Source organism: Arachis stenosperma, chromosome 5 (assembly GCF_014773155.1).
Source record: "Arachis stenosperma cultivar V10309 chromosome 5, arast.V10309.gnm1.PFL2, whole genome shotgun sequence".
Classification (NCBI taxonomy): domain Eukaryota; kingdom Viridiplantae; phylum Streptophyta; class Magnoliopsida; order Fabales; family Fabaceae; genus Arachis; species Arachis stenosperma.
In genome coordinates this window covers 73,904,830-73,976,918 of record NC_080381.1, presented here as the reverse complement: position 1 = coordinate 73,976,918, position 72,089 = coordinate 73,904,830, and the positions used below count along the sequence as shown (strand labels likewise).

Sequence of the window (72,089 nt, the reverse complement as noted above, 5' to 3'; positions counted from 1 at the left end):
TCACAAATCTGCAAGAACTCAGTTAAAAACTGGTAAGGATCTTCAGATGAAAGTCCATAAAACTTGCAGTTCTGTTGCATTAAAGCAACTAGTTGAGGTTTAAGCTCAAAATTGTTGGCTCCAATGGCAGGAATGGAGATACTTCTTCCATCAAATTTGGACGTTGGTTTTGTGAAGTCACCAAGCATTCTCCTTGCATTATTGTTGTTGGGTTCGGCTGCCATCTCCTTCTCTTGTTCGAAAATTTCTGAAAGGTTGATTCTGGATTGTTGTAATTTAGCTTCTCTTAGTTTTCTCTTCAGAGTCCTTTCAGGTTCTGGATCAATTTCAACAAGAGTGCCTTTTTCCTTGTTCCTGCTCATATGAAAGAGAAGAAAACAAGAAAAGGAGAAGAATCCTCTATGTCACAGTATAGAGATTCCTTTATGTTAGTAAAAGAAGAAGAGAATAGAAGAAGGAAGAGTGAAGAATCCAAACACAGGGGGAGGAGTGAGTTCGGATTTTTGGATGAAGAGAGGTGAAGAGAAGTGTTAATAAATAAATAATTAAATAGAATAAGAAAAGAGAGGGAGAATTCGAAAATTAATTTTTTGAAAAGGAGTTAGTAATTTTGAAAATTAAAGATAAGATATGATTAAAATTAAAATTTAAAACAATTAAAAAGAATTTTTGAAAAAGGGATGAGATATTTTTGAAAATTAGAGAGGGAAAGTTAGTTAGGTGGTTTTGAAAAAGATAAGAAACAAACAAAAAGTCAAATAGTTAGTTGAAAAAGATATTAAAATCAAATTTGAAAAGATTAGAAGATAAGAAGTTAGATAAGATATTTTGAAATCAAATTTTGAAAAAGATAAAATTTTTGAAAAAGATATGATAAAGGATAAGATAAAAAGATATGATAAAAAGATTTAATTTTTAAAATTAAAATTAATTACTTAACTAACAAGAAACTAAAAGATAGGATTCTAGAATTTTAAAGATTGAACCTTTCTTAACAAGAAAGTAACAAACTCCAAATTTTTGAATCAATCACATTAATTGTTAGTGTAATTTCGAAAATTTGATATAAAGATAAGAAAAAGATTTTGAAAATAATTTGAAAAAGAATTTAAGATAAGATTTTTAAAATTGAAATTTTGACTTGACTTGTAAGAAACAACTAATTTTAAAAAATTTTGACCAAGTCAACCCAAAATTTCAAAAATTTGGAGAGAAAAAAGGAAAAGATATATTTTTTATTTTTGAATTTTTAATGAAGAGGGAGAAAAACACAAACATGACCCAAAACATGAAAATTTTGGATCAAAACACAAGATGCATGCAAGAACACTATGAATGTCAAGATGAACACCAAGAACACTTTGAAGATCATGATGAACATTAAGAACATAATTTTGAAAAATTTTTTATGCAAAGAAAACATGCAAGACACCAAACTTAGAAATCTTTAATGCATGGACTCTAACAAACAAAAAATGCATATGAAAAACAACAAACAACACAAAACAAGAAAACATCAAGATCAAACAAGAAGACTTGTCAAGAACAACTTGAAGTTCATGAAGAACAACATGAATGCATGAATTTTCGAAAAATGCAAGAAAAAATTTTTTTTTTAAAGCATGCAATTGACACCAAACTTAAAAGTTGACTCAAGACTTGAGAACACAATATTTTTTATTTTTAGGATTTTATGAATTTTTTTTGTATTTTTATTATATTTTTCAAAAATTAATTTTTTTGGAAAAACAAAAAATAGAGAAAGAAAATTTGAAAACTTTTGAAAACTTTTTTTGAAAAGAAAATTACCTAATCTGAGCAACAAGATGAACCGTCAGTTGTCCATACTCGAACAATCCCCGGCAACGACGCCAAAAACTTGGTGGACGAAATTGTGATTCATCAATGTTGTATTCTTTGTTGTTGTATGGAATAATTATAATGGCTCTTTGCTATGTGTGGACACAACTCCGTTCAACTTAACCAGCAAGTGTACTGGGTCATCCAAGTAATACCTTACGTGAGTAAGGGTCGATCCCACAGAGATTGTTGGTATGAAGCAAGCTATAGTCATCTTGTAAATCCCAGTCAGGCAGATTCAAATGTAATTGGATTAGATATTTAAAAGATAAAAAAAATAAAGGGATAGAAATACTTATGTAAATTAATAGTGGGAATTTCAAATAAGGGTATGGAAATACTGTGCCCTTTCTTTTTCTACTTTCCTACTTCTTCCTTCAATCCCTCTTACTCCTTTCCATGGCAAGCTGTATGTAGGGCATCACCGTTGTCAATGGCTACATCCCATCCTCTCAGTGAAAAAGGTCCAAATGCTCTGTCACAGCACGGCTAATCATCTGTCGATTCTCAATCATGGTGGAATAGAATCCCTTGATTCTTTTGCGTCTGTCACTAACGCCCAGCCTTCAGGAGTTTGAAGCTCGTCACAGTCATTCAATCTCGGAATCCTACTCGGAATACCACAGACAAGGTTAGACTTTCCGGATTCCCATGAATGCTGATGTGTGGAAAACGATCCAACACAAAACTCACCGGCAAGTGTACCGGGTCGCATCAAGTAATAAAACTCACGGGAGTGAGGTCGATCCCACAGGGATTGAAGGATTGAGCAATTTTAGTTTAGTGGTTGATTTAGTCAAGCGAATCAAGTTTTGGTTGAGTGATTTTGTATCCAACAGTAAGTAAATGACAGAAAATGTAAAGGGGAAGGGAAGAATTGCAGAAATTAAGGAAAACTGAAAGTAAAAGAGCTGAATCTTAAAAAACAAGAAATTAAATGACTGAAATTTAAAGTGCAAGAAATGTAAATTGCAGTAACTTAAAGTGCAAGAAATATAAATTGCTTGAATGAAAAAGGAATTTGAGGACTGGGATGTCAGAATTCAAGCAAGGGAAAGTAAATTGCAACAATTATCAAAGCAAGAGATAATCTGAATTCTGTTAAATCTCAAACAGAAGGGGAAATTAAATTGCAGCAGAGGTTCACAGAAGAACCAAAAGGAAAATGGGTCTCAGGACTCCAGAGACTAGATAGCAAAGTCTAGATCTCAATTGCCTTCCCAGATCCAAGTTCACAGAGTAATTAACAAGAAATTAAAGAGGAAGCAGTAAAGGAAATTGGATTCAACTCAATTATGCAGTGAGGTAATCAAAGAGATCTTAAATGGAGATTGAGACAAAAATTCCTCAATTCTTCACACCCAAGACTCAAACAAGAAAAGTAAAAAGTGCTCAAGCAAGAACAAGGAAGAAGAGAGATCAATTCTCCTTCCCAATCCTCTAAAATCTCAGTTCAAAGCTCTCAGAGAAAATGAAGTTTCAAAATGTAAAAATTCAAAAATCAAAAGAAGGTTCAAAAATCAAAAGTGAAGAAAAAGGCCCTAATTACATCAAACTATCTCCTATTTATACACTTTCTATTCTTGGATTTTGGAATTTGGATGGGCTTTTGATTTGGTGAAGAAATGAATTTAATTGGATTTTTAATCCAATTTCAGCCCATGAGGAAGTAGCTCCCAGGAGGCTGCCCTGCCCTTGTGGAGGGCAGAGTAGGAAATGGTGCGTGCGGCCCTTGTTGCGTGCGTGTTTGGTGCTGCAGGATGCTGCCCTGCCCTTGTGGAGGGTAGGGCAGAATTTTCTTGGTGCGCCAGATTCTGCCCGCGCGCGCTGCTGCTGACCAAGACTCCCTTGGTGCGTGCCAATCTTGTGTGCTGGCCGTGCATCACAAAATGCTGCCCTGCCCTTGTGGAGGGCAGGGCAATGTGCCAAAGATGAAGTCCCAAGTTCGAAACTTGGTGGAGGCACACGCTACTTCTTTTCTTTGGTTTTCTTGGCACCAAAGTCATGCTTAGTTCCTTGCTTCCTCATGGTGCCGTGTTCGATCCAGGGAGAATGAAAGCAAGCTAATTTTTTCTTGATTTTATTGTGCTTGAGCGCTACTCCTTTCCTCCTTGTCCTTGGGTTCGAAACCCATAGGAAGCATTATGAAGCAATTCCTTTTAAATTTTTCTTGGTTGAAGCCCGATATTGCTCTTGAGGAAGGCAGGGTAGAGTTTTTGCTCTCTTTGATTCTTAGCATGAAATTGTGCTCCGCCCTTGTTGTGGGCAGGGCAGTGATGCTTTTCAAGGTTTGGCTCATAATGTTGCTCTCCTGGAGGGCAGTGTGCCCTTGTGGAGGGCAATGTTTGCTTCCTCCCTTCCATGCGCCACATTCCTTCTTCCCTTGGACCACGCTTTCTTAAGCCACGTTTTTCCTCTTTTCTTCCTTTCTTCACCTACAAGAAACCAAAACAACCACTCAAAGTATCTCTAAATTCATAAGGTTTATAATTCATTAAAAATCAATTAATTTTAGCTCAAACCTCATGATTTAGCATCAATTTAATGGTAGTTGCTTGATTTAAAGAAGTTATGCATTTTCATTCCAAATCACTTACTTAGGATGCAAGAAAGTGCATAAAGACTAGTAAAACAAGTGAAATTAGCTTGAAAAATGGGTATATGATGACCTGTCATCACAACACCAAACTTAATTCTTGCTTGTCCCCAAGCAAGCATCAAAACTAAGAGAAAATGAAATGAACAAGAAAAGAAAACATATCCTTATTAGGCATATAGCAGAACTTGATTCATGGAGTTTTTATGCAGACAATGACAACTCAATTATTGTTGCTGTTACATAATATACATTCTTCCTCAAAGGCTTACTAAACTTGCTGTTTTAAGGTTTATTCTTTCTTTGCTCCCTTGCTAACTTTTCTTTTCTCATGTTGCTTATCAAGCTTATTATTCTTTGAAGCCTTGGTGTCTAATGTTGCAGTAGTAGCCTTTGGCTTTATATTTTTTTTTATCAACATCTTTCCACCACAGACACATGGCTTACTATTTCCTCCTAGGATCATTGATGCCCAGCATCTCTTTGGATAACTAAATGTTCTGTATCTAGGTTGCTCTTTATTGTGGACTTTCAATTGGTCATCCCAAATCAGTTGATCTAAGTGACCGGGTTTTGAAATACCCCTCAGAATTTACTTATCCAAGCATATCCTAGTACAAGAACACCACAGGCATATGTCCTAGGGTCCAAGCTATTGGTGTCCAACCTTTATTCTTTGTTTTTCTTGCCATATTGGCTTTTTCTTCTTCCTTTTCTTTCTGTTTTATTTTTGTTCTCAAGGGTTTTTTTCTTTACTGATAAGAACCTTTATAACAGCAAGCTAGCTCACACTTCAATGAAAATGACATTATGCAGCAATTATTTTATGAGTTATGCATTTAATCAAACACATACACCACCATTAACTTCCATTCTAACTTATGCAACATTGGATATTCACTTTCCAATTTAAACAATTCTCTTTTATTCAAGCATATGGGAAACAAAACCAAATTCAGCTAGGTGATGGATGACAAGCATCATGCAGATTATCATACTTAATCAAACAACTTCACTTTCAATTAGATAAACACTTTAGCAGGATATATAATGGTTCCCATGTTCAAAACAATTCACAACAGCAAGGATTGAGTTTAGATACAACCTTTGAAGTTGCAGCCCTGTGATTCTTCCTTCTGTTGTGTTTTCTTTGAGTTAAGATTCACAATATCTTCAATTGTTGACTCATATCCTGCATAATTCTCAAAGGTTGCTTGCTTCACAAGCCTTTGTGCAATTGGTTAGTCTAAAAATGATTATGGCTTTTTGAACTTACTTTGGTGTGTGAACACCAAACTTAGTTCCTTGCCACTCTTTCTGATGCAACAAGTTAACCATATGTGAAACCTTGTGTCCTTGCTAAAGGTTATGGAATTAAAGCTAAAAAGTAGTTAAATAGTTGAATAATTTGTCTGATTGCTTGGAGCTAGCCTGGTGCAGGAAGTGAAAATGTTCTTTTAAATGAGATTTTGGTGAAACACCAAACTTAGAATCCTTCATTCTCACTTGAATTGTTTTGGTGTGCAACACCAAACTTAGCTCCTTGCAATGCATACCAATTATTCAACATTTTTATTGAAAGCTATGAAAAGAAAACTACCTCAGGTTGGGTTGCCTCCCAACAAGCGCTTCTTTATTGTCATTAGCTTGACATCCTCCATTCTTTGATCGTGGAGGCTGAAAATCATAGTGCCTCAGCTTTTCACCTCTTATTGTGAACTTCCTTCCAGTCTCCTCTTTGATGATCTCTAGGTGTTCAAGTGAAAGAACCCGGTTCATAGTGTAGTATTCAGATAATTGTGGAGACACCTTCATTGGTTGGGTGTTTAACACCACTTTATCCCCTGGTGAAAAGCCTTCAGTAGGGATCTTCTTATTTCTCCACCCTCTTGGCCTCTTCTTCTTTTCTTTCTCAAGAGATACTCCCTGCCTTGGTGGTTCTTTATCTGGGATGCTGAATTTCTCATCTGAGGGTTTTGGATCTAGTTCCTCCTTGACTTCTTTGGTTTGTTGCACCATTTCTACTGCTTTCAAGCATGGATTTAGGAGTCTTGGAGTTAACTCATTGACTGCCTCCTTCAAACTTTGATCTCTGGCCTTATCTTTCATAAAATCTTCTTCTTGAATGGGTTCATGCAAGATTTTAAAAACATGGAATGCTAGATGCTCATCATGCACTCTCAGCAACAATTCCCCTTTTTCCACATCTATCAATGCTCTGCCCGTAGCTAGAAAAGGCCTTCCCAGGATGATGGGAGTGTCAGGGTCCTCTTCTATATATGAGATAACAAAGTCAGCAGGGAGAAAGAATTTTCCCACTTTTACCAACACATTCTCCACAACTCCCAGTGCTTGCTTAGTGGATTTGTCAGCCATTTGGAGAACTATTCGTGTGGACTTCAGCTCAAAAATTTTAAGTTTCCTCATTAGAGACAAAGGCATCAAGTTTATGCTTGCACCGAGGTCACAGAATGACTTCTCAATTGTTATGTTTCCTATGGTGCAAGGTATGTAAAAACTCCCAGGATCATCTTTCTTCTCTGGCAACTCTCTTTGGAGGATAGCACTACATTCCTTTGTCATCTCAATAATCTGTCCTTCCTTCAGGGATCTTTTCTTTGTCAATACTTCCTTCATGAATTTGGCATATAGTGGCATCTGTTCAAGTGCTTCCAAGCAAGGAATATTGATGCTGAGTGTCTTGAATTTGTCCAGAAATTTTGAGTATTGCTTATCCTCATTTTCTTTTTTAAACCTCTGAGGGTATGGAAGTTTGGGGACATAAGGATTCGCTCCTTTCCTCTTCTCTTGTAGTTGTGATTCAAGGGTGTTCTTGTATCCCTTTGAAATTTGTACATTTTTGGTTTCTTGATCCTCTTTACTTTTCCCCGCTGTCTCTTCTTGTGGAACTTCTCTGTTATGTTTGTCCTGATTGATGGCTTCCTTCTTCATAGTCTTCTCACTTCCCACTGTGATTGCTTTGCACTCCTCCCATTTTGTGGCTTTTCCTTTGTCCCTTGGGTGTTCTTCAGTGACATTGGGGAAGGCATTCGCTCTCTTCTCATCCATTTCTGAAATTTGCTTAGCCATTTGCCCCATGTGTCTCTCAAGGTTTCTGATTGAGGTCTCTTGGTTTTTGAATGCCAGGGTCTGATCTTTCCTTGCAGCTTCCTGATCTTGTCTTGCCATCTCATGATTTTTCATGAGTTTCTTCATCATTTTCTCTAGACTTGAGATTCTTTGAGAGTCTGGATTTGGTTGTGGTTGTGTGAAATGAGATGGTTATTGTTGGAAGTTGTTTGAATTAATTGTGGGGGTATGATGAGCGGATATTTTATACGCTTTTTGGGGGTAATTTCATGTAGATTTTAGCATGTTTTAATTAGTTTTTAGTTAAATATTATTAGTTTTTAGGCAAAAATCATATTTCTGGACTTTACTATGAGTTTGTGTATTTTTCTGTGATTTCAGGTATTTTCTGGCTGAAATTGAGGGAGCTGAGCAAAAATCTGAGTTAGACTGAAAAAGGACTGCTGATGCTGTTGGATCCTGACCTCCCTGCACTCGAAATGAATTTTTTGGAGCTACAGGATTCCAATTGGCGCGATCTCAACGGCGTTGGAAAGTAGACATCCAGGGCTTTCCAGCAATATATAATAGTCCATACTTTGCACAAAGATAGACGACGTAACTTGGCGTTGAACGCCAAGTACATGCTGCTGTCTGGAGTTAAACGCCAGAAACACGTCATGATCCGGAGTTGAACGCCCAAAACACGTTATAAGTTGGAGTTCAACTCCAAGAAAAGCCTCAGCTCGTGGATAGCTTTAGTCTCAGCCCCAGCACACACCAAGTGGGCCCCAGAAGTGGATTTCTCCACCAATTATCTTAGTTTACTCATTCTATGTAAACCTAGGTTACTAGTTTACTATTTAAACAACTTTTAGAAACTTATTTTGTACCTCATGACATTTTCAGATCTGAATTACATACTTTTTGACGGCATGAGTCTCTAAACTCCATTGTTGGTGGTGAGGAGCTCTGCAGCGTCTCGATGAATTAATACAATTACTTTGTTTTCCATTCAAACACGCTTGTTCTTATCTAAGATGTTCATTCGCACTTAATTATGGAAAAGGTGATGATCCGTGACACTAATCACCTTCCTCAATCCATGAACGTGTGCCTGAAAACCACCTCCGTTCTACATCAGATTGAATGAGTATCTCTAAGATTCTTTAATCAGAATCTTCGTGGTATAAGCTGGATTGATGGCGGCATTCATGAGAATCCGGAAAGTCTAAACCTTGTCCGTGGTATTCCGAGTAGGATTCTGGGATTGAATGACTGTGACGAGCTTCAAACTCCTAAAGGCTGGGTGTTAGTGACAGACGCAAAAGAATCAATGGATTCTATTCCAACCTGATTGAGAACCGACAGATGATTAGCCGTGCTGTGACAGAGCATAGGAACGTTTTCACTGAGAGGATGGAAGGTAGCCATTGACAACGGTGACACCCTACATAGAGCTTGCCATGGAAGGGACCTTGCGTGTGGGAAGAGGATTTCAAGGAAAAGTAGAAATTCAAAGGACAAAGCATCTCCAAAACTCCAACATATTTCTCATTACTGCACAACAAGTAACGATTTGATTCTCTTTTATTTTTCTAATAATTCCAGACACTTTTACTTCTTACAATTAAATCCAAATAATCTTATTGGCTTCCTGGCTAAGATTAATAAAATAAACATAGCTTGCTTCAAACCAATAATCTCCGTGGGATCGACCCTTACTCACGTAAGGTATTACTTGGACGACCCAGTGCACTTGCTGGTTAGTTGTGCGAATTGCCAAAGAGTTAGATTGCATTTCGGGCACCAAGTTTTTGGCGCCGTTGCCGGGGATTATTCGAGTTTGAACAACTAAAGGTTTATTTTTTTTCTTAGATTAGGAATAATTTATTTTTATTGTTATAGAGTCATTAAATTCTAATAGGATAGTTTATTTTTCAAAAAAAAAATTTCTTTATTAATTGTTAATTTTTCGTGAGTCTAGTGTCTTGTTCTAAGTTTGGTGTCAATTGCATCTTTTATATTTTCCTTTAAATTTTCGAACTTGTGCTCTTTGTTCTTCATTGATCTTCAAGTTGTTCTTGTTTATTTTTCTTGTTTGATCTTGAGTTTTTTCTTGTTTTGTGTCTTTTCTTGTTTTTCTTGTGCTTTTTCAAAACATTAACTTTCAAAAATTATACTTTTATCCATAAAAATAATACATCTTTAAAATACGTTACATTTTTAGCTCAGTTGATTATAGCGTGGGTTTATATTCTTAGCAATTGGGCACCTTCTTTTTAAAATCCTTTTTCAAAAATAATTTTTCTTGATTTAATCTTGTGCCAAACTTTAAGTTTGGTGTTTTTTGTTAATCTTTTCATAATTTTCGAAAATTTTATTAAAGTTTTCTAAAAATTTTAAGTTTGGTGTTCTTCCTTTTGTTCTTGGTGTTCTTGTGAATCTTCAAGGTGTTCTTGAGTTTTTCTTGTGTTTTGATCTTAAAATTTTTAAGTTTGGTGTTCCTTGGTGTTTTCCCTCCAAAATTTTCGAAAACAAGGAGCATTAAATCTAAAAATTTTAAGTCTTGTGTCTTTTGTGTTTTTTTTCTCTTTCATCATAAAATTCAAAATTCAAAAAAATTTATATTTTCTAACTAATTTTAAACTACATTTTCGAAATTTTTATATAAAAATTCAGATTTCAATTTCAATTTTTTCGAAAAAATTTTCACAAAATATTTTCAAATTTTTTTTATTTTTTTATATATATTCTGTTTTTATTTATTCCACTTCTATAAAATAAATAATATCAACATACATACCATTGCCCTTGTTCCATCATGGAATTAAGTGGAAATGCACAGTCCAAAAGGACTTTGGGGTCATATGCTAACCCCACTACTGCTTCATATGGGAGTAGTATCTGTATACCCTCCATTGGAGTTAGTAGCTTTGAGTTGAATCCTCAGCTCATTATCATGGTGCAGCAAAACTGCCAGTATTCCGGTCTTCCACATGAAGAACCTACAGAGTTTCTGGCACAATTTTTACAAATTGCTGACACAGTACATGATAAAGAAGTAGATCAGGATGTCTACAGATTATTACTGTTTCCATTTGCTGTAAAAGATCAAGCTAAGAGGTGGTTAAATAGCCAGCCTAAGAACAGCATAAAAACATGGAAACAGCTATCAGAAAAATTCCTGAATCACTATTTCCCTCCAAAACGGATGACACAGCTAAGGCTAAGCATCCAAGGCTTCAAACAAGGAGATAATGAATCCCTTTATGATGCTTGGGAAAGATACAGAGAGATGCTAAGAAAATGCCCCTCTGAAATGTTTTCAGAATGGGTGCAATTAGACATCTTCTACTATGGGCTTATAGAAAAAGCTCAGATTTCTCTAGACCACTCAGCTGGTGGATCTATACATATGAGAAAAACAATTGAAGAAGCTCAAGAGCTTATTGATACAGTTGCCAGAAATCAGCATCTGTACCTAAGCAGTGAATCTTCCATGAAAGAAGAAGCTAAAACAGTAACTGTTGAACTCAGTCCGGTGGATCAGGCTAATAAATTCAATCAGCAATTAGACTTTCTAACTCAGCAGCTAGCCGAATTCAAGGAAATATTACAGGAAACAAGAATGGCTAACAGGAATATGGAAGTACAGTTAAAGCAGACAGAAAAACAACTATCAAAACAAATAACAGAAGAATGCCATGCAATTCAATTAAGAAGTGGGAAAACATTAAATACCTCACTTCAAAGCAGCAGGAAGCCAAGAAATGAACAAATGGCTACTCAAAATCCCTCTGAGGACAATCAGAGCCCAGAGAGAAATAATGCTGGCGCTGAACGCCCAACCCATGCTCATTCCTGGCGTTCAACGCCAGAAACAAGCATGAATCCGGCGTTGAACGCCCAAAGGGAGCATAGTTCTGGCATTCAGACGCCAGTAACAAATGGGGAGGTGGCGTCTAACGCCACTCCAGCTTCCACCCCAGGCATTCAAATGCCAGTGGGGGATCAGTCACATACAAGTGTTGACAACAACCCTTCTAAAAAGGCTTCCCAACCCACTTCTGTAGGTAATAAACCTGCAGCAACTAAGGTTGAGGAATACAAAGCCAAAATGCCTTATCCTCAAAAACTCTGCCAAGCGGAACAGGATAAGCAATTTGCCCGCTTTGCAGACTATCTCAGGACTCTTGAAATAAAGATTCCATTTGCAGAAGCACTTGAGCAGATACCCTCTTATGCTAAGTTCATGAAATAGATCTTAAGTCATAAGAAGGATTGGAGGGAAACTAAAAAAGTTTACCTCACTGAAGAATGCAGTGCAGTCATTCTAAAAAGCTTACCTGAGAAGCTTAAAGATCCTGGGAGCTTTATGATACCATGCACATTAGAGGGTATTTGTACCAAGCAAGCTTTATGCGATCTTGGGGCAAGTATCAACCTAATACCTGCATCTACTATCAGAAAGCTTGGTTTAACTGAAGAAATCAAACCAACCAGGATATGTCTTCAACTTGCTGATGGCTCCATTAAATACCCATCAGGCGTGATTGAAGACATGATTGTCAAGGTTGGGCCATTCGCCTTTCCTACTGACTTTGTGGTGCTGGAAATGGAGGAGCACAAGAGTGCAACTCTCATTCTAGGAAGACCTTTCCTAGCAACTGGCCGAACCCTCATTGATGTCCAAAAAGGGGAAGTAACCCTGAGAGTCAATGAGGAAGAGTTCAAGTTGAATGTTGTTAAAGCCATGCAACATCCAGACACCCCAAATGACTGCATGAGTGTTGATATTATTGACTCCCTAGTAAGAGAGGTCAATATGGCTGAGAGTCTCGAATCAGAGCTAGAGGACATCTTTAAAGATGTTCAGCCTGATCTGGAGGAATCAGAGAGAATAGAAGAACCTCTGAAAATCCCTCAGGAAGAGGAGAAACCTCCTAAACCCGAGCTCAAACCATTACCACCATGCCTGAAATATGCATTTCTGGGAGAAGGTGATACCTTTCCTGTAATCATAAGCTCTACCTTAGAGCCACAGGAAGAGGAAGCACTAATTCAAGTGCTAAGGACACACAAGACAGCTCTTGGATGGTCCATCAGTGATCTCAAGGGCATTAGCCCAGCCAAATGCATGCACAAGATCTTACTGGAGGGTGACGCCAAGCCAGTGGTTCAACCACAAAGGCGGCTGAATCCAGCCATGAAGGAGGTGGTGCAGAAAGAGGTCACTACGTTACTAGAGGCTGGGATTATTTATCCTATTTCTGATAGCCCCTGGGTAAGCCCTGTCCAAGTCGTCCCTAAGAAAGGTGGCATGACAGTGGTTCATAATGAAAAAAATGAACTGGTTCCTACAAGAACAGTTACAGGGTAGCGTATGTGTATTGATTACAGAAGGCTCAATACAGCCACCAGAAAGGATCACTTTCCTTTACCATTCATAGACCAGATGCTAGAAAGACTAGCAGGTCATGAATACTACTGCTTCCTGGATGGATATTCAAGTTATAATCAAATTGCAGTAGATCCCCAGGATCAAGAGAAAACGGCATTCACATGTCTATCTGGAGTATTTGCATACAGAAGGATGCCATTTGGCCTGTGCAATGCACCTGCAACCTTTCAGAGGTGTATGCTCTCAATTTTCTCTGATATGGTGGAAAAATTTCTGGAAGTCTTCATGGATGACTTTTCAGTGTTTGGAGACTCATTCAGCTCCTGCCTTAACCATCTAGCACTTGTTCTAAAGAGATGCCAAGAGACTAACCTGGTTTTAAACTGGGAGAAGTGTCACTTTATGGTGACTGAAGGAATTGTCCTTGGGCACAAAATCTCAAACAAGGGAATAGAGGTGGATCAAGCTAAGGTAGAGGTAATTGAAAAATTACCACCACCAACCAATGTTAAGGCAATCAGAAGCTTTCTGGGGCATGCAGGATTCTACAGGAGGTTTATAAAGGATTTTTCAAAAATCGCCAAACCTCTAAGCAACCTACTAGCTGCTGACACGCCATTTATCTTTGATAAAGAGTGTCTGCAAGCATTTGAGACTCTGAAAGCTAAATTGGTTACAGCACCAATCATATCTGCACCAGACTGGACATTACCATTTGAATTGATATGTGATGCCAGTGACCATGCCATTGGTGCAGTGTTGGGACAAAGGCATGACAAGCTTCTGCACGTCATTTACTATGTCAGCCGTGTTTTAAATGACACACAGAAGAATTACACAACCATAGAAAAAGAGCTACTTGCAGTGGTTTACGCCATTGACAAATTCAGATCCTATTTAGTAGGATCAAAAGTGATTGTATACACTGATCATGCTGCTCTTAAATATCTACTCACAAAGCAGGATTCAAAACCCAGACTTATAAGATGGGTGTTGCTTCTGCAAGAGTTTGATATAGAAATAAGAGACAGAAAAGGGACAGAGAATCAAGTAGCAGATCACCTGTCCCGAATAGAACCAGTAGAAGGGGCGTCCCTCCCTCTCACTGAGATCTTTGAAACCTTTCCGGATGAGCAACTCTTTGCCATCCAGGAAGTGCCATGGTTTGCAGACATTGCAAACTACAAGGCAGTGAGATTCATACCCAAAGAATACAGTAGACAGCAATCAAAGAAGCTGATCACGGATGCAAAGTATTATCTTTGGGATGAGCCGTATCTCTTTAAGAGATGTGCAGACGGAGTAATCCGTAGATGTGTGCCTAAAGAAGAAGCGCAGAAGATCCTTTGGCATTGCCATGGATCACAATATGGAGGACATTTTGGAAGTGAGCGAACAGCCACAAGAGTCCTCCAAAGTGGCTTCTACTGGCCTACTCTCTATAAAGACTCCCGAGTGTTTGTGCTTAATTGTGACAGTTGCCAAAGATCTGGCAATCTACCTCACAGTTATGCCATGCCTCAACAAGGATCTTAGAGATTGAGTTGTTTGATGTATGGGGCATTGACTTCATGGGACCTTTCCCACCATCATACTCAAACACTTATATTCTGGTGGCAGTGGATTATGTATCCAAATGGGTGGAGGCTATTGCAACACCCACTAATGACACTAAAACAGTGTTAAAATTCCTCCAGAAACACATCTTCAGCAGATTTGGTACCCCTAGAGTATTAATCAGTGATGGGGGTACTCATTTCTGCAATAAACAGCTTTACTCTGCTTTGGTTCGTTATGGAGTTAGCCACAGGGTAGCCACTCCATATCACCCACAGACTAATGGGCAAGCTGAAGTCTCAAATAGAGAACTCAAAAGAATCCTGGAACGGACTGTAATTAACCGTAGAAGGGATTGGGCAAGGAGCTTGGATGATGCTCTGTGGGCATACAGAACAGCATTCAAGACCCCTATAGGGACCTCTCCATACCAGCTTGTGTATGGAAAGGCATGTCACTTGCCAGTGGAACTGGAACACAAGGCCTACTGGGCAACCAGATTCCTAAACCTTGATGCCAAGTTAGCCAGAGAAAAACGTTTACTCCAGCTAAATGAGCTAGAGGAATTTAGACTCAATGCTTTCGAGAATGCAAAAATTTACAAGGAGAAAGCAAAAAGATGGCATGATAAGAAATTGTCATCCAGGGTCTTTGAGCCGGGGCAGAAAGTTCTGCTATTTAATTCTAGGCTCAAATTATACCCCGGGAAATTAAAATCCCGGTGGAGAGGTCCATATGTAATTACAAGTGTATCACCATATGGATACGTAGAGCTTCAGGATAATGACTCTAACAAAAAGTTCAACGTTAATGGGCAGAGAATTGGTGCACGAAATTGCAATCACACTTTTGCAATCCCGCACAACTAACCAGCAAGTGCACTGGGTCGTCCAAGTAATACCTTGCGTGAGCAAGGGTCGATCCCACGGAGATTGTCGGCTTGAAGCAAGCTATGGTTATCTTGTAAATCTTAGTCAGGATATCAGAAATTATCAAGATTGATTGTGAAAAGCAAAAGAACATGAAATGGTTACTTGTATTGCAGTAATGGAGAATAGGTTGAGGTTTTGGAGATGCTCCATCTCCTGAATCTCTGCTTTCCTACTGTCTTCTTCATCAAACACGCGAAGCTCCTTCCATGGCAAGCTGTATGTAGGGTTTCACCGTTGTCAGTGGCTACCTCCCATCCTCTCAGTGAAAACGTTCCTATGCTCTGTCACAGCATAGGCTAATCAGCTGTCGGTTCTCGGTCAGGCCGGAATAGAATCCATCGATTCTTTTGCGTCTGTCACTAACGCCCCGCCTGCTAGGAGTTTGAAGCACGTCACAGTCATTCAATCATTGAATCCTACTCAGAATACCACAGACAAGGTTTAGACCTTCCGGATTCTCTTGAATGCCGCCATCAGTTCTAGCTTATACCACGAAGATTCTGGTTAAGGAATCCAAGAGATATCTACTCAATCTAAGGTAGAACAGAGGTGGTTGTCAGGCACACGTTCATAGTTGAGAATATGATGAGTGTCACAGATCATCACATTCATCCGGGTTAAGAACAAGTGATATCTTAGAATGGAAGCAAGCATGATTGAATAAGAAACAGTAGTAATTGCATTAATCCATCAAGACACAGCAGAGCTCCTCACCCCCAACCATGGGGTTTAGAGACTCATGCCGTGGAAAGTACACAAAGAAACGTGTAAAGTGTCATGAGGTACAGATACAATGTCAAAAGATCCTATTAATAGTAAACTAGTAACCTAAGTTTTACAGAAATGAGTAAATGACAGAAAAATCCACTTCCGGGCCCACTTGGTGTGTGCTTGGGCTGAGCATTGAAGCTTTCAAGTGTAGAGACCTTTTCTGGAGTTAAACGCCAGCTTTCATGCCAGTTTGGGCGTTTAACTCCAAGTTTTATGCCAGTTCCAGCGTTAAACGCTGGAATTTCTGAGGCTGATTTGCCACGCCGGTTTGGGCCATCAAATCTTGGGCAAAGTATGGACTATCATATATTGCTGGAAAGCCCAGGATGTCTACTTTCCAATGCCGTTAAGAGCGCGCCAATTGGGCTTCTGTAGCTCCAGAAAATCCACTTCGAGTGCAGGGAGGTTAGAATCCAACAGCATCTGCAGTCCTTTTCAGTCTCTGAATCAGATTTTTGCTCAGGACCCTCAATTTCAGCCAGAAAATACCTGAAATCACAGAAAAACACACAAACTCATAGTAAAGTCTAGAAAAGTGAATTTTAACTAAAAACTAATAAAAATATACTAAAAACTAACTAAAATATACTAAAAACATACTAAAAACAATGCCAAAAAGGGTACAAATTATCCGCTCATCACAACACCAAACTTAAATTGTTGCTTGTCCCCAAGCAACTGAAAATCAAAATAGGATAAAAAGAAGAGAATATACTATAGACTCCAAAATATCAAAGAAACATAGTTCCAATTAGATGAGCGGGACTAGTAGCTTTTTGCCTCCGAACAGTTTTGGCATCTCACTCTATCCTTTGAAGTTCAGAATGATTGGCATCTATAAGAACTCAGAACTCAGATAGTGTTATTGATTCTCCTAGTTAAGTATAATGATTCTTGAACATAGCTAGTGTATGAGTCTTGGCTGTGGCCCAAAGCACTCTGTCTTCCAGTATTACCACCGGATACATACATGCCACAGACACATAATTGGGTGAACCTTTTTGGATTGTGACTCAGCTTTGCTAGAGTCCCCAATTAGAGGTGTCCAGGGTTCTTAAGCACACTCTTTTTGCCTTGGTTCACAACTTTATTATTTTTTTTTTCTTTTTTTTTTTTTCAAAAAATTTTTTTTTCACTGCTTTTTCTTGCTTCAAGAATCACTTTGATGATTTTTCAGATCCTCAATAACAGTTCTCCTTTTCCATCATTCTTTCAAGAGCCAACAATTTTAACATTCTTAAAACAACAAATTCAAAAGACGTATGCACTGTTCAAGCATTCATTCGGAAAACAAAAATTATTGTCACTACATCAAACTAATTCAACTAGTTTCAAGGATAAATTTCGAAATCCTGTACTTCTTGTTCTTTTGTGATTAAAGCATTTTTCATTTAAGAGAGGTGATGGATTCATAGGACATTCATAACTTTAAGGCATAAATTTTATTAATTATGAATTAAGAACAGGACTCAAATATAGATATAAGATGAGACTAAAAAAAATAAAAATAGGAATAGAAAACAAAAGAAAAATGCAAAAATAGGCTCCTAATGATAGAGGTTCTCACAGAGTTAGGACTCAACAACCTTGATTTTGAGAAGTGGGTGCTCCCTCAACTTGAGAGGAGAGCTTTTGGCGTTTCATCTCTTGGAGTTCACGCCCCTGCTTCTCTTGTTCCTTCAGCAATTTGCAGAGCATGCAGTTCTGATTCTGCTGTTCTTCCTTCAGTTGCTCCATAGTTTCTTGCAACTTGGTGATTGGATGTTCAATGGGTATGAATTCATCTACTCCCATCTTCACCCCAGCCTCTTTACAGAGCAAGGAGATCAAGCTTGGGTAAGCCAATTTGGCTTCAGTGGAATTCTTATTTGCAATTGTGTAGATCTCACAAGCAATCACATGATGAACCTCCACTTCTTTTCCAAGCATAATGCAATGAATCATCACTGCTCTCTTGATGGTGACCTCAGAACGGTTGCTAGTGGGCAGTATGGAACGCCCAATAAAGTCTAGCCAACCTCTTGCAATTGGTTTGAGATCTCCCCTCTTGAGTTGGTTTGGGACACCCTTAGAATTGGTTATCCACTTAGTTCCAGGGAGGCATATGTCCTCTAGAACTTGATCCAACCCTTTATCTGCTCTCACCATCCTCCTATTAAAGGAGTCAGGATCATCTTGCAGTTGAGGTAATTTGAAGATTTCTCTTATTTTGTCCAGATGAAAGTACATAACTTTCCCTCTGACCATGGTTCTGTAGGTATGGTAAGCAGTTCCAGTCATTCTCTGCTTATCTGTTAGCCACAGATTTGAGTAGAATTCCTGAACCATGTTCCTTCCAACCTTTATCTCAGGGTTGGTTAGAACTTCCCATCCTCTGTTTCGAATTTGCTCTTGGATCCCCGGATATTCATCTTCTTTCAGATCAAATTTAACTTCCGGGATCACTGACCTCAGACCCATTATCTTGTGATAATGGTCTTCATGTTCTTTGGTTAAGAACTTCTCTTGATTCCAAAGATTCTTTGGATTATTCTCTTTCTTTCCTCTTAAATTGGTTTGTTTTCCCTTAGGAGCCATGATCTTGATGAATCTTGGCTTAGTGATCACGGAAAAGCACACCAAACTTAGAGGTTTGCTTGTCCTCAAGCAAAAGAAAGAAGAGAAGAGAGAGAGAGGAAGAGGAAATTCGAATGGTGTGGTGGAATGAGGGGGGATAAACGTGTATTTATAAGGTGGGGAGGGGAGATTTCGAAAAGAAAAGAAAAAATTGAAAGGAGATTTGAGAAAATATGGAGAGAATTTGAGAGAAAGGTGAGTTTTTGAATAATATTTGGAATTGATTTGAAATAGATTTGAAGAATGGTTTTGATTTTTGAAGATTTGAAAGTGAATGATGAATGGTTGAAGTGTGATTTTGTAGAAAAGTATGGGTAAGAAAAGGAAAGTTTGAAAAAATTTGGTTTGAAAACAAAATTGTGGTCCCCCCACCTTTCTGGCGTTAAACGCCCAGAATGGCACCCATTCTGGCGTTTAACGCCCATTTGATGTCCCTTTTGGGCGTTTAATGCCCAGCCAGGTGCCCTGGCTGGCGTTAAACGCCAGAATTCCTTTATCACTGGGCGTTTTTCCAAAACGCCCAGGATGCTGCACACCTGGCGTTAAACGCCCAGAATGGTGCCCATTCTGGCGTTTAACGCCCAAAATGGCACCATTCCTGGCGTTAAACGCCCAGAATGGTACCCATTCTGGCGTTTAACGCCCAAAATGCCCCTTACTGGCGTTTTTTCGCCAGTAAGCTTATTTTCTCTGCTTTTTGAGCTGAATCCTTCTATAACTCTGTGAATTCCTTCATTTTTGATACTTGCCTCTGTAAGAACAAATCATATAACCTCCTAATGACTGGGTTGCCTCCCAGCAAGCGCTTCTTTACTGTCTTTAGCTGGACCCTCACTGAGAATCACTCAAGTCTCAGTTTTGAGCATTCCTGCTCAAAATTGCCTTCAAGATAATGCTTGATTCTCTGTCCATTAACAATGAACTTTTTGTCAGAATCAATATCCTGAAGCTCAACATATCCATATGGTGAAACTCCTGTAATCACATACGGACCCCTCCACCGGGATTTGAGTTTTCCTGGAAACAATTTGAGCCTAGAGTTGAAGAGCAGAACTTTTTGTCCTGGCTCAAAGACTCTGGTTGACAACTTCTTGTCATGCCATTTCTTTGCCTTTTCCTTATAAATTTTTGCATTTTCAAAGGCATTGAGTCTGAACTCCTCTAGCTCATTTAGCTGGAGTAATCTCTTTTCACCAGCTAACTGTGCATCCATGTTTAGGAACCTGGTTGCCCAATAGGCTTTATGTTCCAGTTCCACGGGCAGATGATAGGCCTTCCCATACACCAGTTGGTATGGAGAGGTTCCTATAGGAGTCTTGAATGCTGTTCTGTATGCCCACAGAGCATCATCCAAGCTCTTTGCCCAATCCTTTCTCCGGGCTATCACAGTCCGTTCTAGGATTCTTTTTAGCTCTCTGTTAGAGACTTCAGCTTGCCCATTTGTCTGTGGATGATACGGAGTTGCCACTTTATGGCTGATTCCATATCTAACCATAGCAGAGTATAGCTGTCTATTGCAAAAATGAGTGCCCCCATCACTGATTAGTACTCTGGGAACCCCAAACCTGCTGAAGATGTGTTTCTGGAGGAATTTTAGCACGGTCTTGGTATCATTAGTGGGTGTAGCAATTGCTTCTACCCACTTAGATACGTAGTCCACTACCACCAGAATGTAAGTGTTTGAGTATGATGGTGGGAATGGACCCATGAAGTCAATTCCCCATACATCAAACAATTCTATCTCTAATATCCCTTGTTGAGGCATGGCATATCCGTGAGGCAGGTTACCAGCTCTTTGGCAACTGTCACAGTTACGCACAAACTCTCGGGAATCTTTATAGAGAGTAGGCCAGTAGAATCCACATTGGAGGACTTTAGCGGCTGTTCGCTCACTTCCAAAATGCCCTCCATACTGTGATCCATGGCAATGCCATAGGATTTTTTGTGCTTCTTCTCTGGGTACACATCTGCGGATTACTCCGTCTGCACATCTCTTAAAGAGATATGGTTCATCCCAGAGGTAGTACTTGGCATCCGAAATTAATTTCTTTCTTTGCACTTTGCTGTACTCCTGGGGTATGAACTCACAGCTTTATAATTTGCAATATCTGCAAACCAAGGAGCTTCCTGAATGGCAAAGAGTTGCTCATCTGGGAAAGTCTCAGAGATCTCAGTAGAAGGGAGGGACGCCCCAGCTACTGGTTCTATTCGGGACAGATGATCAGCTACTGGTTCTCTGTCCCTTTTCTGTCTCTTATTTCTATATCAAACTCTTGCAGAAGCAACACCCATCTTATTAGCCTGGGTTTTGAATCCTGCTTTGTGAGTAAGTATTTAAGAGCAGCATGGTCAGTGTACACAATCACTTTGGATCCTACTAGATAAGATCTAAACTTGTCAATGGCATAGACCACTGCAAGTAATTCTTTTTCTGTGGTTGTGTAATTCTTCTATGCATCATTTAGAACACGGCTAGCATAATAAATGACATGCAGAAGTTGTTATGCCTCTGTCCCAACACTGCACCAATGGCATGATCACTGGCATCACACATTAATTCAAATGGCAATGTCCAATCTGGTGCAGAGATGACTGGTGCTGTGACCAGCTTAGCTTTCAGGGTCTCAAATGCCTGCAGACACTGTGTGTCAAACACAAATGGTGTGTCGGCAGCTAGCAGGTTACTTAAAGGTTTTGCAATTTTGAAAAATCCTTTATAAACCTTCTATAGAATCCTGCATGCCCCAGAAAGCTTCTGATTGCCTTAACATGGCAGGTGGTGGTAATTTTCAATTACCTCTACCTTTGCCTTATCCACCTCTATTCCCCTGCTTGAAATTTTATGCCCAAGGACAATTCCTTCAGTCACCATAAAGTGACATTTCTCCCAGTTTAAAACCAGGTTAGTCTCTTGGCACCTTTTCAGGACAAGTGCTAGGTGATTAAGACAGGAGCTGAATGAGTCTCCATATACTGAGAAGTCATCCATGAAGACTTCCAGGAATTTCTCCACCATATCAGAGAAGATGGATAGCATGCATCTCTGAAAGGTTGCAGGAGCATTACACAGACCAAAAGGCATCCTTCTGTAGGCAAACACGCCAGAAGGGCAAGTAAATGCTGTTTTCTCTTGGTCCTGAGGATCTACTGCAATTTGGTTGTAGCCTGAATAGCCATCCAAAAAGCAGTAATAGTCATGCCCAGCTAGTCTTTCTAGCATTTGGTCTATGAATGGTAAAGGAAAATGATCCTTTCTGGTGGCTATATTGAGCCTTCTGTAGTCAATACACATACGCCACCCTGTGACTGTTCTTGTAGGAACCAGTTCATTTTTTTCATTATGAACCACTGTCATGCCTCCCTTTTTGGGGACAACTTGGACAGGGCTCACCCAGGGGCTATCAGAAATAGGATAAATAATCCCAGCCTCTAGTAATTTAGTGACCTCTTTCTGCACCACCTCCTTCATGGCTGGATTTAGCCTCCTCTGTGGTTGGACCACTGGTTTGGCATTATCCTCCAACAGGATCTTGTGCATGCATCTAGCTGGGCTAATGCCCTTAAGATCACTTATGGACCACCCAAGGGCTGTCTTGTGTGTTCTTAGCACTTGAATCAGTGCTTCCTCTTCCTGTGGATTTAAAGCAGAGCTTATAATCACTGGAAAAGTTTCACCCCCTTCCAGAAATGCATATTTCAGGGAAGGTGGTAGTGGTTTGAGTTCAGGTTTGGGAGGTTTATCCTCCTCCTGAGGAATTTTCGAAAATTCCTTTGTTTCCTGTGGTTCTTCTTGATCAGGCTGAGCATCCTTGAAGATGTCTTCAAGCTCTGATTCTAGGCTTTCAGCCATATTGATCTCTTATACCAGAGAGTCAATAATGTCAGCGCCCATGCAGTCATTTGGTGTGTCTGGATGCTGCATAGCTTTTACAGCATTTAACTTGAACTCATCCTCATTGACTCTCAAGGTTACTTCCCCTTTTTGTACATCAATGAGAGTTCGTCCAGTTGCTAGGAAAGGTCTTCCTAGAATGAGAGTTGCACTCTTGTGCTCCTCCATTTCCAGCACCACAAAGTCAGTTGGAAAGGCGAATGGCCCAACCTTGACAATCATATCCTCTATTATGCCTGATGGATATTTAATGGAGCCATCAGCAAGTTGGAGGCATATCCTGGTTGGTTTGACTTCTCCAGTCAACCCAAGCTTTCTGATAGTGGATGCAGGTATTAGATTGATGCTTGCTCCAAGATCACATAGGGCTGTCTTGGTGCAAGCGCCTTCTAATGTGCATGGTATCAGAAAGCTTCCAGGATCTTGAAGCTTTTCTGGTAGGCTTTTCAGAATGACTGCACTGCATTCTTCAGTGAGAAACACTTTTTCAGTTTCTCTCCAATCCTTCTTATGACTTAAGATTTCCTTCATGAACTTAGCATAAGAAGGTATTTGCTCAAGTGCCTCTGCAAATGGAATCTTTATTTCAAGAGTCCTTAGGTAGTCTGCAAAGCGGGCAAATTGCTTATCCTGTTCCGCTTTGCGGAGTTTCTGAGGATAAGGCATCTTGGCTTGATATTCTTCAACCTTAGATGCTGCAGGTTTATTCCTTACAGAAGTGGTTGAAGAAGCCTTTTTAGAGGGATTACTGTCAGCACTCTCAGGTGTCTGATCTTCCATTGGCGTTTGAACGCCAGGAATGGGTGAAGATTGGGCGTTAAACGCCAACTTCTCTCCCTTTTCTGGCGTTTGAACGCCAGAACTGGGCAAGGAATGGGCGTTTAACGCCAACTTTCCTTCCCTTTCTGGCGTTTGAACGCCAATAACATTCCTCTCTGGGCTCTAACTGTCCTCAGAGGGATTTTGAACAGCGGTTTGGTTATCCTCTGTCAATTGTTCCCTGTTTGGCTTTTTGCTCTTTTGAGCAGTGGTATCCAGTGTCTTCCCACTCCTCAGTTGAACTGCTTGACACTCCTCTGTTATTTGTTTAGATATTTGCTGTTTTGCTTGATTCAATTGCAGTTCTATGTTCTTGTTAGCAACTTTAGTTTCATAAAGCATCTCTTTAAATTCTGCTAACTGTTCTGTCATCAGGAGCAATTGTTGATTGAGCTCAATTATCTGTTCTTGAGCATTAGGGTCAGTGACTACTGCCATGACTTCCTCTTTTGGAGAGAACTCATTGCTAGAGTACAAATATTGGTTTCTAGCAACAGTGTCTATAAGCTCTTGAGCTTCTTCAATTGTCTTCCTCATGTGTATAGATCCACCAGCTGAGTGGTCTAAAGACATCTGAGCTTTTTCTGTAAGCCCATAGTAGAAAATGTCTAACTGTACCCACTCTGAAAACATTTCAGAGGGACATTTCCTTAGCATACCTCTATACCTCTCCCAGGCATTGTAAAGGGATTCATTATCCTCTTGTTTAAAGCCTTGGATGTCCAGCCTTAGCTGTGTCATCCTCTTTGGAGGGTAAAAATGATTCAGGAATTTATCTGATAACTGTTTCCATGTCTTTATGCTTGCTGTAGGTTGGTTATTCAACCACCTTTTAGCTTGGTCTTTTACAGCAAATAGAAACAGTAATAGTCTGTAGACATCCTGATCCACCTCTTTATCATATACTGTGTCAGCAATTTGTAAAAACTGTGCCAGAAACTCAGTAGGTTCTTCCTGTGGAAGACCGGAATACTGGCAATTTCGCTGCACTATGATAATGAGTTGAGGATTTAGCTCAAAGCTGCTTGCTTTAATGGGAGGTGTACAGATGCTACTCCCATATGCAGCTGTAATGGGGTTAGCATATGACCCCAGAGTCCTTTTGGACTGATCAATCCCACTTATGTCCATAATGGACAAAAGGGAAATGATAATGATTGCAAACAGATAAATTTTGTTTTTTTTTTTTTTTTGAATTAACGAAAAAATAAAATAAAATAAAATAAAGAAAAAAATAAAAATTCGAAAATCAAAAAAGAAAATAGGATCAAAGCAAATTGAGAACTGAATCAATTAGTTAATTAAAAAGATTTTGAAAATAGCAATTAAAAAGATATGATTGAAAAATTTTTATGAAAAAGATTTGATTTTTGAAAAGAGGAAAGAGAAAAACACAAAAAGACACCAAACTTAAAATTTTTAGAAAATCAAACACTAATTTTTCGAAAATTTTTAAGGGAAAAACACAAAGAGGACACCAAACTTAGAATTTTTATGAATCAAAAAGGGACTAAGAACATGCAAAAATCTAAAATTAAAAGAAAAGCAAAAGCATGCAATTGACACCAAACTTAAAATATGAAACTAGACTCAACTAAAAGACTCTAAACCAACAAAATAAACAGTCCTAATCTAAGCAACAAGATAAGCCGTCAGTTGTCCAAACCGAACAATCCCGGCAACGGCGCCAAAACTTGGTGCACAAAATTGCAATCACACTTTTGCAATCCCGCACAACTAACCAGCAAGTGCACTGGGTCGTCCAAGTAATACCTTGCGTGAGCAAGGGTCGATCCCACGGAGATTGTCGGCTTGAAGCAAGCTATGGTATCTTGTAAATCTTAGTCAGGATATCAGAAATTATCAGGATTGATTGTGAAAAGCAAAAGAACATGAAATGGTTACTTGTATTGCAGTAATGGAGAATAGGTTGAGGTTTTGGAGATGCTCCATCTTCTGAATCTCTGCTTTCCTACTGTCTTCTTCATCAAACACGCGAAGCTCCTTCCATGGCAGCTGTAGGTAGGGTTTCACGTTGTCAGTGGCTACCTCCCATCCTCTCAGTGAAAACGGTTCCTATGCTCTGTCACAGCATAGGCTAATCAGCTGTCGGTTCTCGGTCAGGCCGGAATAGAATCCATCGATTCTTTTGCGTCTGTCACTAACGCCCGCCTGCTAGGAGTTTGAAGCACGTCACAGTCATTCAATCATTGAATCCTACTCAGAATACCACAGACAAGGTTTAGACCTTCCGGATTCTCTTGAATGCCGCCATCAGTTCTAGCTTATACCACGAAGATTCTGGTTAAGGAATCCAAGAGATATCTACTCAATCTAAGGTAGAACGGAGGTGGTTGTCAGGCACACGTTCATAGTTGAGAATATGATGAGTGTCACGGATCATCACATTCATCCGGGTTAAGAACAAGTGATATCTTAGAATGGAAGCAAGCATGATTGAATAAGAAACAGTAGTAATTGCATTAATCCATCAAGACACAGCAGAGCTCCTCACCCCCAACCATGGGGTTTAGAGACTCATGCCATGGAAAGTACACAAAGAAACGTGTAAAGTGTCATGAGGTACAGATACAATGTCAAAAGATCCTATTAATAGTAAACTAGTAACCTAAGGTTTACAGAAATGAGTAAATGACAGAAAAATCCACTTCCGGGCCCACTTGGTGTGTGCTTGGGCTGAGCATTGAAGCTTTCAAGTGTAGAGACCTTTTCTGGAGTTAAACGCCAGCTTTCATGCCAGTTTGGGCGTTTAACTCCAAGTTTTATGCCAGTTCCAGCGTTAAACGCTGGAATTTCTGAGGCTGATTTGCCACGCCGGTTTGGGCCATCAAATCTTGGGCAAAGTATAGACTATTATATATTGCTGGAAAGCCCAGGATGTCTACTTTCCAACGCCGTTGAGAGCGCGCCAATTGGGCTTCTGTAGCTCCAGAAAATCCATTTTGAGTGCAGGGAGGTCAGAATCCAACAGCATCTGCAGTCCTTTTCAGTCTCTGAATCAGATTTTTGCTCAGGACCCTCAATTTCAGCCAGAAAATACCTGAAATCACAGAAAAACACACAAACTCATAGTAAAGTCCAGAAAAGTGAATTTTAACTAAAAACTAATAAAAATATACTAAAAACTAACTAAAATATACTAAAAACATACTAAAAACAATGCCAAAAAGGGTACAAATTATCCACTCATCAAGAATTAAACATTATCTTGAAAGTAACTTCGAGCAAGAATGCTCAAAACTGAGACTTAATTAGAGCTCAGTGGTAGTCCAGCTAAAGACAATAAAGAAGCGCTTGCTGGGAGGCAACCCAGCCATTTACAAAGTCTATTCACTAATTAAATAAATTTCCTTTTTTTACAGGTATGTGTCCAAGTATCTTCAAAGGGTAAAAATAGCAATTGATTGAATTCACAGAGTTACAGGGAAATTTGGAAGCTCACTGGCGTGAAAAAGCCAGTAAGAAACATTTTGGGCGTCGAACGCCCAAAAGAAGCACCCACTGGGCGTTCAACGCCAGTAAAGGTAGCCATCTGGGCGTTAAACGCCAGAAAGGAGCATCTTCTGGGCGTTGAACACCAGAAAGAAGCACCTTCTGGGTGTTTAACGCCAGATTGTTAGCATCCTGGGCGTTCAGAAAAATGCCCAGTGACAAAGGACTTCCTGGCGTTCAACGCCAGAAAGAACTATCAGCTGGGCGTTGAACGCCCAGGAGAAGCAGCATTTGGGCGTTAAACGCCCAAAACATGCATCGTTTGGGCGTTTAACGCCAGGATGGTGGGGGGGAGGTAAAATTCGTTTTTCTTTACAATTTTTCAAAATTTTTATGTTTCAATTCATGATTTCTTGCATAAACATGTTTCAAAATGTCATCCTTCAAAATCAAATTAGTCTTCTAAGAACCCTAATTTCTAAAATCCCTTTTTCAAAAATATCAAATATATCTTAATCCATAAGGACAAATTGTTTTCCAATCCAATCCAACTTTTTTAAGTTTGTTTTCAAAACTCAATTATCTTTTTAAAATCTTTTTCAAAATTAAAAATTCAGATTTATCTTTTTAATTATTATTCATATCTTTCTCTTTTTAAACTATATCTTTTTCTTATCATATCTATCTTTTCTAAATCATATCTTCTATCTTATTCTTTTCTTATTTTCGAAATTTCCCACCCCCCTCCCTATATATTGAATTCGGCGCCCCTCTCATCATCACCATGCCACCCTTGCTCTCCTCCTATCCCTCTCCTTTCTTCTCTTTTGCTTGAGGACAAGCAAAGCTCTAAGTTTGGTGTAGTTATCCGTGATCACAAAAACATACTCATTAAGATCATGGCTCCTAAAGGAAAACAACCCACCCCAAGAGGCAAGAAAGAGAGTACTCCAAAGCCACTTTGGAATCAAGGGAAGTTCTTAACTAAAGAACATTCAGACCATTACTACAAAATAATGAGTCACAGATCAGTGATCCCGGAAGTCAAATTTGATCTGAAAGAAGATGAATATCCGGAGATCCAAGAGCAAATTCGAAACAGGAACTGGGAAATTCTAGCCAATCCTGAAACGAAAGTGGGAAGGAACATGATTTAGGAGTTCTATGCTAATCTATGGCAGACAGACAGGCAAAGAATAATTGGAGCTGCTCTCTATGACCATCGGACCTTAGTCAGAGGAAAGATTGTTCATACCCATCCTGACAAGATCAGGGAGATATTTAAGCTTCCTCAACTGAAAGATGACCCAGACTCCTTTAATAGGAGAATGATGAGGGTAAATAAAGGTCTAGACAAAATTCTAGAGGATATATGCATCCCTGAAGTCAGGTGGACCACCAGCACGACTGGCACCCCAATTCAACTCAAAAGAGAAGATCTAAAACCAGTAGCCAGAGGCTGGCTGGATTTCATTGGGCGTTCCATATTGCCCACCAGCAACCGTTCTGAAGTTACCATTAAAAGAGCAGTAATGATTCACTGCATCATGTTGGGAAAAGAAGTAGAAGTCCATCAACTGATCTCATGCGAATTATACAAAATAGCAAACAGGAATTCCAAGGACGCCAGATTGGCCTATCCAAGCTTAATTTCTATGCTCTGCAAAGATGCCGGAGTGAAGATGGGAATAACAGAGTATATCTCAGTTGAGAGGCCAATCACCAGAATATCAATGGACAGACAACAGCTGCAGGATGATCCAATCAAGAGGAGAGCACAGGAAGTCCTCCCAGAACTCCCTTAATTCGAATATTGGGGACATCTTGAAGCTTCTATTTCCAAATTGCAAGAAGCTATGGACCAAATAAAGGAAGAACAGAACAATCAAAGTAGCATGCTTTGCAAACTGCTTAAGGAACAGGAAGAGCAAGGGCGTGATCTAAGGGAGCTGAAGCGCCAAAAATTAATCCTTGAAAAGCACCCCACAGATTAGAGGAACATCTACTTCTCAAAACAACAGGTTGCTGAGTTCCAATTTTTAGCTTTAACTCTGTGATAGTGTTTTTATAGAAATTTACCTTAGGAGATATATATATAGTAGTAGTAGTAATTAGTATAGTATATCTATTCTGGTTTTATTCCCAATTAAGTTATAATTTATTTTTCTCATCATCATCAGGCATGAATAAAATAGTAGATAATTAGAATAAAGAAGTAATTTTTCTTTTTCGAATTCTTAATAATAAAAATTATAATTAACTATATGTGGCGGCAATACTTTTTGTTCTCTGAATGAATGCTTGAACAGTGCATGATTTTGATCTTGAATTTTATGAATATTGGCTCCTGAAGGAATGAGGAACACGAAAAATATTGTTGATGATCTGAAAAATCATGAATTGATTCTTGAAGCAAGAAAAAGCAGTCAAAAAAAAAATTTTTTTGGATCAAAAGGAATAAAAGCCAAACAGCCCTTAAAACCAAAAGGCAAGGGTGAAAGGGATCCAAGGCTTTGAGCATCAGTGGATAGGAGGGCCTAAAGAAATAGTTCCAGGCCTAAGCGGCTAAATCAAGCTGTCCCTAACCATGTGCTTGTGGCATGCAGGTCCAAGTGAAAAGCTTGAGACTGAGTGGTTAAAGTCGTGATCCAAAGCAAAAGAGTGTGCTTAAGAGCTCTGGACACCTCTAACTGGGGACTCTAGCAAATCTGAGTCACAATCTGAAAAGGTTCACCCAGTCATGTGTTTGTGGCATTTATGTATCCGGTGGTAATACTGGAAAACAAAGTGCTTAGGGCCACGGCCAAGACTCATAAAATAACTGTGTTCAAGAATCAACACACTACACTAGGAGAATCAATAATACTATCTGAATTTTGAGTTCCTATGGATGCCAATCATTCTGAATTTCAAAGGATAAAGGAAAATGCCAAAACTGTTCAGAGACAAAAAGCTACAAGCCCCGCTCATCTAATAAGAATCTGAGCTCCATTTAAAACTCTTAGATATTATTACTTCTTAATTTCTCTCATCCTACTTTATTCATCTAGTTGCTTGAGGACAAGCAACAGTTTAAGTTTGGTGTTGTGATGAGCGGATATTTTATACGCTTTTTGGGGGTAATTTCATGTAGATTTTAGCATGTTTTAATTAGTTTTTAGTTAAATATTATTAGTTTTTAGGCAAAAATCATATTTCTGGACTTTACTATGAGTTTGTGTGTTTTTCTGTGATTTCAGGTATTTTCTGGCTGAAATTGAGGGAGCTGAGCAAAAATCTGAGTTAGGCTGAAAAAGGACTGCTGATGCTGTTGGATCCTGACCTCCCTGCACTCGAAATGAATTTTCTGGAGCTACAGAATTCCAATTGGCGCGCTCTCAACGGCGTTGGAAAGTAGACATCCAGGGCTTTCCAGCAATATATAATAGTCCATACTTTGCACAAAGATAGACGACGTAACTTGGCGTTGAACGCCAAGTACATGCTGCTGTCTGGAGTTAAACGCCAGAAACACGTCATGATCCGGAGTTGAACGCCCAAAATACGTTATAACTTGGAGTTCAACTCCAAGAAAAGCCTCAGCTCGTGGATAGCTTTAGTCTCAGCCCCAGCACACACCAAGTGGGCCCCAGAAGTGGATTTCTGCACCAATTATCTTAGTTTACTCATTCTATGTAAACCTAGGTTACTAGTTTACTATTTAAACAACTTTTAGAGACTTATTTTGTACCTCATGACATTTTCGGATCTGAATTACATACTTTTTGACGGCATGAGTCTCTAAACTCCATTGTTGGGGGTGAGGAGCTCTGCAGCGTCTCGATGAATTAATACAATTACTTTGTTTTCCATTCAAACACGCTTGTTCTTATCTAAGATGTTCATTCGCGCTTAATTATGGAAAAGGTGATGATCCGTGACACTAATCACCTTCCTCAATCCATGAACGTGTGCCTGACAACCACCTCCATTCTACATCAGATTGAATGAGTATCTCTAAGATTCTTTAATCAGAATCTTCGTGGTATAAGCCGGATTGATAGCGGCATTCATGAGAATCCGGAAAGTCTAAACCTTGTCCGTGGTATTCCGAGTAGGATTCTGGGATTGAATGACTGTGACGAGCTTCAAACTCCTGAAGGCTGGGCGTTAGTGACAGACGCAAAAGAATCAATGGATTCTATTCCAACCTGATTGAGAACCGACAGATGATTACCCGTGCTGTGACAGAGCATAGGAACGTTTTCACTGAGAGGATGGGAGGTAGCCATTAACAACGGTGACACCCTACATAGAGCTTGCCATGGAAGGGACCTTGCGTGTGGGAAGAGGATTTCAAGGAAAAGTAGAAATTCAAAGGACAAAGCATCTCCAAAACTCCAACATATTTCTCATTACTGCACAACAAGTAACGATTTGATTCTCTTTTATTTTTCTAATAATTCCAGACACTTTTACTTCTTACAATTAAATCCAAATAATCTTATTGGCTTCCTGACTAAGATTAATAAAATAAACATAGCTTGCTTCAAACCAATAATCTCCGTGGGATCGACCCTTACTCACGTAAGGTATTACTTGGACGACCCAGTGCACTTGCTGGTTAGTTGTGCGAATTGCCAAAGAGTTAGATTGCATTTCGGGCACCAGGGTACTTTGTGGGTGGGATGTGGATGTGGAAAAGTTATTCTGGTGGTTTTGTGAGTTATTATGGGGTTGGTGATATGTGTTTTGTGAATTTTTGAATTGGTTAGTATTATTGGATGAATGGTTATGGTTGCTTGTGTTGCTGAGGCTGCCAGAGTTGAAGTCCCTTTGTCCTTGATTCTGATGCTCACCCCACCTTGAATTAGAATGAGTCTTCCAAGGTGTCTTGTGTGCATCACCATGAAAATTGTGTTGAAATGAACTTGAAGTATTGTTCATGCATTGCACCTGCTCAGGGCTTTGTTGCTCAAAATTGAATGTCCCAAAACTTTCTTCAGATATATTCCACCCATGTGAGGTTTGACATTGGCGTTGTGTGTTTACTGCAACACCTTGCAGTCCATCAATTTTCTTGGCCATCATTTCTATTTGTTGCTGAAGCTGTTGATGCATCTGTTTGTTTTAAGCCAAAAGAACGTCAACACCTTCAATCTCCAGCACATCCCTTCTCTGGGATGGTTGGCGTTGTCTTTGATGAGCAAAAAAATATTGATTGTTTGCCACCATCTCTATGAGGTTTTGGGCTTCCTCTGCTGTCTTCATTAGCTGCAATGAGCCTCCTGCTGAATGATCTAATGCTTCTTGAGCTTTCTGGGTTAACCCTTCATAAAAGTTTTGGAGTCTATCCCACTCACTAAACATTTCTGGGGGACATTTCCTGATTAAGGCCTTGTATCTCTCCCAGGCATCATACAACGACTCTCCATCCCTTTGAATGAATGTTTGCACCTCTGTTTTCAGCTTGATAATCCTTTGGGGAGGATAGAACTTAGCTAGGAATTTGCTCACTAAGTCTTCCCAATTATTGATGTTTTCTTTGAGAAATGTCTCTAGCCATTGAGTGGCCTTATCCTTCAGAGAGAATGGAAACAGCAGTAGCTTGTAGATGTCTGGATGCACACTGATGAGCGGATAATTTGTACGCTTTTTGGCATTGTTTTTAGTATGATTTTAGTAGTTTGAGTTGAGTTTTTATTATATTTTTATTAGTTTTTAGCTAAAATTCACTTTTCTGGACTTTACTATGAGTTTGTGTGTTTTTCTGTGATTTCAGGTATTTTCTGGCTGAAATTGAGGGATCTGAGCAAAAATCTGATTCAGAGACTGAAAAGGACTGCAGATGCTGTTGGATTCTGACCTCCCTGCACTCGAAGTGGATTTTCTGGAGCTACTAAAGCCCAATTGGCGCGCTCTCAACGGCGTTGGAAAGTAGACATCCTGGGCTTTCCAGCAATATATGATAGTCCATACTTTGCCCAAGATTTGATGGCCCAAACCGGCGTTCAAAGTCACCTCAAGAAATTCCAGTGTTAAACGCCGGAACTGGCACCTAATTGGGAGTTAAACGCCCAAACTGGCATAAAAGCTGGCGTTTAACTCCAAGAAGAGTCTCTACACGAAAATGCTTCATTGCTCAGCCCAAGCACACACCAAGTGGGCCCGGAAGTGGATTTTTATGTCATTTACTCATCTCTGTACACCCTAGGCTACTAGTTCTCTATATATAGGACCTTTTACTATTGTATTTTTCATCTTTGGACATCTAGTTCTTAGATCATTGGGAGGCTGGCCATTCGGCCATGCCTAGACTTTGTTCTTATGTATTTTCAACGGTGGAGTTTCTACACACCATAGATTAAGGTGTGGAGCTCTGCTGTACCTCGAGTATTAATGCAATTACTATTGTTCTTCTATTCAATTCCGCTTGTTCTTTGTCCAAGATATCACTTGTTCTTCAACTTGATGAAGATGATGATTGACACTCATCATCATTCTCACTCATGAACAAGGTGACTGACAACCACTTTTGTTCTACAAGCAACCAAGGCTCTAGTGAATATCTCTTGGATTCTTTAATCGGAATCTTCGTGGTATAGGCAGGACCTGATGGCGGCATTTAAGAGAATCCGGAAGGTCTAAACCTTGTCTGTGGTATTCTGAGTAGGATTCAATGACTGAATGACTGTGACGTGCTTCAAACTCCTGAGGGCGGGGCGTTAGTGACAGACGCAAAAGAATCAATGGATTCTATTCCGGCCTGATTGAGAACCGACAGATGAATTCCGCTATGACCGTGACAGGGCATATGCAATCGCTTTCAATGAGAGGATGGGAGGTAGCCACTGACAACGGTGAAACCCTACACGAGCTTGCCATGGAAAGGAGTAAGAAGGATTGGATGAAGGCAGTAGGAAAGCAGAGAGACGGAAAGGAAGGCATCTTCATGCGCTTATCTGAAGTTCCTACCAATGAATTACATAAGTATCACTATCTTTATCTTTTATGTTATTTTTGTTCATCACCATTATACATTTGAGTCTGCCTGACTGAGATTTACAAGGTGACCATAGCTTGCTTCATACCAACAATCTCCGTGGGATCGACCCTTACTCGCGTAAGGTATTACTTGGACGACCCAGTGCACTTGCTGGTTAGTTGTGTGAAGTTGTAGTGATCACAATTTCGCGCACCAAGTTTTTGGCGCCGTTGCCGGGGATTGTTTGTGTATGGACAACTGACGGTTCATCTTGTTGCTTAGATTAGGTATTTTTCTTCAGAGTTCTTAAGAATGAATTCTAGTGTTTCAAGGTGATGTTCTTATCATCACCAAAGCTGATTGATCTTCATCAATTTAGCTCCTGAATGCAATGTCCTGCTAAAGCTTTGCCGGCCATGTCTAATTCCTTTAGACTAAAGCTTTAGACTAACATTGCATGATTCCTGGAATTCTCATTAAGAATTTTGATACCTTTATTTTCTTTTTCTACATAATTTTCGTAAAATCCAAAAAAAAAATTATAAAATCATAAAATCCAAAAATATCTCTTGTTTGAGTCTAGAGTCTTATCTTAAGTTTAGTGTCAATTGCATGCATTCATTCATGTGTCTTAAGGATCTTCAAGTAATTCTTGATTATTTCCTACTCTAATCTTTAAATTCTCTTGACTTGAGTATTTTGTGTGTCTCATATGCATTCTCATTAGTGTCAGTAGTATACAAACTGCTAAGTTTGGTGTCTTGCATGCATTGTTATTTGATTTTAGTTGCATTTTGATTATTCAAAAAATCCAAAAATATTTTTAATTTGTGTCTTCTCAAGTCAATAATACAGAGAATTGAAGATTCAGAACATACTGCAGAGGAATCACACAGAAAAAGCTGGGCATTCAAAAATGCCCAGTGAAGAAGACAGACTGGCGTTTAAACGCCAGCCAGGGTGCCTGGCTGGGCGTTTAACGCCCAAAAGGGTAGTAGTTTGGGCGTTAAACGCCAGAATGTGCACCATTCTGGGCGTTTAACGCCAGGATGGCAAAGGGGGAAGATTTTGTTTTTCAAATCATTTTTTTTCAAGTTTTCAAAGTTTTTCAAAATCAAATCTTTTTCAAATCATATCTTTTCAATCAAATGTTTTCAAAATTAATTTCTTTCCTTTTTCAAAGATACTTACTAACAATTAATGATTTGATTGAACATTTTTTGCCTTTTCTGTTGAGGAAGGTTTTATGTTTGAATCATATCTTTTCTTGTTAGGCAAGTCATTAATTTTTAAAATCATATCTTTTCAAATTGTTTTCAAATCAAATCTTTTTAAAATGTTTTTCAAATCATATCATCTCAATCACATCTTTTTAAAATCAATCATATCTTCTTAACCACATCTCTTTCAAAATAGTTTTCAATCAAATCTTTTTGATTTCTAATTTCAAAATCTTTTTCAAAAATCACTTGATTTCTTTCCCACTCTTATTTTCGAAAATCAATTAATGTTTTTCAAAATGTTTTCAAAATTCTTTTACCTAATTTTCGAAAATTACCTTCCCTCCTCTCACATCCTTCTATTTATGGACTAACACTATTCTTTAATGCAAAATTCGAACTCCTTCTTCTTTGATAAGTTCGAATTTTCTACTTCTGTCTTCTACTTTTCTTTCCTCTGACACCTCAAGGAATCTCTATACTGTGACATAGAGGATTCCACATTTTCTTTTTCTCTTCTCTTTCATATGAGCAGGAGTAGAGACAAAGGCATTCTTGTTGAAGCTGACCCTGAACCTGAGAGAACCTTGAAGCGGAAGCTAAGAGAAGCTAAGGCACAACTCTCTGTTGAGGACCTGACCGAATTCTTCAAAGAAGAAGACATGGCAGCCGAAAACAACAACAATGCCAACAATGCAAGGAAGGTGCTGGGTGACTTCACTGCACCTACTCCTGATTTCTATGGGAGAAGCATCTCTATCCCTACCATTGGAGCAAACAACTTTGAGCTTAAGCCTCAATTAGTTTCTCTAATGCAACAGAATTGCAAGTTCCATGGACTTCCAATGGAAGATCCTCATCAGTTCTTAGCTGAATTCTTGCAAATCTGTGACACAGTCAAGACTAATGGGGTTAACCCTGAGGTCTACAGACTGATGCTATTCCCTTTTGCTGTAAGAGACAGAGCTAGAATATGGTTGGATTCTCAACCTAAAGAAAGCCTGGACTCTTGGGAAAAGCTAGTCAATGCCTTCTTGGCAAAGTTCTTTCCACCTCAAAGATGGAGTAAGCTTAGAGTGGAAGTCCAAACCTTCAGACAGAAGGATGGAGAATCCCTCTATGAAGCTTGGGAAAGATACAAACAATTAATCAGAAGATGTCCCTCAGACATGCTTTCTGAATGGAGCATCATAGGTATTTTCTATGATGGTCTCTCTGAACTATCCAAGATGTCTTTGGATAGCTCTGCTGGAGGATCTCTTCATCTGAAGAAGACGCCTACAGAGGCTCAGGAACTAATTGAAATGGTTGCAAATAACCAATTCATGTACACTTCTGAAAGGAATCCTGTGAACAATGGGACTAGTCAGAAGAAAGGAGTTCTTGAGATTGACACTCTGAATGCCATACTGGCTCAGAACAAGATATTTACTCAACAAGTCAATTTGATTTCTCAAAGTCTGTCTGGAATGCAAAATGCACCTGGCAGTACTAAGGAAGCTTCATCTGAGGAAGAAGCTTATGATCCTGAGAACCCTTCAATGGAAGAGGTGAATTACCTAGGAGAACCCTATGGAAACACCTATAATTCTTCATGGAGAAATCACCCAAATTTCTCATGGAAGAATCAAGAGAGACCTCAACAAGGTTTCAATAACAATAATGGTGGAAGAAACAGGCTTGGCAATAACAAGCCCTTTCCATCATCTTCTCAGCAACAGACAGAGAGTTCTAAGCAGAATACTTCTGACTTAGCAACAATGGTCTCTGATCTAATAAAGACCACTCAAAGTTTCATGACTGAAACAAGGTCCTCCATTAGGAATTTGGAAGGACAAGTGGGTCAGCTGAGTAAGAAAGTTACTGAACTTCCTCATAGTACTCTCCCAAGTAATACAGAAGAAAATCCAAAAGGAGAGTGCAAGGCCATCCACATGGACGAATTCTGGAAGGAAGAAGAGGCAGAGGACGCCACTGAGGAAGACCTCACTGGACGTCCACTGGCCTCTAATGAGTTCCCCAATGAGGAACCATGGGAATCTGAGGCTCAAGATGAGACCATAGAGATTCCATTGGACTTACTTCTGCCTTTCATGAGCTCTGATGAGTATTCCTCCTCTGAAGAGGATGAGTATGTCACTGAAGAGCAAGTTACTAAATACCTTGGAGCAATCATGAAGCTAAATGACAAGTTATTTGGAAATGAGACTTGGGAGGATGAACCCCCTTTACTCACCAAAGAACTGGATGACTTGTCTAGGCAGAAATTACCTCAAAAGAAACAAGATCCTGGGAAGTTTTCCATACCTTATACCATAGGCACCATGACCTTCAAGAAGGCTCTGTGTGACTTAGGGTCAAGTGTGAACCTCATGCCTCTCTCTGTAATGGAGAAGCTAGGGATCTTTGAGGTACAAGCTGCAAGAATCTCATTGGAGATGGCAGACAACTCAAGAAAACAAGCTCATGGACTTGTAGAGAATGTTTTGGTAAAAGTTGAAGACCATTACATCCCTACTGATTTCATAGTCCTAGAGACTGGGAAATGCATGGATGAATCCATCATCCTTGGCAGACCCTTCCTAGCCACAGCAAAGGCTGTGATTGATGTTGATGGAGGTGAACTGATCATTCAAGTGAATGAAGAATCCTTTGTGTTTAAGGCTCAAGGATACCCCTCCGTCACCATGGAGAGGAAGCATGCAGAGCTTCTCTCAAATCAGAGACAAACAGAGCCCCCACAGTCAAACTCTAAGTTTGGTGTTGGGAGGCCACAACCAAACTCTAAGTTTGGTGTTGAACCCCCACATTCAAACTCTAAGTTTGGTGTTGGGAGGTTCCCACATTGCTCTGAGTATCTATGAGGCTCCATGAGAGCCCTCTGTCAAGCTACTGACACTAAAGAAGCGCTTGATTGGGAGGCAACCCAATGATTATATTTTATCTGTTTCTCTTTGTTATTTTATGTTTTTTGTAGGTTGATGATCATAAGAAGTCACAAAATCCATTGAAAAAGCAAAAACAAAATGAAAAACAGGAAGAAAAACAGCACACCCTGGAGGAAGAACTCACTGGCGTTTAAACGCCAGTGAGGCTAGCAGTTGGGCGTTTAACGCCCAGTCTGGCACCATTCTGGGCGTTTAACGCCAGAAAGGGGCACCAGACTGGCGTTAAACGCCAGAAAAGGGCAAGAACCTGGCGTTAAACGCCAGAAATGGGCACCAGCCCGGCGTTTAACGCCAGAAATGACTCAAAACGTGATTTTGAGCAACATTTGGTGCAGGGATGACTTTTCCTTGACACCTAAGGATCTGTGGACCCCACAGGATCCCCACAAACCCCTCACCTATCAAATCCCATCTCTCTCTTCACCACTCACCTCCATAAAACCCCACTTACCTCACCATCCAAATTCAAACCACTACTTCTTCCCCTTTTGGCCTAACCACAAAGCCATCTCCCTCTCCTCCATTTCTTCTTCTTCTACTCTCTTCTTTCTTCTTTTGCTCGAGGACGAGCAAACCTTTTAAGTTTGGTGTGGTTAAAGCATTGCTTTTTGTTTTTCTATAACCATTTATGGCATCCAAAGCCGGTTCAACTGAGAAGGCATGACCTCAAGCCCATCACTAAGAAGAAGATGGAGCAAACAAGAGACCCCTCTCATCAAGAAATCCCTGAGATACCTCAAGGGATGCACTTTCCTCCACAAGACTACTGGGAGCAAATTAACACCTCCCTAGGAAAATTAAGTTCCAACATAGGACAACTAAGGGTGGAGCACCAAGAACATGCCATCCTCCTCCATGAAATTGGAGAAGATCAAAGGATCATGAGAGAGGAGCAACAAAGACAAGGAAGAGACATTGAGGAGCTCAAGCACTCCATAGGATCTTCAAGAGAAAGAAAGAGCCGCCATCACTAAGGTGGACCCGTTCTTTAATCTCCTTGTTCTTTATTTTTCTGTTTTTCGAATTTTAGTGCTTTATGTTTATCCATGTTTGTGTCTTATGATCATTAGTGTCTTAGTGTCTATGCCTTAAAGCTATGAATATGAATCCATCACCTTTCTTAAATGAAAACTGTTTTTATCACAAAAGAACAAGAAGTACAGGATTTCAAATTCATCTTTAAAACTAGCTTAATTAGTTTGATGTGGTGACAATACTTTTTGTTTTCTGAATGTATGCTTGAACAGTGCATATGTCTTTTGAATTTGTGGTTCATGAATGTTAAAATTGTTGGCTCTTGAAAGAATGATGAAAAAGGAGACATGTTACTGAGGATCTGAAAAATCATAAAAATGATTCTTGAAGCAAGAAAAAGCAGTGAATACAAAAAAAAAAGAGAAAAAGAAGGAAAAAAACGAAAAAAAGGGAGAAAGAGAAAAAGAAAGAAAAAGAAAGAAATAAAGTTGTGATCCAAGGCAATAAGAGTGTGCTTAAGAACCCTGGACACCTCTAATTGGGGACTTTAGCAAAGCTGAGTCACAATCTGAAAAGGTTCACCCAATTATGTGTCTGTGGCATGTATGTATCCGGTGGTAATACTGGAAGACAGAGTGCTTTGGGCCACAGCCAAGACTCAATAAGTAGCTGTGTTCAAGAATCATCATACTTAACTAGGAGAATCAATAACACTATCTGGATTCTGAGTTCCTAAAGAAGCCAATCATTTTGAATTTCAAAGGATAAAGTGAGATGCCAAAACTGTTCGGAGGCAAAAAGCTACTAGTCCCGCTCATCTAATTTGGAGCTAAGTTTCATTGATAATTTGGAGTCTATAGTATATTCTCTTCTTTTTATCTTATTTGATTTTCAGTTGCTTGGGGACAAGCAACAATTTAAGTTTGGTGTTGTGATGAGCGGATAATTTGTACGCTTTTTGGCATTGTTTTTAGTATGATTTTAGTAGTTTGAGTTGAGTTTTTATTATATTTTTATTAGTTTTTAGCTAAAATTCACTTTTCTGGACTTTGCTATGAGTTTGTGTGTTTTTCTGTGATTTCAGGTATTTTCTGGCTGAAATTGAGGGATCTGAGCAAAAATCTGATTCAGAGACTGAAAAGGACTGCAGATGCTGTTGGATTCTGACCTCCCTGCACTCGAAGTGGATTTTCTGGAGCTACAGAAGCCCAATTGGCGCGCTCTCAACGGCGTTGGAAAGTAGACATCCTGGGCTTTCCAGCAATATATGATAGTTCATACTTTGCCCAAGATTTGATGGCCCAAACCGGCGTTCAAAGTCACCTCAAGAAATTCCAGCGTTAAACGCCGGAACTGGCACCTAATTGGGAGTTAAACGCCCAAACTGGCATAAAAGCTGGCGTTTAACTCCAAGAAGAGTCTCTACACGAAAATGCTTCATTGCTCAGCCCAAGCACATACCAAGTGGGCCCGGAAGTGGATTTTTATGTCATTTACTCATCTCTGTACACCCTAGGCTACTAGTTCTCTATATATAGGACCTTTTACTATTGTATTTTTCATCTTTGGACATCTAGTTCTTAGATCATTGGGAGGCTGGCCATTCGGCCATGCCTAGACTTTGTTCTTATGTATTTTCAACGGTGGAGTTTCTACACACCATAGATTAAGGTGTGGAGCTCTGCTGTACCTCGAGTATTAATGCAATTACTATTGTTCTTCTATTCAATTCCGCTTGTTCTTTGTCCAAGATATCACTTGTTCTTCAACTTGATGAAGATGATGATTGACACTCATCATCATTCTCACTCATGAACAAGGTGACTGACAACCACTTTTGTTCTACAAGCAACCAAGGCTCTAGTGAATATCTCTTGGATTCTTTAATCGAAATCTTCGTGGTATAGGCAGGACCTGATGGCGGCATTCAAGAGAATCCGGAAGGTCTAAACCTTGTCTGTGGTATTCTGAGTAGGATTCAATGACTGAATGACTGTGACGTGCTTCAAACTCCTGAGGGCGGGGCGTTAGTGACAGACGCAAAAGAATCAATGGATTCTATTCCGGCCTGATTGAGAACCGACAGATGAATTCCGCTATGACCGTGACAGGGCATATGCAATCGCTTTCAATGAGAGGATGGGAGGTAGCCACTGACAACGGTGAAACCCTACACGAGCTTGCCATGGAAAGGAGTAAGAAGGATTGGATGAAGGCAGTAGGAAAGCAGAGAGACGGAAGGGAAGGCATCTTCATGCGCTTATCTGAAGTTCCTACCAATGAATTACATAAGTATCACTATCTTTATCTTTTATGTTATTTTTGTTCATCACCATTATACATTTGAGTCTGCCTGACTGAGATTTACAAGGTGACCATAGCTTGCTTCATACCAACAATCTCCGTGGGATCGACCCTTACTCGCGTAAGGTATTACTTGGACGACCCAGTGCACTTGCTGGTTAGTTGTGTGAAGTTGTAGTGATCACAATTTCGCGCACCACACACCACTTGTTTTGACAGTTTCACAAATCTTGAGGAAGATGGATAAGTGTTGGTTTGGATCTTCAAGTGGACTTCCTCCATAGGAGCAATTGTTCTGCACCAGAGTGATAAGTTGAGGCTTCAACTCAAAATTATTTGCATGAACGTTGGGAGTGAGTATGCTACTCCCGAAGTTTCTTGCATTGGGGATAGTGTAAGAGGCCAACACCCTTCTTGCAGGCTGGGTATTGTTGTTCACTCCCTCTTCACGCACCTCAGCATCCATGACTTGCAAGAATCACAAACAAACCAAATGAAACATGGACATTCTAATGCTAGAATGTGGTTAGAGGGTTAGATGACACAATGTGTCAAACAGTTAATGTGCTTAGTAAAAAAAAATGCTTAATCTAGACCAACACCTTACTTAATCATTGTCAATCTAATTCAATCCCCGGCAACGGCGCCAAAAACTTGATGTGTGGAAAATGATCCAACACAAAACTCTCCGGCAAGTGTACCGGGTCGCATCAAGTAATAAAACTCACGGGAGTGAGGTCGATCCCACAGGGATTTAAGGATTGAGCAATTTTAGTTTAGTGGTTGATTTAGTCAAGCGAATCAAGTTTTGGTTGAGTGATTTTGTATCCAACAGTAAGTAAATGACAGAAAATGTAAAGGGGAAGGGAAGAATTGCAGAAATTAAAGAAAACTGAAAGTAAAAGAGCTGAATCTTAAAAAACAAGAAATTAAATGACTGAAACTTAAAGTGCAAGAAATGTAAATTGCAGTAACTTAAAGTGCAAGAAATATAAATTGCTTGAATGAAAAAGGGATTTGAGGACTGGGATGTCAGAATTCAAGCAAGGGAAAGTAAATTGCAACAATTATCAAAGCAAGAGATAATCTGAATTCTGTTAAATCTCAAACAGAAGGGGAAATTAAATTGCAGCAGAGGTTCACAGAAGAACCAAAAGGAAAATGGGTCTCAGGACTCCAGAGACTAGATAGCAAAGTCTAAATCTCAATTGCCTTCCCAGATCCAAGTTCACAGAGCAATTAACAAGAAATTAAAGAGGAAGCAGTAAAGGAAATTGGATTCAACTCAATTATGCAGTGAGGTAATCAAAGAGATCTTAAATGGAGATTGAGACAGAAATTCCTCAATTCTTCACACCCAAGACTCAAACAAGAAAAGTAAAAAGTGCTCAAGCAAGAACAAGGAAAAAGAGAGATCAATTCTCCTTCCCAATTCTATAAAATCTCAGTTCAAAGCTCTCAGAGAAGATGAAGTTTTAAAATGTAAAAATTCAAAAATCAAAAGAAGGTTCAAAAATCAAAAGTGAAGAAAAATGCCCTAATTACATCAAACTATCTCCTATTTATACACTTTCTATTCTTGGATTTTGGAATTTGGATGGGCTTTTGATTTGGTGAAGAAATGAATTTAATTGGATTTTTAATCCAATTTCAGCCCATGAGGAAGTAGCTCCCAGGAGGCTGCCCTGCCCTTGTGGAGGGCAGAGCAGGAAATGGTGCGTGCGGCCCTTGTTGCGTGCGTGTTTGGTGCTGTAAGATGCTGCCTGCCCTTGTGGAGGGCAGGGCAGAATTTTCTTGGTGCGCCAGATTCTGCCCGCGCGCGCTGCTGCTGGCCGAGACTCCCTTGGTGCGTGCCAATCTTGTGTGCTGGCCGTGCATCACAAAATGCTACCCTGCCCTTGTGGAGGGCAGGGCAATGTGCCAAAGATGAAGTCCCAAGTTCGAAACTTGGTGGAGGCACACGCTACTTCTTTTCTTTGGTTTTCTTGGCACCAAAGTCATGCTTAGTTCCTTGCTTCCTCATGGTGCCGTGTTTGATCCAGGGAGAATGAAAGCAAGCTAATTTTTGCTTGATTTTATTGTGCATGAGCACTACTCCTTTCCTCCTTGTCCTTGGGTTCAAAACCCATAGGAAGCATTATGAAGCAATTCCTTTTGAATTTTTCTTGGTTGAAGCCCGATATTGCTCTTGAAGAGGGCAGGGCAGAGTTTTTGCTCTCTTTAATTCTTAGCATCAAATTGTGCTCCGCCCTTGTTGTGGGCAGGGCAGTGATGCTTTTCAAGCTTTGGCTCATAATGTTGCTCTCCTGGAAGGCAGTGTGCCCTTGTGGAGGGCAATGTTTGCTTCCTCCCTTCCATGCGCCACATTCCTTCTTCCCTTGGACCACGCTTTCTTAAGCCACGTTTTTCCTCTTTTCTTCCTTTCTTCACCTACAAGAAACCAAAACAACCACTCAAAGTATCTCTAAATTCATAAGGTTTATAATTCATTAAAAATCAATTAATTTTAGCTCAAACCTCATGATTTAGCATCAATTTAATGGTAGTTGCTTGATTTAAAGAAGTTATGCATTTTCATTCCAAATCACTTACTTAGGATGCAAGAAAGTGCATAAAGACTAGTAAAACAAGTGAAATTAGCTTGAAAAATGGGTATATGATGACCTGTCATCAAATGCCACCATCAATTCTAGCTTATACCACGAAGATTCTGATTAAGGAATCCAAGAGATACGCGCCCGGCCTAAGGTAGAATGGAAGTGGTTGTCAGTCACGCTCGTTCATTGGTGAGAATGATGATGAGTGTCATGGATCATCACATTCATCAAGTTGAAGTGCAACAAATATCTTAGAATAGGAATAAATGAAATTTATAGGAAAAGAGTAGCAATTGCATTAAAGCTTGAGGTACAGCAGAGCTCCACACCCTTAATCTATGGTGTGTAGAAACTCCACCGTTGAAAATACATAAGTGAAAGGTTCAGGCATGGCCGAATGGCCAGCCCCCCAAAACGTGATCAATGGCCTCCTAAGATAAAGAATAAAACAAAACTGAGACCAAAGATATGATCAAAGGACTAGGCGTCCAAAGATATCTAATACACTAGTAAAAAGTTCTATTTATAATAAATTAGCTACTAGGGTTTACAAAAGTAAGTAATTGATGCATAAATCCACTTCCGGGGCCCACTTGGTGTATGTTTGGGCTGAGCTTGATCTATCCACGAGCTGAGGCTTCTATTGGAGTTGAACGCCAAGTTGTAACGTGTTTTGGGCGTTCAACTCCGGGTCGTGACGTGTTTCTAGCGTTTTACTCCAGACAGCAACATGGAACTGGAGTTGAGCGCCAGTTTACGTCATCAATTCCCGAATAAAGTATGGACTATTATATATTTCTGGAAAGCTCTGGATGTCTAATTTCCAACGCCGTTAAGAGCGCGCCATTTGAGGTTCTGTAGCTCTAGAAAATCCATTTCGAGTGCAGGGAGGTCAGATTCCAACAGCATCAGCAGTCCTTTGTCAGCCTCCTATCAGAGTTTTGCTCAAGTCCCTCAATTTCAGCCAGAAATTACCTGAAATCATAGAAAAACACACAAACTCATAGTAAAGTCCAGAAATGTAAATTTAACATAAAAACTAATGAAAACATCCCTAAAAGTAGCTTGAACTTACTAAAAACTACCTAAAAACAATGCCAAAAAGCGTATAAATTATTCGCTCATCACGCACGTCACGCGGACGCGTCACTCACGCGGACGCATCATTCGACGTTTTTCTTTTCCATGCGGGCGCGTCGTCTATGCCTCCGCGTCGCTTCTGCTTTTCCAATCCGCGCGTCCGCGTCACTCATGCGGCCGCGTCACTGCGAATTCCTTTCTTCCGCGCGGTCGCGTCGCTGATGCGTACGCGTCACTTTTCGCTGGTCATCTCCTCAATTTCTTGTGTTTCTTCCATTTTTGCAAGCTTCCTTCCCAATCTCTCACTCATTCATGCCCTATAAAGCCTGAAACACTTAACACACAGATCAAGGCATCGAATGGTAATAAGAGAGGATTAATATTAGCTAAATTAAGACCAAAGAAGCATGTTTCCAATCATGTAATAATTTTAGGAAGGAAATATTAATGCATGATAATTATATGAATAAGTGGGTAAAGACCATGATAAAACCACACAATTAAACACATTGTAAACCATAAAATAGTGGTTTATCAACCTCCCCACACTTAAACATTAGCATGTCCTCATGCTAAACTCAATGAGACAAAATAAATGAGTAGAAAAAGGCAAGACTTATGCAATGCAACCTATGAATGTGAATGCAACTACATGCAAAGATGATTCTACCTACTTGGTGAAAAAGTAAATAAATCTTTCAAGACAAATATGAATTAGATTCCACTAATTCAAATTACACAATAAAAAGCAAATAAACTTGTAAGAAGATAGCTAATGAAAGCAAGGAACATAGAATTAAGCATTGAACCCTCACTGGTAGTGTATATCACTCTAATCTCTCAAGTGTCTAGGGTCAATCACTCTATTCTTCTCTAATCATGCTTTCTAAACTTTGTTCTTCATCTAACCAATCAACAAATATTTAGTATACCAATGCAAACATCATGAGGTCTTTTCAGGGTTGTAATGGGGCTGAGGTAAAGGTAAGGTTGTACATATAAGGCTAAGTGAGCTAACAGAGTGAATCCTTGATTAGTCTAAGATCTTACCTAACATATACATATTTTATAAAATTTAAAATTCTTTACCTAGCTACCCAAATTTTCCCACTTTTGTATTACATGCTCATGTATCAAACTTATTTTTGAATTTTGTCTTATGTGCATTGCTTTATTTTGCATTTGGGGAATTCTTTTGTATCCCCTTTATTTAAATACTGAAATTTTTTTTATATAGACATGGAAATTTAATTACTTTGATTTCACATGAGCATGCTTCCCAAAAATTTTTATTTTGAAATATCTTTATTCTTTTTAACTTTCTACCTTGTTTCGATCATCCGTGTTCCCATAAAGTTTCCCCACACTTAAACAATTACACAATTTCTATCTTAAGCTAACCAAAGATTCAACTTGGGATTTTTATTTTATTTTTTTGCTTAAGGCTAGTAATGTGGTTATAAAACAAGAGGATATTTAAAGGCTCAAGGGGGCTAACAAGGGTGATGTAAAGTTAGGCTAATTTGGGAATGGTGAGCTAGAATCAAACAATGGCCTCAATCATATGCAAGCATGTAAATATACTAAATAATGGAGATATAGAATGGAACAAAGTAAAGATTGCAATTATAGAGAAGAAAACACACAAGAATAAATATTATGGTTAAATAATGTAACCATGTAAATAAGCTCAAAATTTTACAGGTTGTGTGTTCTTTGACTCAAAAACCATGTTCCAAATACAACTTCAAACAAGTTTTACACAAAAATTTGATTTTAAATTAGTAAAAATTTTTCAAAAAATAGGGTCTTAGAAGAAACTCATTACTTTAACCAAGTAGTGGCTAAATGCATAAAATCAAACAATCATGCAATGAAACATGCAAATGCAATAATGAATAAACAAAGAAAATAAAACAATGGTGTTGAAAAGAAGAAAATAGCTAACCCATAGAGATCGGTATCGACCTCCCCACACTTAAAGATTGCACCCTCCTCGGTGCATGCTAAGATATACAAGTGGACGGGTTGCTTCAACTGGGGCTCTTTTTGTTCCTTTCCTTGCCGGTGATTTGGGAGTAGCTTTCTCTTTACCCTTCTTGGTGGCCATCCTGAAAAGGGAAAAAGAAAGTAACTTTTAGAGCTAAGGGTTAGAGCAAGGAAGAGAGCGGGAAAGGTGGTAATCAATGCACAATAAAGAAGAATGACGTTAACACACGCTCATGAGTACATGTGAAAAGTCATCAATGGAAAATAGCTAGTGCATATGATAACAAGTGAATGCAAGGTGTTTATTGGCATGCTGGCAAAGGCATGAGTAGCATAGATCAAGCATTCAATGTCCAAGTTAGATTACCAAGTCTTTCAAACTAACAACATGTTTGTAATAACAATTATATTTAATTAATAAAATATAAAAAGGGTTTTGTGAAAAGCAAGTATTTATAGTAGTGGATTAAAAGAAATCTTAAAAATAGTGCACAATGCCATAGGGCATTTTCACAAACACATAGCATGCATGGTAAATAAGCTATTTGAAAGTATTAAATTGAACATGCAAGCAACCCTTTAAAAATTAATATATAATTGTCAAATAATCCACAAAAATATAGAAAAAACAATGACCCAAATAAAATTCCAGCACCAATGAAAATAATGCAATGAATGAAAGTACGCGATTAAGTAAAAGAAAATGAAAGATAAGAAGAATGAAAAGGGAAAGAAGGGAAGAAGAAGTAAGTAAGAAAGGAGGGAGGAAAGATTAGGATTGGGGAAGAAAAGATAAGATATTTTTGCATATTAGGTTAAGGTGTGCGACGCTGGCGACGCGGTCGCGTGGGTGACGCGGCCGCGTGGTGCACAATAAGGTCAGGCGACGCAGACGCGTGGGTCACGCGATCGCGTCACTTGATTTGTGCTAGCGGCGCGAGTGCAGCCTCGCATTCGCACAACTCTCTATTTGAATTGCATTTTGCCAAAAATCTGGGTGACGCGGTTGCGTGGGTGACGCGATCGCGTGGATGGCCATTTTTGAAAGACGACGCGGTCGCGTGGGTGATGCGTTCGTGTGGGAGGGCTTGGGCTTCTAGCACGAGTCCAGTCCAGTTCCAGCACAACTTTCGGCCATGCACCTTTTTGACGTCGATTTTTATGGCACGGGGCCGCGTAGGTGACGCGGTCGCGTGGGAGGCCAAAGTTCCACATGACGCGGTCACGTGAGCGACGCGGTCGCGTGGGGTCAAATTATGCTAATGGCACGCCTCCAGCCACGCTCTCGTGTGACTCTAAGTTCAATTCTTGTCTTCCCAATGCACTAGTGACGCGGACGCGTCAGTGACGCTGCCGCGTCGCGTGCGTGTTTTCCCTTTCTTTTTTTTTATTATGCAATTATGCAGTATGCAATATGCAGTGTTAATGTAAATGCTATTAAAACTTCCAGGTTCAATGAAAATAAAATAAAATAAAATAAATAAACAACACGAAATAAAATTGAAAAAGAACGATCATACCATGGTGGGTTGTCTCCCACCTAGCACTTTTAGTTAAAGTCCTTAAGTTGGACCTTTGGTGAGCTCCCTATTATGGTGGTTTATGCTTGTACTGATCTAGGAATCCCCACCAATGTTTGTACTTCCAGTAGCCTCCAGGGTCCCAAACTAAGCATGTAAAGCCCTTAAGAAGCTTCAAACAGATTCTTAGGCTCCCAGGGTGACAAATGTCATAACAGATTCCAGGATCCCAAACCTTACTTTTACACCCGTTTTTGTCTCTATCTGCATTTTTCCAGCCGGGTGAAAGGTGATCTGAATTCCCACTACAGCGACCAAATAGCTTCCTAAACCCATTCAGTTGAGCTTTACACCAACCTTTGTGTTTAAACTTAAAGCTTCCAACCATAATGAACCTTGCAGGACAATTCTTACCATTGGCCATCTTCTGCTTACTCTTAATGTCACAAAGAGCTCTAAATTGACCATCCGTCTCCAGTAGCCCATATTCAAGTGGAATTAGAAAGCTAAGGGATATGAATTTTGCCCACTTGAATGTTGTGAAGGATGATGGCAACTTAGGGGGAGGTATTTTTAATGAAATTGCAAGCTCCACTCCCTTGTGCTCTTCTCTGATAATTACCACCTCTTTGCAAGTTTCTTCAATTTCAACCTCTTCCTGTTGGTAGCTTTCTTCCAATTCAATCTCCTCTTCATTGCTTTCCAAGGGCATGGGAGGTTGTGCTTCTTCTTATTGAATCTCCATCTCTTGATCAACCTCTTCCAAGTCTTCAACTGTGATATGCCTTGGAGGTTGTACACCCTCCTCAGTATCAATTTCAAACGTCTTGGAAGAGGGTTCTATGACTGGACTTTCCCATGGAGGTTCTGCATCTCCTAAATCTTCAACCACTTCTTCTTCTTCAATAATTCTGGCTTCCTCCACTTGTTCCAGTACAAAGTCATACTCCGTACCGTTCACTGGAGTTTCGAGTATCTCCTTCATGCTACGTTCTTCATTAGATTGTCCACATGAAGCCATGGGGGTTCCTTGAGTGTCCGAACATCGGGAAGCTAATTGAATTATCGCTTGCTCCAATTGACGAATGGTTGCCTGAAATCAATCCACTGTTTCCTTGAAACGATCCTTTGTCTCTTGATGCGCTCGGCTGTCATAAATATGATCATAGTGCTCTTGGATTGATGGATATGGAGATGGTGAATATTGAAGTGGTGGTTCTTGTGAGTAATTGGGTTATAATTGGGGTGGTTCTATATATGGTTCATATGGCTCATAAGGTGGTTGGTATGGTGGTTGAGGGTTAGGGTCATATAGAGGTAAATGGCGGAAAGGGGCTTGTGAGTATGGTGGTCCAAAGTCATGTTGAGGAGAGGGTTCATAGGCATATGGTGGTGGTTGTTGATAGTCCATTGGAGGTGGTTGTTGCCATGAGGGTTGTTCAAATCCTTGTGGCTCCTCCCATCTTTGATTGTTCCAACCTTGATGCCTGTTCTCATTGTAATTTCTTCTTCCTGCAACATAATTGTAACCAGACTCATAGCCAAAGGGGTGAGAGTTCATAGTAGTGAGAGAAAATAAAAACAAAAACTAACAAAAAGAAAATATTTTGAAAAAGAGATGATTTTAAAAAAATTTGAATTTTGAAAAATAAGATAAGATAAGATAAAAATTTTAAAATAAAAATCTGAATTTTTTTTTTAAATATTTACAATAACCAATAATAAGGCACACGTTTGCAAATCCCCGGCAACGGCGCCATTTTGAAGAACTGAAGATTGATGGTTTAGAAGTTATAGTAAACTCTCGTTGTAAGTATAGTTACTAAACCAAGCAATCAACCTTTCTTACAAACGTTTTGGTTGTCACAAGTAACAAACCCCTTTAAAATTGATAATCGAGTATTTAAACCTCAGGTCGTCTTCTCAAGGAATTGCAGGGAGGTATGTTCTTATTATTGGTTATGAAGATTGTAAATCGGGGTTTTGAAGTTTGGGCAATGGGCACAGGTATATTTAAATGACAAGTAAAATAAATTAACAATAATAAAATCTCTTGGCAAGGTATAAGAACTGGAAGTCCTATCCTAGTTATTCTTATCAATTGTGATGAGAATTGAATTTTTCTCCCACTTTGTTAACCTCTAACTATGAAGGTAACTTAAGTGGATGAATTAATTCGAATCCTCAAGTCCCAGTCTTTCCATGGGAAAAGTTAGAGTTATTGGATCTCGAATCAATTCTTGAAGAATTCCAATTTTCAATCAACAATGAGTTTGATAACTCAAGAGTCACCAATTAATCAACCAAATCCAAAAGGGAAAATATCCAAATTAAATTAAAAGCATTCATGTAAATAAAGCAATCAAACTACGTCTAAATATAAATTCAAGTCATAACATGGAAAGGTTCATAAGCCAATTGGGCAACATAAATCAAATACAAATAAAAGTATTAGAGTAAATAAAAGTAAAAAATAAATATTGAAGGAATATAGAACCTAGAATGAAGATGAATTGAACTAAACTAATAGAAATCCTAAAATCCTAAATCCTAAGAGAGATGAGAGAATCTCTCTCTCTAAAAACTACATCTAATCCTAAAATTATGAATTATCAGAGCCTCCTGAGTCTCTGCAAGTTCCCTGACTTTAATTTGTGTTTCTGGGCCAAAAACTGGGTTGAAATGCGGCCCAGAATCTCTTCCAGCGACTTTTGCAATTCTGCAGATCGCGCACGTCACGCGGACGCGTCATTCACGCGGATGCGTCATTCGGCATTTTTCTTTTCCAAGCGGGCGCGTCGTCCATGCCTCTGTGTTGCTTCTGCTTTTCCAATCCGCGCGTCCGCGTCACTCATGCGGCCACGTCACTGCAAATTCCTTTCTTCCGCGCGGTCGCGTCGCTGATGCGTACGCGTCACTTTTCGCTGGTCATCTCCTCAATTTCTTGTGTTCCTTCCATTTTTGCAAGCTTCCTTCCCAATCTCTCACTCATTCATGCCCTATAAAGCCTGAAACACTTAACACACAGATCAAGGCATCGAATGGTAATAAGAGAGGATTAAGATTAGCTAAATTAAGACCAAAGAAGCATGTTTCCAATCATGTAATAATTTTAGGAAGGAAATATAAATGCATGCTAATTATATGAATAAGTGGGTAAAGACCATGATAAAACCACACAATTAAACACATTGTAAACCATAAAATAGTGGTTTATCAACGTGACATATAACCTTTTGAATTGAGATCCTAAGGGTTGTGTAGCTCATGGATTAGAAATTGAGCTTAACCTCTTCTCATGAACAATTAGTCAAAGGAATTGACAATTGATTGTGTTAAGAGAAATTGAGTTGCCAAGGAATTGGAACTCAATTATTGACAATCCGCCATAGATACTTCATATGATTGAGAAGGAGTGAGACTCATTGATTCAAAAGGAATCAACATCTCCAATCCCTTATGTTTTCTAGCTTTAATTTCCGTCATTTACTTTCCTGCATTTTATTTCCTTGCACTTTTATTTCTTTCATTTTACTTTTTTTGCTCTTTAATTTTCCAACACTTTATTTTCTTGCAATTTATATTATTGCCAATTACTTTTCCTGTTCTTTATTACTTTCTTTTACTCTCAAGTTATTTACATTTTCTGCTACCTATCATCCAACTATGCTTGTCTAACTAGAATAATCAACTTACTATTGATTGCTTAATCATTTAATCCTCATGGGATCGACCTCACTCTTGTGAGTTTTATTACTTGATACGACCCAGTGTACTTGCCGATAGTTAAAATCGAGAGTAAATTTTTTTGTCATCAGCAGTCCAAACATTTCCATAATCATTCCTCAAGCTTATTTCAATACCATAGTTGGCTATTTGGTATCACTCCCGATCTTAATCATTAGTTCACATTTTCATCTACTTATAGAAGCCCTTTAAGTAGTTAGAGTTGATTATTCTTTTAAATTACTCAACTCTTCTATGCCATAACTACACATTTTAAGTTGAAAAATACAACCATAGTCTTTATTTATAAAACACCCCATGTGTGTTTCATCTTATATAACCAATGTTTTCAGCAAAACATTCACATAGAAATACAACCGTGTACTTGTTCCCAACTCACACAGAGTCAACTTTCATCACAATCAATCACGAATTCAACCCTTACAATGCCATCAAACAAATTAGAACCAATCTCTTCATAATCAAACATACTTAATATCTCCCACAATTTCCAACTTTATCAGCTCTCGTCAATTAGTCATACAAAACAATTATAAATAATTCATGATTACTCGATAAGCTTTTCAACATTCATAATGAATTGATCATCTTCCAAATACTATTTCTTACTTGCGTGAACATTGCTAGGCATACTTGTGTAAATTCTAAAATTGAGGACTCACTGGGAGTAAAGTTGCTCTCATTCGCAATCTGTATTCTTCATAAGTCAGCTGAGACTTACTTGATTCGATACTCCTTGTTCTCTCTCTATCACGGTTTCAAGTTGAATTCCCTTCTTACTATGCACCTGGATTTTTCTCCTTGTGCCTTTTGTCATTTATTCTGAGACTTAGTGCAACCACCGTACTAGACGTCATTTTTCCTTCCTTGTAAACACTGTTTGTGCGGTGTGAATGCCTTTCAATTTGATGTCTTTTCAGAAATTACCCCGAGCTTGGTAAATATCTCGTATAGTTCCTGAATATAGCCATCAAGACGATAACTCATTAAGAGCAAAACTTTTGAAATGCGGAAGACGGAGTGTGTAGTATACGACAACAAGAAGAAATTTGGAGCCTTAGTTTTGCCAACCATATTGTCTATGGTTAAATCGACACATTAGGATGCACCATTTATTTTGGATGCCTAAATATAAGGAATTTTCAAACCTTGAGAGGAGAGAGCGACCTCTGTGCCAAAATTCATCATACCTGAACCTAATAAACCAATTAGAAATACTATAACACCTTACCTAAGGACGTAGGAGGAGAATACATGTAGCATCATGATGTCATAACGACGCCTCGGTAGAAACATTTTTAGCAGTGATTGAAGGACTTAATACCGTTAGGTAATCGTGAATCGATTGACCAATCCATTTACTCTTCGCTTATCATAGAAAACTACTCATCAAAGAAATTGATGAGACTATACCTCAGGATATAGTAAGGTGGCACGGTAAGTTAAATACTTGGTATTGAACTGACCCTAGAGGATTAAGCAAGACAACGGAAAGAAGAATAAGCAAATTTGAGTTGAGAATCTAACCGCGCAGATCCAACGAAAGAGTTGTGTGGATAAGAGAAGGGGAGACCTAGATCGTTTGAGGAAGGGAGTTACGCGTACACAAAAGTTACTTCAACAGATTAGAAACGGTGAGCAGTCTAGACTAAGGGATTAAGGCCAGGAAGTATTGAATCAATAGTAATATTATGATAGATTAGGAGCTGGGATGGAAGCCCACAACTGGGGACTTGAATCCTAAATGAGATATCTACCCACACTTCCTTTTAGACAACTAAATCTGAATTTTGAAGGCAAAATTCTTAATTAGGTGGGTAGGATGTAAAACTCACAAAATTAGTAAATAATTAACTAATAAATTAATTATTAATTAAGAAAAATAGAACATAGAATTTTATAATTTAATGAGATAGAGCTAATTAAAATAATAATTTTAACACTAATTTTAAAGAATTTGGCCCAAGATTAGGGCGAACGGGCCAAACCAGACAAACCAAGCCTGTATTGGGCCCAATGCCAACCCAACACACATAAACTAATGAGATCAGCTCTCTTTCCCCTTCCCAAAACAAGAAAACATGTTGGGAATCTTGAAGTGGAGAAAAAATCCATAAACCCTAACCCTTCACTCAAATACAAATAACTTTCAATCCGGAGCTCCGATCGCCGCACTGTTTGTGGCCATGCGACCAGCGCGAAAAGCTCTACAAAACCTGGTAAGTAATTTGGTAAGAACTACACATTTCAGTTTCAGTTTTCTCCTCCCCAAATTTCGAAATTCAATGTGAAATTATGTTGAATTTTCCTTGATTACGATGTTTAGGTTTGAATTAGCTTGCAAATTTTGTTGGATTTTTCTCACTTAAGCTTTGGGCAAGGTAAGCACCCTCAAACCCTTGGTATAAGTGTTGAATTAATGAGCTATATGTTAATTGTGGTGAAAATTGTGATTTTATATTGGAATTCAATGTTGGTTGGATGAAGATTGAAAATGTGGGGCTTGAATTGAGACTTGGTGATTAAAGGGTATCTTGGGGAAGTTTTGGAATCTTGGGAGCTTGGAGAATGTTGATTTGTGAGGTGTTCCAAGTTTAACGGGAAATCAACCAAGATATAATTTTGGTTTCTTGTATTTAATATATAATATCTTGTGAAAACTTAGGCTAGATGACCATAGGCTAAGTGGAAATACATGAATATGTTAATTGCTTAGCACCTAGATGATAGTTGTTGCAATAGGTTGAGCATTGGCTTAGTGATTGATGTGGGGGATGAAAATACAATACTATATGATGATAATGATGATTGGCAAGGTGTTAGGAATGAATATGTATATGTGATGAATTATGGATGGACTTGTTGGTTAATTGAGTAATTTATGTATGAGATTGTGTAATATTGGATATGGTTGATTGTGGTAGGATGTGGAGATTGTAGTACTGTAAATGTTATGTTGTGGTGCTAATTGTATGAGTGGAATGTTGGTATTGAATTGATTTTGGTGAAAATAAAGGTTTATAAATTTTTGTAAAAATTTTATTTTTAGCCGAATTTCAACGAGCCATAACTCAGCTTCTGGATCCCCAAATTGTTTGAAACTTATTTCATATGAAAATTGGATTCGTGAAGTGTATGCCGTTTGAAGAATGGATGAAAAATATTTTAAAACGAGAATGTTATGCGCATCGAAAGTTCGGTGTGCAAAATTGAAATTCTGCAGCACTTACCAATTTTTACCTATTCTGCAGAACTTGCGTACACAACCATTGCACACAATGCGACCATTCCTTTTGGGTTTGGCATCTCGCATACGCAAGCAGGGTGCATGCGTAACAGTGATTTTGAGGAGTTGCGTACGCGAGCAAGGTGCATGCGTACGCGAGTAAGGTAAAACAAGCCTTTGCGTACGTGGCGCTCCTGTTTTCAGCAACATGAATTTTTGTGTTTTAAAATCTAATTTTGAACCTCTAAACCTCTATTTTTACTCTTTTAACCCCTTGATCTTAGTGGTATGTCTAGTAATAAGATGAAGCTAAGAAAAGGTGGTAACTTAGGGGTGAAGTAAGATTGGAAATGACGAATTATGTATGAAAAGTGCGAAGATATGACGTATATGTGATGCCATGGCCATAATAAATGATTATGCAATGAATATGAACGAATGTAAAGAAGTAATAATGACGAATTTGGGAATGAATGGACATGATGATGGTATGGATGTGTTGGATATGAGGAAGGCGGTAGGGCGCTAATCCCTCAATTCTTTCCCCGTATTCCTTGTGATTGTGTTTTGTGGAATGTGAGGAAGGTGGTAGGACACTAGTCTCCTGACGTATTCCCTCATATTCCTTCTCTCTCTGTCAGCAAAGTGGTAGGACACTACTCCCTTGACTGGTATGGCACGGCCTTACTAGTGGAGGGTGGTAGGACACTAATCCCCCGATTTATTTTCCCCTGGTGTATGCCTCCAGGAGAAGGTGGTAGAGCACTAATCCCCCGATTTTATGCCTCCTGGAGATGCGCAGTCGAGAGATAATATCCGGGTTAGCTACCGGGTGTGTCAAGTTCTAGCAAAGTAACCGACACATGAGCTCACAGCCAGTAGGATAGACATACATCATATGCATATGTTTGAATTGCTTGCTTGTGCTTTAACTGGGAATGCCTATGTGAATTTAATATGCTTAATTGTTATACGTGCTATTTGCATTACTTGTATTCTAATTGTGCTTGCTATTGTCTGCTTGTTTGTCTGTGTGGTTCTAGTGGTGTTTTGGAGGATTGTGGAGGAAGAGGAATAGTTAAGGATTTTAGTTAGAATTTGGTTAAGTTTAAGGACCTTAGAGAACTACCCTTATTTATGGTTTCCGGTTTAAAGCCTTAAGTTTTATAATTTGAGTGTCGGAGTTCTAGGATTGCCTCTTACTTTTCCAGGACCTTATATCTTATGTATGCGGCACTATTACCATGCTAAGAAGGCCCGGTTCTCATTACATACGGATATTTGTGTTTTTCAAATGCAGATCGAGAGGCACCTCATTAGGCGTCTGGAGTTCTCTACAGCGAAGTGGACTTTTGGGTTGTAAGATATTGTGGGAAAATAAAGAAAAAAAAACTTTGTGGCACTATTTATTGCAACGGGATAGGTCTCAAATTGGTCTCCTGATTTTTGAACAAACGTTTTTTTACCTCAAATTAAAGTCAATAATATCTCAAATGAATTTTGAATCACTGAACGTAAAAAATACCTGAGCATACTAAAATACCTGAGCATGTTAATTATTTCTATTCTCAAGTAAAATACTTGTTCATCAAAAACATTAATCCATATAGCGTAATTGAGAAACAAAAGTGACAAGCATGACTCAACAGTTTTTGTACTGATCATTCATTATCAACTAATAAACATGTTGGCACAATCACAAACAATGACATTACCAAAAACAATAGGAATTCACTTTCAATATAACATGATAATGAAGCCACAAAATAATGATGGCATTGTTGTGCTTGTCTATTTGTGAAGACTTAAGATGATCACAGAAGAATGTTCCTTCACTAAAAGTAAAATTCAAAAAGGTAATTATAGGTTTTACTTATTATTTATTAACAATCATAATAAATATATTCGAAACAGCTGCAGCCACATTTTTTGTTTTCTTTTCTTTCATCTAACACTCTAATTATAGGAGCATTCCATAACATATTTTGTCATGTGCCGGTTAATTTTGCCAAATTGTGAACTGCAGAAGTTGCCTTCTCTGTCTATTAGGAGAATAGAAAAATGAGGTTTTCAACCTTCATACTTGTGTAACACATTTGTCTAATTTCTTGGCCTCTCTCTGAACAAATTCAACAATTAATTTGACAACAGAACTTGGCTTCTCCAGATGAGGAATGTGGCCGCAGTTTGGTATTTGGCGTATCACTGCATCAGGTAGTTCGCAGTGTAGTTGCTGCAACGGTAAAAAAATAAAAATAAAAATAAAAATATTCAATAGTTAATTTCAGAGGACTTAAATGCACCTTGATCAACTTTGGTGTATGATTCACCAAGATAACCCAAAAGTGTAGATTAAACAGAAGATAAGGATGAAATCTTTTGCTAAGATCTATACTATTGGATTATTTTAATACACGATGCACCACGTATATCTCTGCACCATGGCATGTACTTTCCAGCAAGTAAAAGAATAAAGAAGTCTTAATAAATTTCTTGCTCTTTATGCTCCAGGATCATTTTGGGAATAGTTCTTAGAAACCAAATTAGCCAATTTCAGTTAATACAAAAAAAATATTCATCTACAATTTTTTTCAAGTTATTCTTTTATCCCTTTTTCTTTCCTTTGCCCCTTTCTATTTCCCTCTTTTCTCCTACCACCGTAATTTCATGACAACCACCAGCCACCGCCGCTGCCGGGGACCACTGCCGGCCACTGCCTCACTTCCGACCACCCCATATAGAGTCTCTAAGCTCTAAATTTTAAACTCTAAATTATAAACCTTAAATACTAATTTCTTAATTTTAAATTATAAATCTTAGACCCTAAATTATAAATTCTAAACGATAGATCCTAAATTTTATACCCTAAATTGGTTTTACTATTTTTAGTTTTGGATGTTTCTTTTTAATATTCAATTCTAAATAATGAATGTTGGCTACAATGTTGGTTGAGAAATATTGGCTCCCTATAGTTTCTCATGTTTTGGCAATATGAAAAACTAACCACTGCAAGCTTGTTGCTGATGATGCGGTCGTTTTCACCCCAAATGATGAGTGTTTTCTGTTTCACCTGTTAAAACAAATTCAAAAGATCTTGTATTGAAAGGAATCAAGCATCTGTAATTAAATGGTGTCAAAGGTGCCCTATCCAATATCCATACAAGTTTGTCAAAAAATAAGGACTAGAAGGGACTTGCACAATTGTACATAAATGAGTCTTACCTTCCAATGGCTTTTACAGGCACAAACTTGTGATTTCTATGCGACTAGTTCGCCATGGTATCTCATGAATGTTATGTTCAAATAGCACTCATAAAATATCGATACCTCTAATTATATTCTAACCAAAAAAAAAAAATTCCTTGTTCTAACTCGTGTGTGGAGTGATTGTGTCCAAAATCTGATAATAAAATATTGAAATAAAAGCTATCCAGCTAGCTGAATTCAACATTCACAACAAACCGGGATCAGAGTAACGATGACAACCTCTCCAAATAATCACATCTTCATGTATGTAAATATGAACCCTTAAACTCAACTAAGTCTCAAATACCGAATATAAGGTCGTCTCTTAACTCTCTTTAAAATATGGCCGTGTACACCAAAAGCATCATTGTTCAAACAGAACCATTTTTATTTCAATAAGAACAGAACCTCAAAGATGGCAAAAATCATTCCTTGATGGAGACAACAGAATCAATTGCATCACAAATCAGTAGAACTTAAAGATAGCAGAGAGTAGATAAACATTCAACTTTTGCTAGTGATTGTTGCTCTACAGAAAAAAACTAAAATAAAAATGAAACTCAAGAATGGCCATATAGCAGATTGGGACTTCTAGTGAAAAGGGTATATTAGATGAACGGCCATGGTACCTTAGACTTAAGAGAGATATCAGAATGTGTGAAAAGGGTATATTAAAGTGCATTTGTAAATTTCATCATACAAATAAACCTAACAAATCCAAACCTCATAAACTTGTAGTTGTGAGATAGTATATACCTTTTCTATTAAGGAAGAAACATTGTAACCGCCACTAGTCATGAAACCAACCGTAGCATCATCCCACCAAGGCATCAAACAGTGCAAGCGACCGACCTACAAAAATTATAGGAAGACTAACATTCTTCATTATCGCAACATTTCCAAAGGGCATTGTAAGAAAAATGATTATTTGAGGCACCGTCTATGTAATTAATTACTAGGGATGCTCTGTGTGATTGGGAAATTGTGACATGATCCATTAAATACAATTATTTTCAAAGAAAAAAAATTAAAATCTTGCGAACAAATATTAAACTATTGATTAGATCAAGGATATTGATACTCTTATATAAAGAAGGGTACTGTAACAAAGTCCTTAGTTCCTTTACCAAAGTAGCTTTGGAGATATTTTTCTCAAGTATATAAGATGCTTCAAAAGCTAAGAATTCAGATATGAATGAAATCTTGGGTTTCCTCAACGGGTGCTTAAATTTGTGATGTTCATATCTCTATCAGTGCGTATACCCAATGGTCCATTCTTATGGAATAAAAAATGGTAAGAAAATGGGTATGCCTCCTTATATAAATCAATTGTCTTATGCATACATACGTGGTGTGAGACATTATGCCGACTCACACTCCATCCGCCATTGGATGAGGTGTGAACTCAATCTAATTCGAATCCACATCTCATCCAATAGTGGATAGGGTTTGAGCCACTCGCACTAATAATATCTACACATAATGTTTTTGTATAAACAACACAGTAAACTTTAGGATCGGACAACTCACATTAGTACAATCAAGGCTGGTACTGAATGACACATTGTAAAAGGTCAAATAGTTAGCATATAGCCGTAACGGCAGGCTCTTCAATAAATACACCTGATTCAAAAGAGTGTCTAAGGGTGAGTTATAACTTGCAATTTAAGCCATTATCACCATCATCCTCATACTCATTAATATATATCCCACAATTTTATTTGAAAGGCTTTATTAAACATTAATGAAGGGAAACAAGTGTATCCTGAATTCTTGAAGCCTAATGATTTAATGCTGAAGATTTCTTCATAAATATTCTCCACAAGAAAATGAATTGCTTGGAAATCTTAGCAGAACAAGAAGGAAATGATGGCTAAGAAACATAGATGTTCTTCTTTTGTTATTATGCTACCCATATTCATTGGACATGTAGAAACATGAAAACCCCCAAAAAGCCAAAGAATATCGCCAACATAGATGGTAGAGAGAAAGAAAGTGTTGATGCGAAAAGACATCATCTGCATAAAAATTGCTTAATTTCCCCCTTCTGAAAAATATATTCAAAGGAAGAGAGTTGACTCTTATTATTTAAAAGATATTCAAATAGGGCCATTAAGATAAGATTGCAAGGGGTAAGAAATGGATCATTCCAAGATCAATTTACTATCTGTTTTGAGATAGAGAAGGAATAACACCAGCAGCATTATATTAAAAAGACAGATGCCATTTCCAAAACAAGAATGCCATATTAAGAATTCATATACTTGGTTAAAGATATTATGAAGAACCAAAAACTAACCCATGAATTTATGTCCCATTGACCACGCCTAAAGGAGAACAGACCACATTGAAATAAGTCGTAAGATAACAAAATACAAAACATAATTCATGCAGAAAGAGACCATTTGCAAATAGAAACAAGAAAAGGTGTAAACAACCGTTTTCATGCTTGAAAGATTAATTTGCTATCCCAAAAGATTGGTTCTATAAATAACTAAACCTGAGGGCCATTTTGTCAATAAACTAATATTTCGAAGCCCAAATTGACAGTTTCACTCAAGACTCAAATGAAACATTATAATCCTTCAAGTACCATAAGATAATTATCAACATTTGAGAGACTATTCTATCAACAAACTAATCTTTTGATGAGTAAAATGGTTGTATACTCCATGATACAAGGTAAATTTGTAGATAGCTGAGAGTGGTATGAACTACATACCCCAGCATAAGCAACAGCTTTTGGCAACGTTGCTAGCTTTCCTGTTCCCTCTGCATATACACTAGCATCAATGAGAACAAGCTTTTCCACCTGAAAAAAATTGAACTGCACATAAATTATCAGAGCACACCAACTTCAATTTTTACTAAATATGTTTTCACAAATTCAGTTGTGATTGATATTCAGAAGTTAAATTACTGTATGGCACATACAGCTTCTGGATAATTCACTGTAAAGTCAACAGCAACAGCAGATCCAAGGCTTGGTCCAACCAATATCATTGGCCTTTTGATGTAGGATTTCCAAAACTGTAAATAGATTAATCAAGTTTAGCCTCAACACAGAGTGTAAATTTTGGAAGGAAAATAACAGTGATGTTTAAAGAAATCAGTTACAATCCTTAAAGTAAACCACAAGTGATGTATAATTTAATTGATATGTTTCTCTAGTTCACATAGTGTAACAAATGCTAACACCTTAATAATTGAAGCAGAAATTTAAGAATTAAATACCATTATCATATATTAGTTAAAAAGTTGAATTCCACATGCTGTTTCTAACAAATACAACTTTTATCTACATTGCATTACCTGATTAGCATGGAAACTAAACTCTATAGGAGATTAGTAGTACATAAGTACCTGATAGAAATGCTCACGCTTTGATACCACGTCACAAGCGGGAAGTTTTTCTGTGAATAAATGAAGAATAAGAAGAAAGAGTGACATGAAAAATCTCTCAAAGAAACCTTTTATCTGTTGCTATCACTTTTTCGTATATTCCCGAAATCAGGGATGGATCCAGAAATATTATCATGACGCCAATAATATATATAATATTAAAAAATTATACAAAAAATTATATAATATAACATATATTACAAAAATATATCGATAAAGAATATATTTTAAAGTACAAAAAATATGTGTACTCTTTACTAACGAAGTGGTCGATTCTTCATATCATAAAATTCCTCGATAATAGAATCTATATCAAATTTTTCAGCAATTTTCTTTTCAATATAATTAAAAGACAATAAGCAAGAAATTCATCTTTCATTTTGTTTCTGAGTCTTCACAATATTTATTGCTAAAAAAATCTGTCAGTTGTAGCAGAGAGAGAATTAATACCAAATAAATCAAGAAGAACGTTCACAAGAAAAAATATATATTTTATGGGATTTAAAAAAAATTATTTAATTAAAAAATATTAGTAATAATATCTTTTTTAGATTTGTTTAATATTGTTACTTACTTTTTAGATATTAAAAATCATTAATATTTAAGTTGGACTGGACTTTTATTTATACTAAATTAAATACTAAATAATTGTTTTAAAAAATTAAATCATACTTAATAATTTATTATTATTAATTTTTTAAAAAAAGGGAGGGCCCGGGCGAGGGGCTCGCTCCGCTATGTCCGTCCCTGCAGGAATAGTAACACAATGACAGATAAAATGAAAACGAAAGAGTAACACAACATGGCAAAGTGAGCAAACAAACCTAAATCCGAGAAACCCCAACCAAGAATGTCAATGGCCCAAGTCTCAAAACCTGATTCTTCCAGCAGTGGATAGGCATATCTCCATTCCATACATGAGCTGAAAAATTAAGAATGCATGAGAAGAAGAAGCTACTTGAGCACAAAAATGTGTAAATTATAAAGTAGCTATATTTCTTGAATGTTTTGAGAACCTGTCAAAGCCATGTAGAAGAACAATTGGAGTTTCCTTCTTTTGTATAAGTGGCTTAACACAACTACTCATGATGGGATTTTCTGAGAACCTAACCTAATTGTCATATAGAATAAGATCAGATATTGTATAAGATCCAAAAAAAGAATAGCGATTAACTATAATTGATTACTACGAGCAGAACTCAAGCTTAGATAAATTGTCAATCTTATTGCAAGCAAATTTGGCAAATGAACATCATCTTCTTGGAACAGGCTACAATGTAAGTCCATTTAAAAATCTACATAGCTAGAAATAGATGTTATGATTAGTTATAAATTTTATTTCAATTTTTAAATGACAGTTCATATAGGAGAAATGATAATTCCTAATTCGTTTGGCTAAATATCCTTTCAATTCAAAATCTAGCTATCATGCATTGAATTATCTTTAAATGTTCTGTAAATTACAATTTATGCCATTGTGAGCGGATTTTGAATTAAAAAGATCTTGTGGAACATCATTAGAAGGCTATATCATCACTCGTTCACACATTTACACAGGTAAAAAATAAGTGGAAAAAATATCATTCTCTTAATTATCACAGTTATAGTACCACTATCTGTTACATCAAAAGTGGAACTGATGACAGCCTATCAAAACCAACATTGAAAACGACATGTGCTGGAGATAATACTGTATAAAACTGTAATTCGTTGTCCTGTTGAGCAAGTTACCATTTATTTCGTGATTCAAATTTCAAACATTATCTGTTTACTTAAGGATTGAAGTATTGTTGGCTTCTTGTTTTAACATATCTACCCTAAAGGCTAAATCATTCTACAGAAAGAAAATCAAATATACTATAAATGCTTCAATCAATTGAACCATAAATTTGAAGCTTTTTTTTTCCCTGTTTGGGTTCTGAAGCAATAGGTTATGTCTAATGACCCACATAATCAAAGAATTACCATAGAGCAACAGGCAACCATTTTAATAAACACAATTCAATCTGTAACAGTTTTTGCGTCCTACAATTTCATCCCTCATCATTTTTTTATTGCATTGGAAGTTTCTAACCACGCAAACCGTGGGACAAAGTAGTCCCTCAACATTTAAGAATGACACGTTCATCCTTCACTATTTTCTTATGAGAAAAGTTTGTTCTTCGCCTTTAGTCAGAGATGAATTTGTAATTTTAGATCCCCTGGACCATTTTGTCTTATAATAATTTGCATGATTGGATATCTCTTAGGTGAAACAAAAAATTTAAGCAGAAAATGTGTGGGATAAGATTGTGTGGATTTCCTCTTAACTTTATTCTTTTCAAAAAAAATTTGGATCCTGATAGTGAAAGAATTTGTTGGAACTATATACTGAAATTCAATCAATCACCAGTGATTCCTATTTTACATCCGACAGAACATTTAGGACAGTACTATTTGGAAAAAAATAAGCAAAAAATAAAAAGAAACCAATAAAAGCTTATGCTCACTCAAACATACATAAAAACTACTGTTAATCTGTTATAACCACAAGTCATATCTGAGCCCCAAACTCAAAAACATCTGAAAATAAGGTAGAAAAAAAAAACTCTTACAAATTTCCTAAAATGAATAATGATATAACCTCTAACCACTTTCTTAATTACATCATTTTTATTACTAAAAAAATTAGATACAGTTAATATTTTCTGTATCTAACAATTTATAAAAGGATTAGGAGTATGATTTAAAAAAATAATTTTCTAAAATAGAAAAAAAGAAATTCAAAATACTAGAAAACTCATACACTGTGAAGCTCGACATGCACAGATTATTTTGCATTATTAATCATATTTGTGCTTATTACTAATATATAGTGATACAATCCTATACATGCTTTCAATAAAAAATAACCCATGGCCCTTTCTGGCTTCTGCACATAAATTAAAAACAATAAAAAAAAAAACCTTAGCAATGGATTAAGAAATGCATATGAAAGTAACCCGGCAATTCTGCAAACAAATAGAGTGCCTTTGAGGAATTACAAGTATTAAACGAAACATAAAAAACCAATCAGGAAGACATAAAGCATTTCTAATAATAATAATAATAATAATAATAATAATAATAATAATAAAGAGAAAACATAAAAAAAAAAAAGAAGAAGAAAAACAGAATGAGAAAATGGTGTTACGGGAACAGGGAGCCTCTGAATTCGCATGGCGAGTCTACGAGCGAAGGGATCATGGATTCTGTCAATGAGCTTAGGAAGAAAGGAAGGGAAGGGTTCATGAGCAGCAGCAACCACCACACTACTCCACCTCTTCGCACTCACTCTCACACTCGGAGGGGGCAATGCTACAGACCCAACAGACGCAGAAAACACCATTTTTCAGCATCAAACACTGCTAAAGAGGAACTTTGTTAAATGTGCTTGTTTTTCTGTACTCCACTCTCTAGTTTCTACTTTCTACCGCGCACACACACTCTATAATGCTTCAATGTTGCTGTAATTAAATGTAATGTTTCTTTCTTTAATTGTCTTTCTCAAATTGTGCTATCACTTCCTCGGCTATTTTTTTTCAATGTTGTAAATTGTAATAAATGATGTGATGTGGCTTTATAGTTTAGTGTAGGTGAGTTTTACACTGTTATGGAACTTTTTATTTTTTAAAAAGCACAAACCGTCACCTAAGTTTTGTGTGTAAAAATATTTTTTAAATTATTTAAATATAAAATTTCACAAACTTTTTTATTAAAAAAATTTCATCCGCAAAACGACAATGCCATTTTCATTTTGTAATTTTTTTTAAATCTAAAAATGGAAACCGTCAATGACATTTTGGTTATTTTTTATTTTTTTAATTAAAAACAATAAAAAAAGAATTATCAAGAGATAAGATTAAATATTTGTAAAAATCTTGGAGATCTGTATATTTCTAATTTAATTTAATATAAATTATAAATAAATAAATTTATTAAATTATTTTTTTAATAATTATTCTCTTTAATTATTTTATCTATTTATTCTTGGGAGAATTAAGAAAAATAAAAATTACTAAAAATGACAAAATATGCTAAAATTATTAATAAGGATCATAATAAATATCATTTAAAAAAAATAACAGTGTTATTAGGTCATTCATAGTTTTATAATTTTTTTTCATTTTCTAAAATTTTTATTTAAAAAAATTAAAAACAACTAAAATGTCATTTACTTTTTTATTTTGAAATTTTAATTACAAAATAAAAATAGTACTGCCGTTTTGTGGAATTTTTTAAATATTTTTTAATAAAAACGTCGGCACTATTTTGTATTTAAATAATTAAAAAATATTTTTCACGCATAAAATGTAATTAACATTTTGTATTTTTTTAAAAAGTAAAACATTCCATAACAGTGTAAAATTCATCTACACTAAAATATAAAGATACATCACACAATTTGTTACAATATAAAAAAAAAAAAAAGTTCTCACTTCCTCTGTCCCCGCCTCTTTAAATCATCTGTCTCTATTCTCTATATAGTTCTATCTTTTTTCCTTCTATTCAATTTTGTTCGGGTTATGAACCGTCACAGCTCTGAAGACTGAATTTAATGTAATCCAACTAATAAGTTGGTATTAGTTAATTTGGCTTACCTTGCTATGGAAGGTAATTTTTTTGGGATTTGGATTCTCTAAATTTTAAATTTGTACTTTAGAGGATAAAGTGTGATTTTCTATCTTTGAATGATTTTTCTCTCATATTTATTCTTGGTCCTACCTATAAAATAAATGATAAGAGATCACACTTTATTCTCTAAAATGAAATTCAAACTTTAGAAAATCCAAATCTTTTTTTTTTCGCTGATTATTTATAAAAATTGTTCAATTATAATCTCATATAAATTTGAAAAATATTAATGATTCGCAATTGATTATAGATAATTATAAACAAATATATAAAATTAACTTTATTAATTATCATTCGAGTCTTGAAAACTAATATAGTATAGCAACATTGTCCCTAAAAAAAACATTAAGAACTCTTAAAAATAAGATTATTTAAAATTTAATTAAAAAAATATTTAAAATTCAAATTCAACAAAAACACTAATTTATTTAAAAATCTGCTATAATATTTATAAAAATTAGCTGAAATAGTATTACTTTTCTGACATTATTCTTTTGCAATTCATGTTATAAATTGTGTTGTTTTTATTATTAATATTTTTTTCTTAAAGAAACCAGCCATTCCCTCTGAACATGCCCATCAAGGAAAAAGAGAAGTGGACTCCAGAGCTAGAATAATTATGAATTACCAAGAACCCTATCTTGCCTAACAATCTCAAGATGCCTGTGGTTGCTGATGAGCGGATAATTTATACGCTTTTTGGCATTGTTTTTAGGTAGTTTTCAGTAGGATCTAGCTACTTTTAGGGATGTTTTTATTAGTTTTTATGTAAAATTCACATTTCTGTACTTTACTATGAGTTTGTGTGTTTTTCTGTGATTTCAGGTATTTTCTGGCTGAAATTGAGGGACCTGAGCAAAAATCTGATTCAGGCTGAAAAATGACTGCTGATGTTGTTGGATTCTGACCTCCCTACACTCGAAATGGATTTTCTGGAGCTACAAAACTCCAAATAGCACGCTCTTAACGGCGTTGGAAAGTAGACATCCAGAGCTTTCCAGCAATATATAATAGTCCATATTTTATTCGAATTTAGATGACGCAAATTGGCGTTCAGTGCCAGTTCCATGGTGTATTCTGGAGTAAAACGCCAGAAACAAGTCACAAACCAGAGTTAAACGCCAAAAACACGTTACAACTTGGCATTTAACTCCAAGAGAAGCCTCTGCCCGTGTAAAGCTCAAGCTCAGCCCAAGCACACACCAAAGTGGGCCCCGGAAGTGAATTTCTGCATTTAGACTTATTTCTGTAAACCCTAGTAACTAGTCTAGTATAAATAGAACATTTTACTATTGTATTAGACGTGTTTTGATTGATCTTTAGTCAGTGTATGCGATTTTAGACCATCAAGGGGGGCTGGCCATTCGGCCATGCTTGGACCATCACTTATGTATTTTCAATGGTGGAGTTTCTACACACCATAGATTAAGGGTGTGGAGCTCTGCTGTACCTCAAGTTTTAATGCAATTACTACTATTTTCTATTCAACTCAGCTTATTCTTGTTCTAAGATGTTCGTTACACTTCAACCTGATGGATGTGATGATCTGTGACACTCATCATCATCCATCCTTATGAACGCGTGACTGACAACCACTTCTGTTCTACCTTAGAACGAGCGGGTATCTCTTGGATTCCTTAATCAGAGTCTTCGTGGTATAAGCTAGAATTATTGGCGGCCATTCTTGAGAATCCGGAAAGTCTAAACATTGTATGTGGTATTCCGAGTAGGATTCAGGGATTGAATGACTGTGACGAGCTTCAAACTCGCGATTGTTGGGCGTAGTGACAGACGCAAAAGAATCAATAGATTCTATTCCGACATGATCGAGAACCAACAGATGATTAGCCGTACTGTGACAAGAGCATTTGGACCATTTTGACTGAGAGGATGGAAAGTAGCCATTGACAATGGTGATGCCCTACATACAGCTTGCCATGGAAAGGAGTAAGAAGGATTGGATGAAAGCAGTAGAAAAGCAGAGATTCAGAAGGAACACAGCATCTCCATACACTTATCTGAAATTCCTACCAATGATTTACATAAGTATCTCTATCTTTATTGTATGCTTCATTTATCATAATTTTCGAAAACCATTTGAATCAGCCTGACTGAGATTTACAAGATGACCATAGCTTGCTTCATACCAACAATCTCCGTGGGATCGACCCTTACTCACATAAGGTTTATTACTTGGACGACCCAGTGCACTTGCTGGTTAGTTGTGCGAAGTTGTGAAGAATGTGAGTGAACCATAGTAGTGTGCACCAAGTTTTTGGAGCCATTGCTAAGAATTGTTCGAGTCATGAAAAGAGTAAATCACAATTTTGCCTATCAAGTTTTTGGTACCATTGCCGGGGATTGTTTAAGTTTGGACAACTGACGGTTCATCTTGTTGCTCAGATTAGGTAATTTTCTTTTCAAAAAGTTTCCAAAAAATCTTTCAAAATTTTCTTCTTTTTTCGTTTTTCCAAAATATAATTTTCGAAAAATCCAAAAAAAATCATAAAATCATAAAAATAAAAATATTTTTGTGTTTCTTGTTTGAGTCTTGAGTCAATTTTTAAGTTTGGTGTCAATTGCATGTTTTTAAAAATTTATGCATTTTTCAAAAATTCATGCATGTGTTCTTCATGATCTTCAAGTTGTTCTTGGTAAGTCTCCTTGTTTGATCTTGATATTTTCTTGTTTTGTGTTTTTTGTTGTTTCTCATATGCATTTTTGAATTCTTAGTGTCTAAATATGAAAAATTTCTAAGTTTGGTGTCTTGCATGTTTTTCTTTTCTTAAAAATTTTTCAAAAATAAGTTCTTGATGTTCATCTTGATCTTCAAAGTGTTCTTGGTGTTCATCTTGACATTCATAGTGTTCTTGCATGCATCATGTGTTTTGATTCATAATTTTCATGTTGTGAGTCATTTTTGTGTTTTTCTCTCTCATCATTAAAAATTCAAAAAATCAAAAAAATATCTTCTCTTTATTTTACTCAAAAATTTGAAATCTTTGGGTTGACTTAGTCAAAAAATATTTAGAATTAGTTGTTTCTTGTTAGTCAAGTCAAGATTTCATTTTTAAAAAATCTTATCTTTTCAAAACTTTTTTTTTAAAAAAAATCAAATCTTTTTCATTTTTCTTACTATTTTTCAAAAACTTTAAAAATTGATTTTCAAAATCTTTTTCTTAATTTTCGAAAACTTTACTAACAATTAATGTGATTGATTCAAAAATTTGAAGTTTGTTACTTTCTTGTTAAGAAAGGTTCAATCTTTAAATTCTAGAATCATATCTTTTAGTTTCTTGTTAGTCAAGTAATCAATTTTAATTTTAAAAATCAAATCTTTTCCAAAATATCTTTTTCAATCATATCTTTTCAAAATATCTTTTTCAATCATATCTTTTTCAAAATTGATTTTCAAATCTTTTTCAACTAACTAATTGACTTTTTGTTTGTTTCTTATCTTTTTCAAAACCACTTAACTACTTTTCTCTCTCTAATTTTCGAAAATTCCTCACTCTTTTTCAAAATTCTTTTAATTAACTAATTGTTTCAAATTTTAATTTTAATTGTATTTCTTCTCTCAATTTTTGAAAATCACTAACTATTTTTCAAAAATAATTTTCGAAATTCTCTCTCTCTCATCTCTTTCTATTTATTTAGTTAATTACTAACACTTCTCTTCATCTAAAAATTTGAACTCTCTCTTCTCCTCTATGTTCAAATTTTTCTCATCCTTCTTCTATTCTTCTCTTCTTTTACTCACATAAAGGAATCTCTATACTATGACATAGAAGATTCCTCTTCCTTTTCTATTCTCTTCTTTTTCATATGAGCAGGAGCAAGGACAAGGACATTCTTGTTGAAGCAGATCCTGAACCTGAAAGGACTCTGAAGAAGAAGCTTAGAGAAGCTAAAGCACAACAATCCAGAGAAAACCTTACAGAAAATCTCGAAAAAGAGAGAGACATGGCCGAACCCAATAACAATGGTGGATGCACAAGAAGGATGCTTGGTGATTATACTACACCCACTTCCAAGTTTGATGGAAGAAGCATCTCAATCCCTGCCATTGGAGCAAACAATTTTGAGCTGAAGCCCTAACTAGTTGCTCTAATGCAACAGAACTGCAAGTTTTATGGACTTCCATCAGAAGATCTCTATCAGTTTTTAACTGAGTTCTTACAGATCTGTGAGACTGTTAAGACTAATAGAATAGATCCTGAAGTCTACAGGCTCATGCTTTTCCCTTTTGCTGTAAGAGATAGAGCTAGAACATGGTTGGACTCACAACCTAAAGATAGCCTGGACTCTTGGGATAAGCTGGTCACGGCCTTCTTAGCTAAGTTCTTTCCTCCTCAAAAGCTGAGCAAGCTTAGAGTGGATGTTCAGACCTTCAAACAAAAAGATGGTGAATCCCTCTATAAAGCTTGGGAAAGATACAAGCAGATGACCAAAAGGTGTCCTTCTGACATGCTTTCAGAATGGACCATTTTGGATATATTCTATTATGGTCTATCTGTGTTTTCTAAGATATCACTGGACCATTCTGCAGGTGGATCCATTCACCTAAAGAAAATGCTTGCAGAAGCTCTAGAACTCATTGACATGGTTGCAAATAACCAATTCATGTACACTTCTGAGAGGAATCCTGTGAGTAATGGGACGCCTCAAAGGAAGGGAGTTTTTGAAATTGATGCTCTGAATGCCATATTGGCTCAGAACAAAATGTTGACTCAGCAAGTCAACTTGATTTTTCATAGTCTGAATGGATGGCAAAATACATCCAACAGTACTAAAGAGGCATCTTTTGAAGAAGAAGCTTATGATCTTGAGAACCCTACAATAGCAGAGGTAAATTACATGGGTGAACCCTATAGGAACACCTATAATTTCTCATGGAGAAATCATCCAAATTTCTTATGGAAGGATCAACAAAAGCCTCAACAAGGCTTTAACAATGGTGGAAGAAACAGGCTCAGCAATAGCAAGCCTTTTCCATTATCTTCTCAGCAACAGACAGAGAATTCTGAGCAGAGTCCCTCTAACTTAGAAAACATAGTCTCTAATCTATCTAAGGCCATTTTAAGTTTCATGACTGAAACAAGGTCCTCCATTAGAAATCTAGAGGCACAAGTAGGCCAGCTGAGTAAGAAAATCACTGAATCTCCTCCTAGTACTCTCCTAAGCAATACAGAAGAGAATCCAAAAAGAGAGTGCAAGGCCATTGATATTGTCTATATGGCCAAATCCAA

At 37.6% G+C, this 72,089-nt stretch overlaps 1 protein-coding gene and 1 non-coding gene across 2 annotated transcripts; both read right to left on the bottom strand.

The window, feature by feature from the left end:
* Positions 1-36,220: 36,220 nt before the first annotated feature.
* LOC130984246 (small nucleolar RNA R71) lies at positions 36,221-36,328 on the bottom strand. Its single transcript, XR_009088192.1, has one exon. It is a non-coding gene; the product is annotated as a small nucleolar RNA R71 (small nucleolar RNA).
* A 21,003-nt stretch (positions 36,329-57,331) lies between these two features.
* On the bottom strand, positions 57,332-65,692 carry LOC130983154 (alpha/beta hydrolase domain-containing protein VTE7-like). Its single transcript, XM_057907340.1, has 10 exons — positions 65,360-65,692; positions 63,204-63,298; positions 63,012-63,109; positions 62,149-62,198; positions 61,720-61,815; positions 61,508-61,597; positions 60,316-60,408; positions 59,542-59,637; positions 58,544-58,609; positions 57,332-57,772 (listed from the first exon to the last, which is right to left on the bottom strand). The coding sequence occupies exons 1-10, from the start codon at positions 65,552-65,554 to the stop codon at positions 57,617-57,619; spliced, it is 1,035 nt and encodes a 344-aa protein (XP_057763323.1). The 5' UTR covers positions 65,555-65,692; the 3' UTR covers positions 57,332-57,616.
* Between the last annotated feature and the right edge of the window lie 6,397 nt (positions 65,693-72,089).

Coding starts and splice junctions, on each gene's coding strand:
- LOC130983154 (XM_057907340.1), bottom strand. CDS start 65,554: ATGGTGTTTTCTGCGTCTGTTGGGTCTGTAGCATTGCCCCCTCCGAGT. Junction 63,299..65,359: donor TTCAGAGGCTCCCTGTTCCC/GTAACACCATTT, acceptor TATGACAATTAG/GTTAGGTTCTCAGAAAATCC. Junction 60,409..61,507: donor AAGCTGTTGCTTATGCTGGG/GTATGTAGTTCA, acceptor CTTTTGAATCAG/GTGTATTTATTGAAGAGCCT.